This window comes from Sciurus carolinensis, chromosome 11 (assembly GCF_902686445.1).
Source record: "Sciurus carolinensis chromosome 11, mSciCar1.2, whole genome shotgun sequence".
NCBI classification, from domain to species: Eukaryota; Metazoa; Chordata; class Mammalia; order Rodentia; family Sciuridae; genus Sciurus; species Sciurus carolinensis.
The window spans coordinates 15,468,752-15,540,840 of NC_062223.1; the positions used below are offsets into that span (position 1 = coordinate 15,468,752).

At 39.1% G+C, this 72,089-nt stretch overlaps 3 protein-coding genes across 3 annotated transcripts; 2 read left to right on the forward strand and 1 right to left on the reverse strand.

Moving 5' to 3' along the window:
- Positions 1–9,425: 9,425 nt before the first annotated feature.
- Positions 9,426–10,373, reverse strand: LOC124960427 (olfactory receptor 5A1). The gene has a single exon (XM_047519182.1). The coding sequence runs from the start codon at positions 10,371–10,373 to the stop codon at positions 9,426–9,428; it is 948 nt and encodes a 315-aa protein (XP_047375138.1).
- Positions 10,374–27,184: 16,811 nt separating this feature from the next.
- Positions 27,185–28,144, forward strand: LOC124960493 (olfactory receptor 5A2-like). The gene has a single exon (XM_047519286.1). The coding sequence runs from the start codon at positions 27,185–27,187 to the stop codon at positions 28,142–28,144; it is 960 nt and encodes a 319-aa protein (XP_047375242.1).
- A 19,115-nt stretch (positions 28,145–47,259) lies between these two features.
- LOC124958066 (olfactory receptor 5A1-like) lies at positions 47,260–48,213 on the forward strand. Its single transcript, XM_047515760.1, has one exon. It carries the CDS (start codon positions 47,260–47,262, stop codon positions 48,211–48,213), a length of 954 nt encoding a protein of 317 aa, XP_047371716.1.
- The last annotated feature ends 23,876 nt before the right edge of the window (positions 48,214–72,089 follow it).

Sequence of the window (72,089 nt, forward strand, 5' to 3'; positions counted from 1 at the left end):
TAATTTTCTTAGAAAATGAGGTGTTCTGACTAACCATGTATCTCTCTTTTGCCTTCCATGTACTCGTGTGGCTTAATTTCCTACTCTTTTTTTCTCTGGGTGGCCTCTTTACAGTGTCTTATTTACACTTTATTGTTTCATTGCGTGTTTGTCGTTGTTGCTGTAAAATCTCCTCAGTTCTCTGTGGAATGGGATGATAACAATGGTTACTGAGGTGAGACAAATTTCATAGATATATGGAAACCAGGCTGATCTGAATGGCATTGGTGGTGGAGGCCAGAGTGGAATGAGCACCAGCCAAGAGAGTAGCCGTCCTGGGAGGCTGGGGGTCAGACTTTCTGAATGTGCAGGAGGGAGGGGCCGTGAAACTAGTCTTGACCCTTCAGTTTGCCTAGTTGGGCCCTAAATAGTGTTTTTAAATAATGTTGCACTAAACATTTTATAAATGCCTTGTATGCATCTATGATTATTTTTTCTTTCTTTTCTTTCTTTTTTGTAAAAGAGATTAAACCCAGGGGCCCTTAAACGTTGAGTCACATCCTCAACCCTTTTTTTTTTTTTTTTTTTTTTTTTTTTTTGGGTGCTGGGGATCGAACCCAGGGCCTGTGCTTGCAAGGCAAGCACTCTACCGAGTGAGCTATCTCCCCAGCCCCTCAACCCTTTTAATATTTTATTTTGAGACGGGTCTCACTAAGTTGTGCACCTTGCTAAATTGCGGAGGCTGGCTTTGAACTCATGATCCTCCTGCTTCAGCTTCCCAAGCCACTGGGATTGTAGGAATGTGTCACCATGCCTGGCTCATCTATGATTTCTTTAAAAAAAATTCCTAGAAATGGACTTACGAAGTCAAATGATATATCAGTTTTCTAATCTTAACTGATGACTAAGATACTATAAAGGGCTTAATTCTAATAGTGTTTACTTGAATTCTTTTTATAGATATTATGAACTGAAACAAATTGCCACACTTTTAAATTTCTCATAGAAAAGGGAAACTAAAGATTTTGTCACTTAATAATAGATTCTTCCATAATAGTGGGCTGATAAGGGTTAAAAACAGTGGTCTTACCTTATTTAGGAGATAAACATTATGAGATGGGTTATCAATTTAAAATAACTGTATAGATAACCAGGGAAATAAGAAAACTGTGATTTGATTTATTATAGCTTCCCCATTTTTATTTCATGTATTTATTCATTTATCCTTGTATTACGTACTCAATAAATATTATTGACTAATGATAATTTTCCAGGAAAAAACATAAAAATAAAAAAATCAAAGCAAAAAAGACATTAGGAAAAAAATTTAAGTAAATGGTTTTATAATTTTTGGAGTAAAAGAGCATTACACTAAAGATTATTATACTTAACTAAGTAAAAAATATGAAACTTGGGTTTCAAAAGCAATATAAATAAGTTAACCACTAAATATACTTGATATCACACTACAAAAAAATGCACTAAATATAAATGAAAAATTTGGGAAAAAAAACTTTTAAAAAACCCAATGTAAAACAAGCTTAATTTCTTTGATATACAAAGGACTCTTATAAATCAATAAGAAACTGACAGACACTTGAAAAGAAAAATGGATCATGAGTCACATAGAATAATCATTGAACCTGGTTCTTGTACATGCTAGGCAAGTGCTCTACCACTGAGCTATAACCCCCGCCCTCTGTAAAACTATCCTAAGAAAATTGACCTGTTAAGGAGAGAGGTGTGGGAGGAAGATGGTACTGATTTCTCTTCATATGTTATGGCGCCATGAGTCATTGGCTGGAGGCCTCTGTAGAGACCTGGACCAGCCAACTCAGGTCTCTGGGACCTGAGGCTAAAACTCAAATTATTGTTGGTTTCTTTTCTGAATTAATATCATTCTACTTATTCTTCACCTTAGAAAGTTCTAGACTCTCAGGCTTGACAACAGGTCTGGATCAAATGGTGACATTTCTATAATCGCATTCTTGAACCTAGAGTCACCTCGATTAAAAAAGTACAACTTTTTTTTGTTTGTTTTCATGCTATGTTCTTTTTTAAAAATTTATTTTCATTGTAAACAAATGGGGTACATCTTGTTTCTCTGTTTGTACATGAAGTAGAGGCATACCAATTGTGTAATCAAACATCTACACAGGGTAATGGTGTTTGAGTCATTCTGTTATTTTTTCCTTCCCCCCACCCCTCCCACCCCTCTTTTCCCTCTATACAGTCTCTCATTCCTGAATTTTACTCTGTTAAATGCTTTTCTAAATTTCAGATGTTGTTTAAAATTTTTAGAGGACATTTGAACTGTACAACTAAAGAAGCATGACTATTGAAAAAGTACAACCTTTGAAGTCAGGTTCAAATGTTTTAAAACTGGACTCTGTGACCCTATCTTTTTAACCATTATATACCTCAGACTCTTCTTGCATGGAATGGGGGAGAATTGGGCTTACTTTGCAGTGGGGTTTGCTTGTGATAACCTAGTGTTTTTTTTTTCCTGCTTATCATAATGTCTCTGTTTTTGCCCTGCACATCATAGGTACTTAGTAAATGTTTATGGGATAAGTTTTAATATAAAAATCACCTTTTAATTTAATGTTTTATGGATCCCAATATTTTATGTGAGAGGAAGACCTTAATCATCATACAGCTTTTAGTTGAAATTGAATACATCTAAAGAATTGCAGGAGGATATTTTATTTTTCAGGGACTGAAGAATGAATACTATCGAGATGATGATTTTTTTATGTGTGCCGAAGTTGCCTGCAGGCAACTGTCTTCAGGATGCCCGCACCTACCTTTGCATTAGAAGGATGAGCCTGCCAGTACCCCCATCTTCGCTTCTCTGCCCTTCTTTACCTGAGGACAGGCACAGCCTAATGTTCCCACAGACATAGAATTAGAAGCCTAATATAATGTCATCACAGGGAATTAGGATGGATATTTGTAGGGAATGTAACCTTCAATGGCAAAGCTTGCAACTGCAGAAGCAATGGGAGTTATTAAAAAGTTGCTAAGCAACACGTACAGGTTCTCTCTCTCTCTCTTTCTCTCTCTCACACACACATCCATTATGATAAGATATCTAATGAGGATGTGATGAAATTGTGCACAGGAAGCCTGAGGAATCCCCAAAGACTGCTTCCCTAGGCTAGCTCAACAATGAATTTGATACAAATTCCTCATATCATTCGTACCCATGACAGCAATTTTATTAACAATATCGAGTTTCCCCACCAATTGTCCAATTTCATAGGACAAACAGCCACAATTTGATCACATAATTGATTTCCTTCAAAAGGGCCAATTATAATAATCAATAATCCATCAAAACATTTCTTTAGTGTATCAAATGAACAAATACGATCCCCCTCTCATGGAGTTCACCATCTGGTGGGGAAACAAACAGGGATGACATCATGTGATCATAACTGGGGTGTCATGAGAATGGGGAGGGGTAGCACAGGGGTTGAACACTGTTCAGAGCACCTGAGAATGCTTCCTTGGGGAAATGTTATTTGACAGTAAGAATCCCTAACACTTATAGGTTTTTAATTATTTTTCTAGGTGATTTTAAAGAATCCATTTTGCTGGTGGGACTGCAAACTAGTGCAACCATTATGGAAAACAGTACACTTGGAAAGGAACCACCATTTATCCCAGCTATACCACTCCTCGGTCTATATCCAAAAGTCTTAAAATTGCATACTATAGTGAAGCAGCCACATCAATGTTTATAGCAGTTCAATTTATAATAGCTAAGCTATGGAACCAACCTCGGTGCCCTTCAATAGGTGAATGCCTTTCAATAGGTGTGGTATATATACACAATGGAATATTACTCAGCCTTAAAGGAGAATAAAATTATGACATTAGCAGGTAAATGGATGGAGTTGGAGAATATCATGCTAAGTGAAATAAGCCAATCCACAAAAAACAAAGGCTGAATGATTTCTCTGATATGTGGATGCTGATCCATCATGGGGGTGGGTGGGAAAGGGATGAATGGAAGAACTTTGGGTTGGGCAGAGAGGAGTGAAGGGAGGGAAGCAGGCAGGGGAGTGGGAAAGATGGTGGAAGGAGATGGACGTCATTACCCTAGGTACTTGTGTGAATGCATGAATGGTGTGACCCTACATCATGTATAGTCAGAGAAAGGGATCGTTATGCTCCATTAATGTATAATAAATTGAAATGCATTCTGCTGTCATGTATAACTAATTAAAACAAATAAAAATAGAACCATCTTGTTCTTTGGGCTTATAATAATCCTGAAAGATCCAGGCACTGGATATGACCATCTTCATTATTCAGAAGCCTGAACTGAGACCATGGCAAACTGGGTTCCACTAGATTGGACCCCTGGCCTGGAAGCCTCGGGGTCATGGGTGAGATATATGGGTGAGGGCAGGCTTTGGTGAATGAGCCTGGAGGAACCCCAAATGTGCAAACCCATGCCTTTCTGCTCCCAGAGGAGGAGCTTATGCTGAAGTGGCACTCCTGGTCTGCACTCGCCTCTTCTAGAAAGGTAGGCAAAACTTGGAGGATTGTTGAGCTCAGGGAGAAAACCAGGCAGTGTAACTGGGTCCCCTTTCTTCCTTTCGTTTCTTTGGAATCTGTCTCTCTTCTGAAAGCATATCAGATGTTTTATTCTCAGCCACTTCATAAGCACAGCAGGGCAGGGCTGCTCCTACTGGGTTAGCCTGACTAATTGGTGCTACCGAATTCTAGGGGAAGCCGTTGGGCCAAATCAAAGCTGTGTCTTCCAACAGAACATTGTGAATAATTAAGCTCATATTTTAATTTTCATTTGCCTGTTTCAGGCTATCCTAAAACTTGTTTGAGTACAAGAGGATATCTATGAGTTCCCTGGCACTCCAAAAATCTCATTTTATATCATGTTAGTTTTTTCTGCGTTTGTCATCTCCGCTAGACCAAAACCCCAGAGGGCAGGAATCACTTCTCACTGATGGCCCTAGTGACCTCGGTGAATCCAGGTGGATTCCCTGGCTGAAGTGGGATGGGCTGCCTGGTGACTTCTTTCATTTTCTAATGCTCTCCTCTTTCTGCTGCCACTGCTTCTCTGCAGCAAAATAAGGACAGAAACACTAAGTATCTTTTTAAACCGCACCTATTGAAGCCTTTCCCACATTATTCATTTTTGCCCCCATCGCCACTTCCAGCTGCTACCTGAATATCAATTAAATGACTTAAGGTATACGAGAACATGATGAAAAGTTTCAGGCACCCCATAAATATAAGGAATCCATATCATCCCAATGCTCATATTATACACATGTGTTTCCAAGACATCAGGAGGAGGGAGAGTGCTGTTCTGTGAGGTAGGGACAGGAAAGAGAAGACGGACGAACAGTAGGGACAGGTGATTGAAAGAGGCAAGAGGACAAATTCCCCAACCCCAGCCAAACCCTGATCTTTCTGCAGTCTCCATGGTTTCCGGGATGTCAGACAGATTGGCTATTTTCACATAGCAATATGCACTTAAGGTTCCCACGTGTACTTTTTTGACTTGATAACTCCTTTCTTTGGACCATTGAATGACATTGTATGGTTTATTCATTCACCCACTGAAGAACATCTTGGTTCCTTCAAGTGTTTGGTGAGTGTGGAAAATGATGCCATTATAAAGAGGGTCTTTCGCCAGGTGTGGTGACGCACTCCTGTAATCCCAAAGGCTCTCGCAAGTTCAAAGCCAGCCTCAGCAACTTAGCGAGGTCCTAAGCAACTCACCGAGAACCTGTTTCAAAATAAAATGTAAAAGAGGGCTGGGGATGTGGCTCAGAGTTTAAGCACCCCTGGGTTCAATACTGGTAGCCTCCACACCCCACCACCAAAAAAAAAAAAAAAAAAAAAGAGGTTCTTTTGACACTGAAGAAGAGTCAGATATTCATGTGTCAGTTCAAGGACACATTCTTGCATTCACTTCAGAATGTGATATCTTTTCTTCTTTTTTCTTCTCCTCCTCCCCCTCCTCCTCTTCTCTCTCCTTCTTCTAATGGTTGGGGACTGAGCAGGGAAGTGATGTGGAGGGGTTTGGCAGGTGTGAACATATTAGGTGTCAATAAAAAAATTAAAAAAATATATATGCAAGGACATGGGGCTATTTAGTTCAAAGAAAAGAATATTTCACGAAGATTTGAACTCGTAATTTAAAGACTTTCTTTTTACTCTGACTTCCTCAGGATGCTTGCAAGATTTGACTGCTAAGTGATTGAAGCTGCCAAAAATAAACTATTACTATCTAAGACTCCAAACATCCGAGTCTTAGATGTGAAGAATGTTTGGATTCTACTTTCCCAAGGTGTCTCCCATACCAGTTACCATTGCTGGTAGATGGAAGCAAGAACCTTCAGAAAGAAACCCACAGGACCCTGAGTAGTAAATCTACACAACAAAGAAGGCCACAGAAGTTGGAACACACTGGGTTGCACGTTTTAAAACTGCTGAAAATTTAACCTGACTCCCTCACCTGCCAAGACTGTGAAATGCTGCAGGAGAGACTCTGTCTCGTCTGCATTTCTTTCTGTTTCTTGCACTGTCTGATATAGTAAGTAGGTGCTGACTAGCTGTTGGTTGAATTACTACTCTTACTGCTACTGCTTCCTCTACTTTCACCACCATTTTTCCTAGCTACCATTTCTTGAGTGTTTATGTGCTGATCTGGTGATAATAATTTTGAGCATGATGCTCAGCACTCTGATTATAGCTTGTTAGACATGTTGAACTTCTAATACTAGGTGGCTAGGAAATGAAGGGGCTGGGTGTGAATTTAGGCTATTTACCTGGCACTTACATCGTGTTAGGTGTTATAAGTAGTCTAGAAGTCATTTAAAGTATATAAGAGGGTGTGTATAAGTTATAGTCACATATTATGATCTTTTATGTAATGGACTTAAACATCTGCAGATGTGGAGTGTTTTTGGTCCTGGAACCAATTCCTTGTGGATACTATGGGATGACCATATGATTTGTAGAGCTTATTTTAAGTTTTCTCCATCTTGGATGGGAATAAATTTAGGACACTGAAGAATCCAGAACACCTGAGACAGAGATCTCTCTCTTCATGCATAGCTTATGTTCTTTCAGAAATAATTGATTTTCTTATACGAACAATAAAAACAAATAAAACCTCTGCTTATCCACTAGATGCATTCTCATGGAAAAGTGGGTGTGTTGGGAGCAGCCAGAGCTTGAAGGGTCAACAGGAAGGTTTACCAGGAGAGGTAGCTGCGTTGGACAAACCCAACATGAAGGAGTAATCTTCTGGAGGTGAGGACTGGGGTACGCCTTCCTGGCAAGATGGTGAATGAATAATGCACAACGTGGAACTGCAAGTGTTAAAGCATTCAGGTGAAGAAACAGGGATTATACTGGGGTATTGGGTTGAGATCATAGGGAGTAAGAGGGAATTCAGGGTGTGGTCATTAAAACAGGCACTGACCTGCAAAATGAAAACTTTTCTCAGTGCCACATTGAATGGTTAAAATCAAGGAGATACCTGTCAATTAGGTGACCAAGATTGAAAAGAGACAGATATTAGTGTGATACCACCAGACTCAAATGTGCCAGGCCCTTGCAGAGCTGAGATGAAGAGAAATTACAGCAAAGGTTTCTGACCTTCAGCATCTGCTTAGCAGATGATTCGGTCGCCATAATGAGAATCCAGCAAGCAGATTCTGTTTAATGGAGTAGACATCTTGTTCTCAGATTTTGCCTCAGCTATATATAGTGGATCTTTTCAGGTGTTACCAAATGCTAGTAAAAGAATTATACACTTTCCTTAACAGGACTCCCATAGCACAAGAAATAAAAGCAAAAAAAAAAAAAAAAAAAAAAAAAAAAAAAAAGAAATAAAAGCAAGAATCAATAACTGGGATAGATTCAAATGAAATAGATTTCTCTCAGCAAAGGAAACTATCAGCAATGCGGAGAGCCTACAGAGTGGGAGAATATCTTTGCCACTCATACTTCAGATAGAGCACTAATCTCCAGAATCTATAAAGAACTCATAAAACTCTACACCAAGAATACAAATAATCCAATCAACAAATGGGCTAAGGATATGAACAGACACTTCACAGAAGATGTACAAGCAATCAACAAACATATAAAAAAATGTTCACCATCTTTAGTAATAAGAGAAATGCAAATCAAAACTACACTAAGATTCCATCTGACCCCAATTAGAATGGCAATTATCAAGAATACAAGCAACAATAGGTGTTGGAGGGGATGTGGGGAGAAAGGTACACTCATACATTGCTGGTGGGGTTGCAAATTAGTGCAGCCACTCTGGAAAGCAGTGTAGAGATTCCTTAGAAAACTTGGAATGGACCCACCATTTGACCCAGCTATCCCACTCCTCGGCCTATACCCAAAGGACTTAAAATTAGCATACTACAGAGATACAGTCACATCAATGTTCATAGCTGCTTAATTCACAATAGCCAGACTGTGGAACCAACCTAGATGTCCTTCAAGTGATGAATGGCTAAAGAAACTGTGATATATATATATATATATATATATATATATATATATATATATACACACACACAATGGAATATTACTCAGCTATAAAGAATAATAAAATTATGGCATTTGCAGGCAAATGGATGAAATTGGAGAATATCATGCTAAGTGAGATAAGCCAATCTCAAAAAACCAAAAGACGAATGATCTCACTGATAAGCGGATGATGACACATAATGGGAGGTGGGAGGGGGGCAAGAATGGAGGAAGGAGGGACTGTATAGAGGGAAAAGAGAGGTGGGAGAGGTGGGGGGAAAGGAAAAAATAACAGAATGAATCAAACATCATTACCCTATGTGAATGTATGATTACACAAATGGTATGCTGTTACTCCTTGTACAAACAGAAACAACATGTATCCCATTTGTTTACAATAAAAATAAAGTAAAAAAAAAAGAAAGAAAAAAATATTAAAAAAAAAAAGAATTATACACTAGTACACATTTAGGGCTGTTATCTGTTGAACGTGGAGTGCTGCATTTAGGCAGAGCATGGTCTCTGGAGTCAGGAAGACCTGAGCTGGATTGGAGTTGTGTCCTGCTGTGTGATGCTGAGCAAGTCAGTGTTCTTGCTGAGACCTTGCTTCCTCACTTTGTGACATAGGATAGTGCAATGGGTATGGTAGCATTGCCATGAATATTTGATTAATGACTTTTCTGCTTGGTATATATTAAGTGTCCGATAAAGCCGAGTTGTGATTATTATAACAATAGTCTATTCTGTTATTATTATTTTCTGAAGAAATTAATTTTTCCCTTTGGCCACAAATGGTGACGTCCATAGGCAACTGCGATCCAGTGGGAGGCGCCTAAGGCCGAGGCGGAGGAGGTACCACGGATCATGAAAGTCTCCAGCTTGTGGGGAAATACGTTTCCATTCAGGACCTAGGAAAATACTTTCTTCTTCCCCATCACCTTCCACAGTGCATCCTTGATCTCTTTGTTCCTCAAACTGTAAATGAGAGGGTTCAGCATGGGGATCACCAGGGAGTAAAACACAGACACCACCTTGTCCCTGCCAAGGGAGTAGCTGGAGCTGGGTCGCAGGTACATGAACAGGGCTGTCCCGAACAACAGCGTCACCACCGCCAGGTGCGAGGCACAGGTGTGGAAGGCTTTCCATCGACCTTCCGCTGAGCGGATCTTCAAGACAGCAGATACTATGTAACTGTAGGAGATCAAGAGGATGAGGAAGGATGTTCCTCCAACAGCAACCACCACCAGGAAATTCACCACCTGAGTGAGAAAGGTGTTGGAGCAAGAGAGAGCCAGGATTGGTGGGAGGTCACAGAAGAAGTGGTTGATGACATTTGGTCCACAGAAGTGGAGCTGAAATATGGAGCAGGCCTGGATCAGGGAGCTCAGGAAGCCACCCGTGTATGCCCCCACCACCATGCATGCGCAGAGGCCCCGGGACATGATGGCGGTGTAGAGAAGCGGGCTGGAGATGGCTGCGAATCGGTCATATGCCATAGCCGTCAGGAGAAAGCACTCGGTTAGACCCATGCCAACAAAGAAAAAAAACTGAGCAGCACAACCCAGGAAAGAGATGGTCTTCTGCTCCTGGAAGAAGTCAGTGAGCATCTTGGGAGCCACAGTGGAAGAGTAGCAGATGTCAATGAAGGACAGGTTGCTGAGGAAGAAGTACATGGGTGTGTGCAGACGTGTGTCACCTCTGATCAGAAAGATGAGGGCCAGGTTCCAGGCCAGGGTCACGAGATAGATGGTCAGGAAAGTCACGTAGAGGAAGCCTTGGAGATCTGGATGGTCTGTGAACCCCAGAAGGATGAACGTGGTCACCGATGAGCTGTTCCAGGCCTGGGCCATGGACATGTTTCCCATGGACCACAGGGGCAAGATGTGGACCCGGACTAAGGACAATCTACACCACAAATTGTATCAAAAAACAAGTACAATGTATGACAGGGAGGGCAGAGGTACTCAGGTACTAAGGATTACACCCAGGGCCTCAGGCCGTACCACTGAGCTACATTCCCAGATCAATACCTAATATCTCTTGCTTATGTTTTTCTCTTTAAACTGGATGTTAGTAATTGCTTACAGATTCATTTTAAGAACCGAATAAGACAACGCATGCAGGATGCCTGACACATAGGAGCTCACCTGGAACACCTGGCAGCATCCACCACTAGTCAACAGGATGCTGGTGACTCCTGTAGCCTCGCTGAGCTTCAACTTCCCCACCTGTAAAAGAGCAATAACAGGGACTGCTACACAGAGTTTCAGATTATTTAGGACAGCATGTGAATGCTCCTGGGTTTTGAGATAAATTGTTTAATAACATTGGGACTCTGATAATTTTTGGCAGCAATTACTCCTTAAAGAATTATTTAGAGAACTGACCCTTACGTTGGAAATACTTCCTCCTCGTGTTGTAGGTGGAAGCATGCTTATCTTATAGAAATAAGAATTCAGTGATGCACTCTGCAGGATCGTAAGAAGGGTTTGGAGTGTGCTTGAGGAATTCAGTGATCTGGGGGTTGGAGGATCAACTGAGGCTGTTTTAAAGAGTGCCACCAGGAGGAAGATTTTTTTTTTTTTTTTTTTTTGTTCTGGGGATTGAACCCAGGGGCCCTTTGCCACTGAGCTACATTCCCAGTCCTTTTTATTTTTTATTTTGAGCCAGGGTCTCACTAAGTTACTGAAGACCTCAGCATGTTGCCCTGGCTGGCCTTGGACTTGTGTTCCTCCTGCCTCATCAGCTTCCCATGTCACTGGGATTAGATTACAGGCATGTGAAGAGAGTTATTTTAAGGGAATGGAAGGGAATGTGGAGGCACTACTTCCCCTGAGAGAGAAGGGAGAGTCTCTTCACTCTTTTTTTTTTTTTTTTTTGGCGGTGCTGGGGATTGAACCCAGGGCCTTGTGCTTGCAAGGCAAGCACTCTACCGACTGAGCTATATTCCCAGCCCTTCCCTTCACTCTTGTAAGTAACCTCAAGGAAGCTCAGTTAGGTTCGAGGCTGGACTCTTTAAAGTCCTGTCATGGTTTGAATGTGTTTTTTTCCTCACCAGAATTTGTTAAAATGTGGTGGTCAGTGCAGCAGTGTTGGGAGGTGATATGAAAGGATTCATATCTTTCTCGGGAGACGGAATTAGTTCCCACAGGACAGGATGGGTTCTGGCAAAAGTGGGCTGTTATAAAGTAGTCCTCTCCTTTGTCCTTCTCTCTCTTCCATGCAGGCTTGCACCTTTCACTTTTCCCCTCCACAATATGAAGGAGCCTGAGGCCCTTACCATATGTAGGTAGCCAATCTTGGATTTAAAACCTCTGGAACTGTGAACTGAAAAAACCTATTTTTGTTATACATTACTCAGTCTCAGGTATTCTCTTATAGCAACATATGGCAAATCAACCAGGCCCATTTCACACAATTGAAGAGGCAGAGTCTGAGAGACCTAGTGACATCAATGAATTCACAGATGCTGTAACTGCATGTTTGCAAATAATGCTAACCTTGAATGTTATGTGATTATTCAAGAATACAGTAAAATTAAGCCTCTAGCACAGCATCTTGCACATAGAAGATACTCAGTAGTTGATGGAGACTGGTGAGTTCATTTATGAGTCAGTTCCATTAGATATCTGCAAGAAAGTGTTAAGCTTATAATCAAATTTGCCTGGCTTAAACTTAACGGATCAAACTGGCAATGGAGGAAAACACAGATTGATGGCAAGGTGAACTTCAATCAAACTGTGGAGTTGGCAGTGTTCTGTGATTTCCCTGTGGGTCCTGATCTGGGCATCCTCCCCTACCACCATAGATACCTGGGGTCCTCACCGGCTTGCTCTTGTAGGACTTTCTTTCATCTAAATGTACCGATGACTGACGAAACAGAAGGAGTCTCTCTCCATGTGGGGAGAGTTCAAAGGGGGCCAATGCTTTAATCCAGGAATTAAGATTCAGATGGCAAGATTCAAAGCATCCATCAAAAAAGAGAAGAAGGATTCGAGAGGTTAGAGATTTCTGCAGTGTTTAGGAAATCTCCTATATGAACTCAGTCTGGATGGTAGCCCTTCCAAATTACTTTTTCAGACTACGTCCTAATAATCATGGCTGTGTTCAAGGGCATAGAGGTCCCTTCTGAAATTTCATTCCCTCTTAATCCTCTTCCTAATTGCAAGAGCTCAAACAGATTTCAGAAGCCCATGAAAGCAGTAGTAAAGCAGAATTAAAATTGAACTGCCATGCTAGAATCAGACTCTTTAATGCTAACTTGGCAATCTTTCTCAAATTATTGTGAGACAACATTTCCCTCTTTGGAATACACTTGCTTTTTGAAAAGACTGTTTTTATATTTGTTTCACCTTAGCATTCAATGACATACTGGGTTTGTTTTTCACAGAATTTTTAATGAACAACTTGTGTATTAATAAAATTAGCTATTCAGCTCAGGATTTTCTGAAGACTTAAAAATGCTACTAAATATTCAATACTCAACTGATTACCAGTTGAAGAGAACATGTGTTTCTTTTTGCTCTCTTAGTAATCGTACTCAGTAAAGACGTGATATAGAGCACTGATCAGCTTATATGTGCATATTAGTTAATAGGAAAATTATTCAATAAACAGAATTATTTGAGAATTGTCTGAGGCAGATAAGAGAATCTAATTACACTTTGAATTTCTTTATGTTATTCTGAATTTCAATTTTGCATTGGATCAAAGAAAGCTCAAATGTGAGAAAAATAAAAACAAAAATAACATGGGTTTTTTAAGGTTTTGCAAGAATAGCCTGTAAATTCAATTTTCCCATATCGTACTTAAGAACACAAATATTTGGGAACCCTTGAAAACAAAAAAACGTATACATCAGACATTTTGAAAAGTCTGGCACTTAATAAGAAATGAGTTATCTAGCCGTGAAAAGTTATGAAGGGACCTTGAGGTATATCGCTAAGTGAAAGAAATCTGTAGGAAAATATGACATAATACATAATTCCAAGTTTGTGACATTCTGAAAAAGGCAAAAGTTTGGGAACATTAAAAAGATCAGTGATAGTTAAGGCCTAGGGGGAGAGATAAATGGGCAGAGCACACAGGGTTTAGGGCGCTGAAACGCTTCTGTATAGAACTGTAGTAGAGGATGCGTGCCAGTATACAATTGTCCTAACCCAGGACATGTCCATGGCCAAGAGGGGGCATAATGTGGACTATGCACTTTGAGTGATAAAACTCTTGTTATTTTTGCTTTTATTTTTCTCACATTTGAGCTTTCTTTGATCCAATGCAAAATTGAAATTCAGAATAAAATAAAGAATCTATGATGTAGATTCATCAATTGTAGCAGATGTAACATTCCTAGGGGAAGGATATTAATAGTAGGGAGAAAATTAATGGGATATATGGGAAATCTCTGCCTTCTACTCGTCATTGCTGGGAACCTATAACGGCTCTAAAAAGTAAAGTGCGTTCCTAAAAGAGCACCCCAACTCCTCCACACACAACAGTTTGGGTTAAATGTGTGGAAAGGCAGATAGAATTTAGAGACCTAGGAGAAAAACCATAAGCCAAAGTACTGCTTGGACTTGTAGATGTGGGGTGCTCTGTAAGTGAGAGAAATCTGGGCAGAAAGACCAAGAGAAGGAGATGAAAGACTGCACCTACCTTCTTCCTCCTGTTCTGCCTACCTGCCGCTGACACTTGTCTTGAGTTGTCCTGCTTCGTAGAGTTTAACTTGACTTCAGTGGCTGCTTCCAATTCGTAAAGTGGAGTGAGTTTGGAGAGGGAAGTTGAGGATGGTGTGTCAAGAATTGAAACATCTGCATGGTGCATAGAAAACATGCTTGTGGGTGGAGTAAGGGAGGGCAAAGATATACAAAGAGGGGAAGGGGCCGCCATGTTTGGTATCCACTAATGCGTACCTTTGGGTCCAGTTTCGGAAGAGTGTGTTGAAACTGGGGTAGGGGTTAATGTGGGAGAGGATAGTTTTTCCCTTTCTCCTTGGAGATGTTTCATTGCATTTGCCCTGGAGGATCTTTACAAAACAGAAAGAAATGTATTTCCCAAACTTCACAGCTTTGTGGTTAATTGCTCTCTGGGGTTGTCTATAACACAAACTCATATAAATGCTCCAAAGACAATGCTTATTAAACTTCATCTCTTTGGCCAGGTTCTCTGATCCCCCAAGGCTAATCAAGATTTCTTCTGGTAGTACATCACCAAGCTCAGGAGAGCAATGGAATGTAAAAACAGGATAAACACTTACTCTGCTGAAGAAGCGAGGTTTCCCGTATGTACTAACCCTCTTCCATTCCTGCTTAACCTGAAATATGCTCAGTCGATGAGAGTTTACTGAGCTCCTACTGTGTGCTAAGCACCGTAATTCACACTTTTTTTGTGTGTTGACTCACCAATTCTCCAAAATCCTCCCCTTGCAGGATAAACAGAAATTCAGAGAAACGTTGCTCAAAGTTTTACAACTAATAAGATATTGATTCAATTCTACCTTTAGGTCATTTCTTGGTTCCATTATCTCAACATAATCAGTTAAAAATAGCCCTGAAGCCTCTCTATATTTTGCTTAGAAATTTCCTGTTAGATAGATTAGTTAATCACAGTTTGGTACCAAAATCTGCATACAAATCTATAGCACTTGCATTTGTTTTAGAACTCAATTCCATTTAAATATGTTGCTATGGTCAATCATACCTCTCAATTTATATTCAGTTTCTTTTCACAGAAAACTACTATTTTGAAGGGAGGTGATTAGATAAGAGGAAGGGACTCAGGGAGAGGAGGAAAGTAGGTTAAGGGAGGGTAATCGAGGGAGATATGATCCAGGTATGTGACATTCATGTACAAATATTCCACAATGAAACCCATTATTTTGTATAGTTAATGTGCACTTAAAAAAAAAAGTCAAGAAAAGAAACCTATCATCTTCTTCCAGGAGAAAGATATTAGGCATGGGGCTTTTCCTCTTAAAAAGAAGTTTTAAGAAACTTATTCTGATATGGAATGATGAAATATAAAGATGTAAGACTTTTTTATACAGAAGGTCACATACAAATAAAAAAGAATATTGGTTCATACATTCAACAGAAGGCAAGTCATGTATGCACATGCTTGGGTATTGAAAGGAAGCAGAAAATGATTTGGTTCGCTTGTTTCTTAAGCTGAGAATATTGAACTTAGGTCTTTTAAAAAATAGTCACAATAAATAATGACTGATTAATCTTAATATCAATTAAGACCAATTAAGGGAGAGAAAGTTATCTAACCAGATAGAAAAATGAAGGAAAAGACAATCAGGGTAGTTAAGGATTAGGATTCAAGAAAAGAGAATCATTCATCTTCCACTCCATAAGTATATATTTATTTATTGAAGTTAGGTCTTTTCACTAATGTATTTATTTATTTGTTTTAATTGACAAATGGAAAACTTTTTATGTTCATGGACACAATGTTCTGATACACATACACATAGTGAAATGATTAAATTAGGCTTTTAATGTATCCATTGTCTCCCCTACTTATCATCTCCTAATGTCCTAAAGGACTTCTCTTCAGGCCTACCTCCTAAGGGTTCTACTGTACACACCTTCCAGTAGGACCACCCTGCCGCCCACCCTTTTAACATACAGCCCTTGGGGGGACTTTATCCAACTACACAGGTTGTGTGATGCCTCCAGCCTGGTTCTTATTCAAGATTGCTTTGACCAACCATGAAATTTTATGGTACCATGTGAATTTTAGAATGCTTTCTTTTTCTATTTCTATTAAAAATATTCTTTGGAATTTTTATAAGAATTGTATTGAATCTGGATATAAATTTGGGGAGTATGGGTATTTTTACAATATTAATTCTTCTAATCCATGAACATGTGTACTTTTCCATTTATTTGTACCTTCCTCAATTTATTTTATCAACACTGTATAGTTTTCCATTTACAGATTTTTTTTCTTTGTTAAATTTACTGTTAAGTTCTTTTGGGATGCAATTATAAATGGAATTGTTTTCCATTTTCATGTTTGGGTTGTTCATTTTTAGTGTATACAAATAGTACTAATTTTTTTGTGTGATTTTGAACCTATGAAATTCTGAATTTAGGACTGGGGTTGTGGCTCAATGGTGGAGCGCTTGCCTGGCATGTGTGAGGCACTGGGTTTGATTCTTGGCACCGCATATAAGCAAATAAATAAAATAAGGTCCATCAAAATCCTGAATTTATTAGTTCTAATGGCTTTTTTGATGGCTCTTTAGAGTTTTCTAAATATAAGATCATATCATCTGCAAACACAAACAGTTTAACTTCTTCCTTTCTGCCTTGAATGTCTTATTTCTTTTCCTTGCTTAATTGCTATGGTTGGGATTTCAAGTACTACATTGAATAGAAGTAGGAGTGGGTTTCATTATCTCATTCCTAATCTTAGCAGTAATGTTTTCGTCTTTTCACCATTGGATATGATGTTAACTGTGAGCTTGTGTTACGTATCCTTTGATGTGTTGAGGTACATTCCTTCTATACCTAACTGGATGAGAATTTTATTATGAAAGAATATGAAATTTTATCAAATGCTTTTCTACATTTATTAAAATGACCATATAGTTTTTGTCCTTCATTCTATCATTGTGGGTGTTTCACGTTTATTGATTTGTTTATGTTGAACCATCCTTACCTTCCAGGAGTAAATCCCACTTGATCATGGTGAGTGATTCTTCTAAAATACTATTGAATTCGCTTTGCTAATATTTCATTGAAGTTTCTATAATTATATATCAATGACTCTTCTTGGCTAGGTATTGTGTAATTCACTAGAAACATGTAAGAACTTGACTTGTGGGAATGGAGGGAAGGGGAGCGGGATGGGATAGGGAAAGACAGCGGAATGAATCTGACAGTGGAATGAATGTGTACTTTCCTATGTACATATATGAATATACCGTGGTGAATCTACCATCATGTATATTCACAAGACACAAATTAAAACTGTAAGCAAATAGCAAAAAGATCAGTAGAGGGAAGGGAACAGAAGGAGGGTGGATGGGAGGGAATGGGGAAGTACTGGGGACTGAATTAGAACAAATTATATTTCATGCTTTTGTAATTATGTCAAAATGAATCCTATTGCCACGTATAACTTAGAAAAACCAATAAAAAATTTTGCTTGTATGGTGCTTACAAGATAATAAAATTGCTTGAAACGAAGTTTCCATTGAAGACAACCCTTGAAAAATCAAGCAACTACTACACTTGATCATTATAGTACTAATGATGACTACTATAACTATTAGATGGACTGGATATTTCTGGCTCTACTGGAGCACTTGAAGAAATAAAGTAATCAATTCAGGATTTTAGATCAGTCATTTCCCAAAGGACTTAAAAGCAGAATAGTACAAAGATGCAGCCATATCAATGTTCATAGCTGCTCAATTCACAATAGCCAACCTAGATGTCCTTCAATTGATGAATGGATAAAGAAACTGTGGTATATTTATACAATGGAATATTACTCAGCTATAAAGAATAATAAAATTATGGCATTTGCAGGCAAATGGATGAAACTGGAGAATATCATGCTAAGTGAGATAAGCCAATCTCAAAAAACCAAAGGAAGAATGATCTCGCTGATAAGTGGATGATGACACATAATGGGGGGCGAGGGGCAAGAATGGAGGAAGGAGGGACTGTATAGAGGGAAAAGAGGGGTGGGAGGGGTGGGAGGATAGGGAAAAAATAACAGAATGAATCAAACGACATTACCCTATGTAAATGTATGATTACACAAATGGTATGCCTTTACTCCATGTACAGAGAATCAACATGTATCCCATTTGTTTACAATAAAAATAAATAAAAAAAATCAGTCATTTCCCAATTACACAACTATAGATCCTCTATTGAATCTCCAAAATGAATATTTTATTTTTTGTGAGTTCAGAGTTGATAAGACTTAAAAGCAGCTCAAAATTTTATGGTGCAAGTTGCAGAGCCTATTAAATTAAATTTACCACGTTTGAAAAAAAAAATAAGATCCTGAGATTTGGAATGAGGATGTTTGGGTAGATGCCAGGGAAGCTGATAACCTTAAACCCTTAAGGAACTCTGATCCTCTCTAGCCATGGAATCAGTCCCTCTTGTCCTCTTTGAGGAGAGGAACCATTCCTTCCTTGATGATTATTTCTTAAATTCATATGAAGCAAGTTCTTTACAAAGAGGCTACCTATTGATCTCAAGATCCACTGAACCATCCCTGGTTGCTGCTGGACCATAATTAGATTCAAATATCAGAATGTTCCAGGAGGACAAGAGCATGTCCTTTGAGAAGAGGGAAATTATTTTGCCCAAGCCTGAAAGATATTGCTAAATTCTCTTGGGAGTATCCTGGGATAACATGTACAATAAGCTATAAAAGTGTTACCAAGAAGGTCATTCTATAATATTAGGTTGGGAACAATTTATTTATATACCCTGCCTTTTGTATTTACTGTCTTCAATCACCTGGGAGTAACTATAGCACTGTATTTACTAGATTAAACAGTAGCCCCTACTGAACAGGCCAATATGGCTGATACTTCTAAGTACAAGTCAGTGGAAAGAATCCAAAGTTTTAGGGAAATAAGCATATTAATTTGAGTTTATTATGTATGATCTGGATATTATTTCCCCTCCAAACTATGTCTACCTACAGGGCTATGAGGAAAGTCCCTTCATTAGGGCATTGTGGGGAAAGTGAGGGAAGGGAAAAGTAGCATATTTTTTATTAGAGCATTAAAATTATACATAGTATTTGAATTTATTTTGACAAAATTATACATCCAAGGAATTTAATTTCAATCTCCATTCTCTTTTTTCCCCTCCCGTCCTACCTCCCCCTATTCTCCCTCCTCTGCTGTACTAAACTTCCTTTCTTTCACATATACATAAAGGTGACATTCCCTTTGGTACCTTTATATATGCACATAACGTGATTCTGTTGAATGTGTTCCCCACTCCCTCCTCTTCCTGACCCTCCTCCCTCTCTCTCGTTCTCCTTCTACTCCAATGATCTCCCTGTGTCTCTGTGTTGTCCCATCCGCTCCCAACCTTCTTTTCCTTGCTTTGCTCTGGCTTCCACAGATGAGAGAAAACACCAGACCCTTGATTTTCTGAGTCTGGCTTATTTCACTTGACATGATTGACAGCTCACATTTTTGAGTAGCAGTGTGGTAGGAGGACAGTCATTGAGAAAGTTTCCTGATTTTGCTGAAGGCAGGTGTCTGTGTTAAGTCTTCAGAGATGGGTGGACAAAATTAACCTGGGGAAGCAGAAAAAGCAGTCTGGGTCCAATATTTTTTTTTTTCTTTTTTACTTAGTGGCTTGTATTTGAAATTCTCTTGCATTGTTCTTCTGTGTCGTTAGCAAGAATGAGCCCACTCATTTTTATTCTTTCAAAAAATTCTATGTATGAATATAACACAATTTGTGTAATCATTCTGCAGTTTAGGGATATGGGTTTTAAGTTGCGACTATTATGAACAAAACTATATACACACTTTGAAAAGGGTTTACTTGTGAATACAGATTTTTATTTCTCTGGGGTAAATATCTAGAAAAGAGATTGTTGGGTCATATGGTAAGGTTTTCTAAAGTGGTTGTATTATTTTCCTTTCCATTCCTCTGTGTGTGTGTGTGTGTGTGTGTGTGTGTGTGTGTGTGAATGGGCATGAAGCATGTTAATTGTATTCTTCAAGGATTCTTCCTTCCTCCACTCCCTTACATGTGGCAGGTATTTCTCAAGGTGTCATCTCCAGTCTTATATTGTCCACCCTCTATACATTTTACCTAGGTTGTATCCTCTTTTCTCAGGATTGAAGTTAATGCTATGCATAACCAGTGTTCTTGCCCATAACAACTGGAAGATTAAAACATGACCATAATAGTAGTCACGAAAGACATTTTCCAGAATCTTTACCATCCCAGATTCTTTGACTATTCCTCTAAATTTCTTTTAGTGCTAGGAACTAATGGGTGAGTCTCGCATGCCTTTGTATAATAATCTGCCATTGCTATATCTACCATTTTGCTTCCTTCCTGGTGTGGATCAGGAAGAAATTTCTGCAGAAACCCACCATGACTAGCACACTGAAGACACAGGTATCCACATTGAGGGCATCATCCCCTGGTGCTGCCCAAACAGCCAGACTCAGCACTACTTGCACTTGGGTATCAGCCAACACTCCTCAGTCTCTTCTTTCCACCATTCTTTTTCCAGTCAGGACTCACGACTATGTCTCTGGGCTGGGTTGAAGGGTGGTTTAAGTGGTAGAAAACGGACTCTTCCTAGGATCTCCTTTCTCCTTTGAGGCATGACCATCATTCTGAGGCCAGATGAGTATGCCTGAATCTCTTCCTTAGGAATGCTTCTTCAGACAATATCCAAGGGAAATTCAGATATGGGGACCTTTAGTTGCACCAATGTTCAAAGATTTCTCAGAAAACTGATACTCAAGATGGTGTTGATTTATAAGTGTCTTCAAAGGACTCGATCTGTAGGAAAAATTTTGCATTAAAATTATCTTAAATCTTTATTGCAATGTTTGCTATACCAATGATTAAGGGTGTTTTCATTTGATTTAGGAATCAACACCTAAAATGTTCAAATGATTCCTTTTCAGTTTAAGTCTTAGCTGGCAATTTCAAAAAAATCTTATATTTTAAGTGCTTTTGAGGAGCATAAAATTTATATTATTCACAAACAACTAGTGGTCATGAGAATATTAGGTATTTGAATAATAAAAATGACAAGGATAGTAAAAGTAAGTGTTATACAAATACTGTAATAAGATTGGCTAAACACAAAAGTCTTTTTAAAACCACATTCATGCTAGGTGGCATTTTAGCTAAAACATATAGTTAGCTGGTATTTAATGAAAACATATTAGCTTGGAATGATAATAATATGTATCACCAGGCTATTTCTAATAAACTGATGTCAGAATCTTGCATCTGGAGATGTTTATTCTGAGATGAGTGGGAAATTTAAAAATTAAATGATCACCTGTCACACAGTGGTTTTCATATTAGTTGTTTATCATACAATCCACACAGAACCGTACACTGTTGACACATTTGGGGCAACCTCACAGATGGAGACAAGGCTGTTGTGGAATCGACTGAGGTGCATAAGACCACAGCGGTGGGAATAGTCAGGAAGCTGACTCCAGCCGCAGGGCACCCTTGCCGGTTATTTTCACCCATGAAACCACCCTCTTCAATAGTCTTTCATTCTGTCATCAGGCCTCATATTAAGGACTTAAAAGCCTGATTTGTTTAAAATGACACAGTGAACGTGAATCTGTGACTTACCTGTTCTCAATTGCATCACCTTTGTCTCAACCTATTTTCTTCTTATTGCAATGCACCATTTCCATTATGTTCAATAAGTTGCCCATCTCCCAGGTTTGGTATCTTCTTCAGACTTTAATTTTACAGTCATATTGAGTTCAAATGCTCTAGGAGCACCTGAACAGGGCTTGGAGCACTGTGAGCACATTATGGGTTCGAGGATGATTTGATCCCTTATTGCAGTGCTGGGGTCTTAGGTTTTAGTTCCCCAAAGTCAGCTCTGTTGAAAAAAAAAAAAAAAGAAAAGAAAAAAAATACTGACTACAATTTAGGAACACTTCCAATAGGTGGCAGCAGCATTCCACAGGGTTCTAAAGCTGCAGGCCTCTGTGCAGATAATGGTTTGCTAATATAGTCGTGCTAAATATAATCACACTGTTAGAGGTCGTCTGCTTTCCCTCTTCAGTTTCAGAGTTACAAAGAGGCCCAGAGAAATCAATAGCTCAATTTGTCACAGTACAAAATGGGAAACAGAATTCACGTCCTCTGATTTCTAACTGTAAGCTTTCCCCCTTGTATATATTTTTAAAAGAGCTCTAAAACTTTTAAATGCACTTTTATCTTGGATTTAGTAGGGATGCTCAGTGAAAGACTTTGGATCTATATTGACCTGAAGTTTTTACTAGTTGCTAGTGGAAGAAATACAAACTGAGATAACTTTTCAAATTCCAGTGTGAGAACCAAGATAGCATTTTACTGCTAAGCATCGCTGGATTTTTTCTTTGGTCTGTGCTTCAAAGCAGTTCAAATAAACTTGTGAAAACAACTACTCTAAAAGTTAAATGGACATACAAGCAAATCGTCTTTTAGGAGAATCTATCAGAGAACATACTCTAAGGTACATGGAATCCTAGACAGGTTAATTTTGAGTTCGATCTTGAAGCCCTGTTTTCTAATTCTAAATTTATAATTCTATGGGGGGATTTATTTGCCCCCATTTGCTGTTTGTTTTGATACTTTTGTCTTATGATAAAACCACATAACTTTAAATAAACCACATGGATTAGCCGGAGTTCTCTGGAAAGAACCAATAGGAAGTGTGGATGAATGGATAGGTAAATTGATGACGGGCTTTATCAGGGAATGAGGCTTATGATTAAGGGAGGTCAGACAGTCCCACGAAAGGCGATCTGGAAACTGAGAACCTGAAGCTGTAGGGTGGCTTAGTCCAGAACCAGGGAAACCAATGGTGTATCTCTTAAGTCGGAGGCCAAGCCCTGAGAACTGGGGTTGGGGTCGGGCTGCTAGTGCAAACTGCAGAGTCTGAAGGCTGGAGAACCTTGCGTTCTGAGGCCCAAGGGTGTCCCAGCTCCAGAGGGGAGGGCAAGAATTCATCTTTCCTCTGCATCTTTGTTCATTCTCAGCTGGTTGGATGGTATCCACTCACACTGGTGAGGGCAGATCCCCTCTTCCTGTTCAATGATTGCAATGCCAGTCTCTTCCAGAACACCCTCGCAGACAAACCCAGAAATACTGCTTCACCAGCTATGTGGGCTTCCATTACCCTAGTCCAATTGCCACCCCAAATTAACCACGACACCATCTGAACCATTTTCAGGACACATTGTATAAGGTTAAGTATACACAATGCTTTGCAATAGATTTGCTTTGACACTTTTTTGATGTTCACTGAAATGTCTGCAATTCTAATCATGTTGGATTTTCTTTTGAAACTATGTTGAGTTTATGGTTTGGTTTAGGTAGATTTAATAAGGTGACTTTCTTCTTCATTCCCAAATTTCTCATAGGATGGGTTGACAAACACATCGCGTGTTTCCACTTTTTATTTACATGTCTAATGCAAACATTGTTAGTTTGTAAGTTGCTTTATACTCTTTGGGTTCTCCAACTTTCATCAGATTTGCTATGGTAGATGAAATCTATTGTGATTCTTTCTTATTAGCTTTTTCTAATCCTAAGAAAATGTACAGATCAAAATTGTGGGATTCACCTTTAAATTTCTCAGATCTTAATTAGCCTTTCATCTTTGGCTTCACTCTCTCGGCCTCAGGATCTCCTGGGCCAGTTTGTCTCTAATCCCAGATAAGGAAATTTCTTTTGGCAAAGTTGCATGTTCAAGTTCACAGTTGATTCGGGAAGTCATTGACCTCTTTTTATTTCATCGACCTCAGTTACTCAATTCCTTTCCTTAAATTAGCACTCCTACCTTGTATAGCAAAGTTCTCAGTAATTGTATTCCTTTCTGTAGATGACATTTTTGTCATTTATTCTTTTCTTTTTAGACTAAGGACAGCTAACTTGATTTGCATGAAACAGATTAATTTTTTTTTTGGTGGAGGAGGAGGGTAAACTTTATTCTCGAAGAAAACACTTCCCAAGACACAAAACTAAGATGTCAGACTTTCAGGGCTTTAGAGGTCCTAAGAGAATGAGCACAATCTGCTCCTGCCCAGAGGAGTTAATTCACTTTCCACAGTGACAGGTGCAGGCTGTGACGGCACTGGAAGCAGCAACCAAGCCTTCAGGAGAAAGTGCACTGTTGTCATCACACTGCAAATGAGTCACAATAAAACATCTCCTTTTTTTTTTTTTCTCTTTTGGTAACATCATTACCTTACGTAAACGTATGATTACACAAATGGTGCAACTCTACTTCGTGTACAACAAGAGAAACAACAGTTGTACCCCATTTGTGTACAAGGAATCAAAATAAATAAACAACAAAAAAAAAGAATTAAAATACCAATATATCTTTGGAACCAAAATAAATAAATAAATAAAAAAGTAAAAAAGAAAGATACTTTTTTGGAGGACCCAAGAGAGGAAGTTAATGGTGCCGTTTACATTCTTTCTATCAGGTGCTGAGTTAAGCCTTTCTTCTTTATTTTTTTTTTAATTGTTTTATTTTTCTAAAAATTTGTTGGCTCTCTTTAGTTATGCATGACCGTGGAATCCATTCTGACATCAATTGGAAAAGCATGGGATCTATTTTGTTATTCTTATCCCCATCTTATTTAATTGTCACGACCACCCTCTTGAGGTAGGTATTATTAGTATACCAGTTTTTCAAACGAGGAAGTTGATAGGAAAGATTAAACAACTTCACACATATTGAGATGGATAAGATGGCAGAGTCAGAATTCAAACCCAATTTCCTCAGTTAAAAATCTGTTATCATTAACCCTTGTGTTTCAGTAGGGTGTTTTTTCTTTTTCCACTTCCAACAAAGGAGCTCATAAAGTTGAAGGCTGCCCACTAACACAAAAGGAAGTCTTTCTGAATCCAAATCAGTGAAAACTCAAGAGGAGAGTAAGTGGACTGGAAAGGAGGCTTTGGTGAGAGGTGGCTGGCCCCTTTCGTCATCACTCTAGAGAACAATTAGTGCTCAGAAACATTCAGCTCTAATGATTGTTGGGCTTTTTGCACTGGACCCTGGCGGGGCGACCTCTGCCCATTAAAATAATGAACTCCCATAAGCCATTAGGAAGACTTGGTAACGAGGAGCAGGGATTCCACAGGCAGGCACATAAATAGAGGCCATTGTATCAAACACGGGCAGAACCAAAACCCAGGCACAGAAACATAGGAAATGCAGATGAACTGATGTTTTCAAAAGATGTTATGGTTGCAAAGCAACCCATATTTTTTCTCTTGTAGCACAAGATCTCAGGACACTTCTGCCTAAAATAATTCAGTAAGTCTGGCTCATTTCCTCCTACCTCATTCATCCAGCAAATGACAATCTTAAATTCTTAGTCTGTTTCACCTCTTATTTTGTGAAAGGGTCAGAGTAGTTACCATTCTGAGACTGTGGGGAAAAGTAAATGAGTTCCCATAAATTGAGTCAGAACAGTGTCTGATATACCATAAGTACTAAATAAGTGTTTGTGATTTAATTATGATCATAATATCATTATTTTGATGATATCGTATATTTTGTTACAATAGACCAAATAATCCATAGCCACTCTGCTAAACTCTGAGAATAAGCAGCGAAAAAAATTCATTCATTCAATAAATACTAACTGGATCCCTATATCCAAGACTCTGTTGCAGGTAAATAGTGAGATCTGTCAACAGCATAGACAAAACTCCCTGCTTGCCATGAGTGGCTCATATTCCGGTAGAGAGGATTTCATTAAGATAAGAAACATCGAACACATCTTGTTTCCTTTTTGATGGTCACAATAGATTGATGTCGTGATGAAGAACAGTCTTGGCTTTTCTCAGGTTTGACCTTCCATCCGTGACTTATAGGGAGATTTAAAATGTTCAGAAAACACAAGTTAGAAACAGCTTTTAATTTGAGGAATGACAAAGAAACACAAATCGTTACGCTCTGTTGCAAGCACGCATGGCCAAATTCCGTACAAATGATGAAATACCAGCAACTTGGTTTTCACGGAGGAGTCCTCCCAGGGCATTTCTGCCTTTTTTACACCCACTTATATTTTCTCATTTTGATCTCACATCAGGCCTAGCCTGTCTTTCTCAGTCGTCAAATGCACATGGGTTTACCTCATGTTTTCAAAGTGATCATCTGCTGTGGCCTTATAACATCAAAGTGGTCTTTGGCTGATTGTTGTCCTTAACTGTCTAACAAACCCTCTCTTCCCCAGCTTTTCTTGTCAAGGAAACATAAGTTCTTGACTGTGTTCAGACCATTTCACTCCACTCTGGAACCGCTTCCCATCCCGCTTCAAGGAGTTTCGCCCCAGCCCTCTAACTCCCTGATAGAGCCAACTGGGCTAGTCCAAGTTTTTATCCTTCTATGAATTTTATGTGATGAATTGTATGAAAAAAATCACACATTTTTCTAGTCCTAAGCATGTACACACTTAACATTTTTCATTTCACAATTATAGGCCATTTTATTCCGTTTTTGAAGTCTTAAAGTTTATTTTTAATCTTAATTTGGTTTCTATTTTTAAATCAGAAAGTCTGAGAGAGCCCCCAGGAAATTCAGTTCCAAAAGGACCTTGAAACTCCCCTGACTCAACCCTGCCATCTTGAGAGAGCGAGACTCTGGAGGGGTGGAGTGGCGTTTCCATAGCCCCCACCTGTGTGGGAATGGAGCCGAAGGAAAAAACATCTTTCTACCCCACTCGCCAGAATCTTTTTCACTAATAAGGTGTATAATGTACATGTTTAAAATAGTGCCAAGGGATTATTTAACTCTGACTTGCTCTGGGAGGATTTTACTTGGAAGGTGGCTGGAATCGTGACCGGGTACTGACTGTAGGACCTTCCAGGACATTTCCATGCTTATAATAATAAACACAATCTCTCTGACACGGGGTTGCTTCTCTCCTTCATGCAGGAAGCCTATGGTGGTAGAAAGGAACAACACAGTTGTGACAAAATTCATCCTTCTGGGGTTCTCGGATCATCCTCAAATGAAGACTTCCCTCTTTGTGTTATTTCTGGGGATCTACCTCCTGACCATGGCCTGGAACCTGAGTCTTATCGTCCTCATCAGGATGGACTCTCATCTGCACAGGCCCATGTACTTCTTCCTCAGCAACTTGTCCTTCCTGGACATCTACTACGTGTCCTCCACCAGCCCCAAGATGCTTTCCGATATTGTCACAGAGCAGAAAACCATTTCCTTCGTTGGCTGTGCCACACAGTACTTTGTCTTCTGTGGGATGGGGCTGAGCGAGTGCTTTCTCTTGGCCACCATGGCCTATGACCGCTATGCTGCCATCTGCAACCAACTGCTCTACTCGGCCCTCATCTCCCACACGCTTTGCTTAAAGATGGTGGCTGGCGCCTATGTGGGTGGATTCCTCAGTTCTTTGATCGAGACATACTCTGTCTACCACCATGATTTCTGTGGGCCCAACACGATCAACCACTTCTTCTGTGACCTTCCTCCTGTCCTGGCTCTGTCCTGCTCTGACACCTTCAGCAGCCAGGTGGTGAACTTCCTTGTGGGCGTGGTTGTTGGAGTGGCGTCTGTCCTCATAATCCTCATCTCTTACGGTTACATTGTTGCTGCCGTGCTGAGGATCCGCTCAGCCAAAGGTAGGACCAAGGCTTTCAGCACCTGTGCCTCCCACCTGACGGCTGTGACCCTCTTCTATGGTTCTGGTCTCTTCATGTACATGCGACCTAGTTCCAGCTACTCCCTGAACCGGGACAAGGTGGTGTCCATATTCTATGCTGTGGTGATACCGATGATGAATCCCATCATCTACAGCTTTAGGAATAAGGACATTAAAAGTGCCATAAAGAAAGCTGTGAAGAGGGACTATGTGCTTTCACAAGGGCATTTGTTTTTTTGACTTTGGGCTAATATTCACAATAAAGCCCAGAGCTGTGTCAGCGGTGCAGATATTTATGTTATCTAAGCCAAAGCAATAGAAGACATATCCTCAGTTTGGTAGAAAGTGTGATCTTTATTTTTATTTTTATTTTTATTTTTTTTGGTGGTACTGGGGATCAAACTCAGGGCCTTTGGGCTGGGGAGATAGCTCAGTTGGTAAAGTGCTTGCCTTGTAAGCACAAGGCCATGGGTTTGATTCCCAGCACCACACACACACACACACACAAAAAAAAAAAAAAAAAAAAAAGTGTGATCTTTGTAACAGCTTTTAGTGCACTGGAAACAGGGTCTATGGACACAATAGAAAAAGTGGTTATGAATAGTCATGCTTAAATCATCTGACCTGTGATGATTAATCTCATCGCTGCCATTTTGTAGGCATGTGGACTTAGAAAACTTGCTTACAGTTTCCACTCTCCTCACCTGCAAAACGGGTGTAACAATTACTTCTACCTCAGAGAATTGATCCAACGATTAAGTGAGACTATGCATGAGAAGGACTTAGACTAGTGCCTGGCATGTGGTGATACTTAATAAGTGTCAGTTTATATTATTAGTCGATTAGTCAATATTATTAATTTTGTATAAGTCAAGAAAAATCCAGGGTAATGTGCTAAAAAGAGGCAGTAGCTGTGAAATACCCACTCCAATTGGGACATGTCGGTCTCAGTGAAAATGCACCCCTGTGTCTCTCATCACTGATTTCTCCCGCATCTCAGAAGTGGTCCCCAGAGAATGAGAAAGAGCTCAGGTTCCCAGGACTGGCCACACACGGAAATGTTACCACTGTGCCCACGTTACCAGGTACCTGACACCTCCCTTTTTCCTCATAGTCATTTTTTCCTCCAGTTTTATCTGTCTTCCAGATCACTGAACTTCTATCCTTCAATTATTCAATTTTCAAAATAGTAGATAATCAAAGAAAAAAAAAAAAACAGAAATAATACATTAAGAAAGGTAGGTTTCTGGGCACGGTGGTGCAAGCCTGTAATCCCAGCAGCTCAGGGAGGCTGAGACAGGAGGATTGCGAGTTCAAAGCTAGCCTCCGCAATGGTGAGGTGCTAAGCAACTCAGTGAGCCCCTATCTCTAAATAAAATATAAAATCGGGCTTGGGATGTGGCTCAGTGGTAAAGTGCCCCTGAGTTCAATGCCCAGTACCAAAAAGGAAAAAAACAAAAACAAGAACAAAAACAAAAAACGGTAGGTAATCTTAAATTCAAATGCTTAAAGTCACTGAAATAGCACAACATATAATTAATCCATCAATGAAAGAATGCTTTCATGTTTTGGGTCTCCATGGACATTTCACTGATCAGCTATCATCTCTAATTTTTTTTTTCCACACTGGGGATTGAACCCAGGGGCACTCTACTGCTGAGTTATGCTCCCAGCCCTTTTTATTATTTTAAAAAATTTGAGACAGGGTCATGCCAAGTTGTCCAAGTCTGGTTTCCAATTTGCAATCCTCCTACCTCAGCCTCCCAACTAAGTGGGATTATAGGTGTGCATGGTGATACCTAGTCATCTCTAATTTTTTTTTGATGATTCTGGATTCAAATCTTTATCAAAATTGTTTGGTCATGTATATATTTATTGCTAATGGAAGTTTTCTTTTTGCATTGAGGATATACAGGTACTTTTGCAGTTTGCCCAACTATCAAGGAAAAAGCAAGGTCCATTAATACTCATTAATTCTAGTGCCTAAGATGGAATGGGTTGCAAAATTGGAAGAAATGAAAAATAATCTGGGGTCTACAGTAAGCCACAAGTTAAATAAGACTTCCCACATAAATATATTTATTATGGGACTCATAAGCCAGTATATATTAAACAGAATATTTTGGCCACTAAAGGAACGAAGCATTTGACGGCTATTTGAAATAAGACAAGGCACGATTATCTCTCGGGAGGGCTGGCTAGCAGGAGAGTTCATTTTAGTTAAGCTGCCACAATCCAGGGTGTGGTTCTCATTCTCCAATAACCTTTTCCAGATGGACTGGAGTTAACCAAGTTCAGAATAGCTCACTGCATAAGCCAGCAAGCTATTTTTAGCTTTCAGGGAAGAACGAAATTGCCAAGATTGTACTTATGGGAGGGGGTACAATTCTCCATCTGCTGAGGAAACCACATAGAGAAGCAAATTACAACCAAAAGTCTATTTGGAGAGAGGAATCAAAGCCATGTGGATTCGCGTGTCGGTACCTGACGTTCCCAACATGAGGTGTGTAGAGGCTGGGGCCCTGGGCCGGGGTGCTGCCAAGTGTTCTTGCCAAGCATTCTGTGTCCTCTCTCCCAGGAGGACCATCTTCCCTTCTGATCAATGCATTATGTAGAGATGGATGAATTGAAAGTTTTTCCTTATTTTGTTCAAATAAATTTTTTCCCCTGTTATGTACTTTATTTGTCTATGGTGGGCTGATTTTATGGTTTGATCCCTGGAGTTCTGCAGACATCTGATTGTTGCCCCTACGTACCACTAGCGTTCCCTCAACTTCTTAAGTAAGTGTGCATAATTACACACTCAGGACATAGTGAGGGGTTCACCAAACAGACTCTGATGAGATTTTCACCTTTTTTTTGTTAAAGATTAATAGTCTCGTCTTTAAACTAGACAAACCTGGTGCTCACCTATTCTGTAATCATCCACACAAATAAGGAATCCCTTCCATTTGACTTTTGCCTGTGTTCGGATAACTGATCTGGACCTCCTTGACCTCAAACCAAGAAGGAGCAACCTGATTGTCTTGCACATAAAGAGATACACCATCTACCTTAGCTTTTCCCCATCAACTTGGTCTATGACTATCTTTCCTGAATTCTTGATGTCTTGGCTCCACGGAGATAAACCAACTGTTGCTTTGCTTCCATCCTCCTGTTCCTCTATCTCTGACCAACATCTCTTATTGTGCAATATCGTTTACGAGCTCCCCCCCACGAGCAAAGGAAGAGCTACAGCAGTCTCTTGCAATCGTGACTTGGAACTTGCACAAACTGGATGTGGCAGCTCTCCATTCAGTTTCCAGACCAGAAGACTGGCACTATTGAGTTGGAAGACAGACAGACCACAGACTTTGATGGAACCACATTCTGCGAATAAACAGGCAGCCAAGTTCTGAAACAGAACTATGATCCAGAACTATGATCTCAGCCTAGACTTTGATGTCAGCATCTGTAGAAAAATCAGCACGCATGAGTTATCACTTTGGTCTTCTATGGCATGTTTGTGTTTGTTCTAATAAAACCTTTTGTGAAAAAGGAGGTTGGGTTGTTTTCATCTTATAAAATTCTTTTTTTTTTCTTTTATTTTTTTTTACGTTTACATAGGGTAATGATGTTTATTTTATTTTCCCCTCCCCCCCACCCCTCCCACCCCTCTTTTCCCTCTACACAGTCCTTCTTTCCTTCATTCTTACCGCTCTCCTTAGCCTAACTCTAAACCTAACCCTAAACCTAATGCTAACCCCTCCCACCCCCCATTATATGTCCTCATCCGCTTATCAGCGAGATCATTCGTCCTTTAGTTTTTTGAGATTGGCTTATTTCACTTAGCATGATATTCTCCAATTTCGACCATTTGCCTACAAATGCCATAATTTTATCATTCTTCATTGCGGAGTAATATTCCATTGTATAAATATGCCACAGTTTCTTTATCCATTCATCAACTGAAGGGCATCTAGGTTGGTTCCACAATCTGGCTATGGTGAATTGAGCAGCAATGAACATTGATGTGGCTGTATCTCTGTAGTATGCTGATTTTAAGTCCTTTGGGTATAGGCCAAGGAGTGGGATAGCTGGGTCAAATGGTGTTTCCATTCCAAGCTTTCTGAGGAATCTCCACACTGCTTTCCAGAGTGGCTGCACTAATTTGCAACCCCACCAGCGATGTATGAGTGTTCCTTTTTCACCACATCCTCGCCAACACCTATTGTTGCTTGTATTCTTGATAATTGCCATTCTAATTGGGGTGAGATGAAATCTTAGGGTAGTTTTGATTTGCATTTCCCTTATTACTAGGGATGTTGAACATTTTTTCATATATCTGTTGATTACTTGTACATCTTCTTCTGTGAAGTGTCTGTTCATTTCCTTAGCCCATTTGTTGATTGGATTATTTGTATTCTTCGTGTAGAGTTTTTTGAGTTCTTTATAGATTCTGGAAATTAGCGCTCTATCTGAGGTATGGTTGGCAAAGATATTCTCCCACTCTGTAGGCTCTCTCTTCACATTTCTGATAGTTTCCTTTGCTGAGAGAAAGCTTTTAAGTTTGAATCTATCCCAGTTGTTGATTCTTGCTTTTATTTCTTGTACTATGGGAGTCCTGTTAAGGAAGTCTGATTCTAAGCCAACAAGTTGAAGATTTGGACCTACTTTTTCTTCTATAAGATGCAGGGTCTCTGGTCTGATTCCGAGGTCCTTGATCCATTTTGAGTTGAGTTTTGTGTAGGGTGAGAGATAGGGGTTTAATTTCATTCTATTGCATATGGTTTTCCAGTTTTCCCAGCACCATTTGTTGAAGAGGCTATCTTTTCTCCATTGCATATTGTTGGAACCTTTGTCTAGTATGAGAAAATTGTATTTATTTGGGTTTGTGTCCATGTCCTCTATTCTGTACCATTGATCTACCTGTCTATTTTGGTACCAATACCATGCCGTTTTTGTTACTATTGCTTTGTAGTAGAGTTGAAGATCTGGTATTGCAATACCCCCTGCTTTGCTCTTGCTACTGAGGATTGCTTTAGCTATTCTAGGTTTTTTATTCTTCCAGATAAAATTCTTAAGGAGACAACTGGATTCATCTGGTCCAGAAAGAGGAAGTCCGAAAGTCAGACATATACTGAGTTTCAGTTCATGTTCTAGCAACTGTAAGCTAGGGATATAGCCTGGTGGGGGTGCGTCTCTTTCCTTGAACCTCTGCCTGCAATACAATTAGTGATGAGACTCCATCTGGACTGAGTTGCTGCTGAGAAGTGTCCTCTACTCAATCAAGAAGGGGCGGGAAGAAAGGAAGTCCTTCACCAGCTTAGTCTTCCCTAGTCTTTCCGGTATCCTATGATGGATGCTCTTGATAATGGGCTGTGTTGTCTGTACTACCTGCATAGATGCCACATTTTTTTAAGTTCTTGTTTTTACCAGAAGGCAAAGCAGGAATTTTTTTTTCTTTGTTTAACACTCTTGGTGTTGGTGGCTTTCAGATCTTGGAAGGTTCTGGAATTGTTTTTCATTACCCATGCTATCCCTGGTAGTTTTCTAACAAACAGGAGCTCATGCATGATGTTTTTCTGATTTAGCCAGTTTAGCACTCTTATTAGGAATTTGAATTTGTCCTTCTTTATTTAATTTTATAATTAGCTTTAACTCACCATTGCACTTTATTTTTAATTGATATTATTTTAATTGATAGATCATAATTGTACATATTTACATAGTGTGATGCTCTGTTGTTTGTGGAATGACAAAATCAAGCTAGTCAACATCCATATGCTTTTTTCTCTGTTGGTATTCAGCACGTGTTGTTTTGGGTGAATGTCCCCCAGAGTCCATGTGTTAAAGGTACTCAGGATTGTACCCAGGAAGGTGGTAGAACCTTGGAGAGGTGGGGTGTAGTGGAAGGTCACAGGTTGCTAAAGGCATGCTCTGGAAGGAGATGTGAGATCTCCATCTCTCCATCTCTCTCTGCTTCCTGAATCAGGAATATATTTAGGATATAGACCTTCTCAGTTTTTCAGTCTACTCTGATAAATTGCAATTTAGTTTTTAAAACTTTAATCATAATTTTAGGATGAAACTAAAATATGGTTTTCTCACACTCTAAATATTCATACATATGTAAAATATATAGTTATTGTTCAGGAATAAGGCCTTAAGAACATTAAAATGTGTTTTTGAGTAAACTGTAAGTATGAGAGTAGTAAGATAACAGTGAAAGTCAATTTTTATGAGCAGAGATGATAATTAGAAAACTAGGATGAAATGAATGTGATAAAAATTATGTAAACACACAAATAGAAAGTTCCGTTTCAAGGGCAATAAAGGGAAATTAAAACAATTTTTCTATCTAATGAAAAATCAGTAAACAGCACATGTTAGAATAATTTTTAAAAGATCACATTAACTGAATGTTGGGGAAAATAAAAAGAACAATGATGTAGAGTCACCTATTTCTAGCAAAACTATGAAATGGTCTAAAATTCTGTGAAAATATCGTTGTGATATTTGGTTATAAACATGGACCAAATCCACACAGTTGTCTTTACTTCTTCCTGAAGCTCATCTAAAATGACAGTAACAATTTAGAAAGGAAACACAGAGCCACCATGACATGGAGAACAAGAGAAATGACATCCCAAACTGGAAGCTGGAAAGTGTAGGTGTGGGAGGTAATGAATTCAAGAGTCAGTAAATCCACAAGTGGTGCTGGTGGTGGGGAGAAGCCAGGAAGAAACGAATGTTGGGACTAATGACACGTTAACTAACTCAGCTGACTCCTTACTTCCTGGCGGGTGAGCAAGATCAAGGCTCAAAGGTGGTTTCAATAGTTAATGACGATCAATTAGACCACCGTCAGGGGTTGGTTAACAACAGTTCCGCAAACATGATCAGCTCGTGCTTGCCATATAGTCCTATGGGACTCTCACCTGCGTGAACCCCCATGCCTTGCTGACCTTTAAGCTGATTGGTTCCCGCCTAGCCTCCACCCTACATAAAAGCTGTGTGACTTCCTCAAAAAACGAGTTCCTGCTGTGACTGGTCTCCCTGACTTGTCTGATTGTCCTCCACCTGGAGGGCTGGGAGTGGGCGGTCAGTCGGCCCTACCTTCCCCTGTCTGGCCTTGTTGGGGAGTGCTCCTTTTCCTTGTCGCTGGTCGAGAAGAGCAAGGGGGCCAAAGACCCCAACACACAGAACCACCATGACATGGAGAACAAGAGAAATGACGTCCCAAACTGGAAGCTGGAAAGTGTAGGTGTGGGAGGTAACGAATTCAAGAGTCAGTAAATCCACAAGCGGTGCTGGTGGTGGGGAGAAGCCAGGAAGAAGTGAGTTGATTCTCACTGCACAGCCCGAGAGAGGATTGGAAGTGGAAGGAACTAGGAACCTGCATGGAGCAGTGGGGGCTTACACTAGGGTAGAGTTGAAAATCCATCAAGAAGCATTGGATTCCTCTTGAATTCATGCTACTTCCTCTACCCCTATCATCCCTCCAATCCTCTAGCGGAATGCTGGAGGCTCATTCCCTAGAGAACTGAACCAGGGACTGTGGGCTCAGGACCATTAGCTATACCTAAGGGGGAAAGGTAAAAACAGAGGGGTAAGATGGAATCCCATCTCCATAGTGAGATGCTCGAGTCTCCCGCCCACTCACACCACCACACCCCTTCCATCCACTCCATCGACCCTGAGAACACTCATAACTAGGTTGATATTTCCTGGACAGAAGGCTGGAGCATTCATTTCTACATAGAGATAAACCTTCCCCAGAGAAAATAACTAGTGCTTCCTAGCAGAGATTCATCAGAGCAATTGCAAAGCCCCTGCCAATCATCTGGTAGAAAGATCATGAGAAGACAATTGCTGACCATGAACAGCAAGCTTCAGATTTTTTTTTTTAAAGACATCATTTTTAAAAGCTGGGTTAGGCCCACAGCAAAAGTGAGCAGAAGGTACAGAGATTTCCAAGATCTCCTCGTCCTAACACATGCATAGCTTTCTCCATTATCAACATTCCCTTCTAGGGTGTGCCTTTGTGATAACTCATGAAGCTACAGCGCACAGTATTGTCCCCCAAAGTCCATAGTTCGCATTAGGGACGCTTGTGGTAGTGCTCACTCTGTGGGTTTTGACAAATGTATGATGATGTGTATTCACCCCTACAGTGTCACAGAATGATTTCACTGTCCTCAAAACTTTCCATGCCCTGTCTATTCATCCCTTCCTCCCCTCTGACTCTCAGAACCACCGATCTCTTTAATGTCTCCATAGTTTTACCCTTTTCCTGGATGTCGTATAGCTGGGCATACTTCTGTAGCCATTCCAAATTGGCTTCTTTCACGTAGTAATATGCATTTAAGTTTCCTCCATATCTAGTTTAAGTAAAAAATTTTAATGTTATATTTGTTTTTTTTTCTTTGTTGAAATTTTTAAATGATTAGGCAATGTAGGTAACAATCTGTTTACAGCCAAAGTGGAATACCTTTACTATAGCTTATAAAACTGTTATATTTAGGGTGTTTTTTGTAATATATTTTTGAGACCAGAGTATGTAGCACCTAACTATTCTTCTGCAGTTTATTACGACAGGGATGAGAGTAGAACTAGCTTACAGGAGTGGCGATACCAGATCTTTATAGTACCTCACTTGGCATTGTGGAAATGTAGTTGAGGATCCACAGACAGAACACCTATAATAAAAAGGGGGAAAAAGTAACTTTAACAAAAAGGCAATCTAGGAAGTATAAGAATGTGTAAGAGTGAAATTCCAAAATTAATATAATTTCATATTAGAGAATTTAAAGATGATAAAAACATGGTGCTATATAAGAAATACCTGGGGAAGGAACCAGGAATTTTTTTCTTTTATAAGTATTAAAACTACTTGATTTTATCATGAGATTCATTTGGAAAATAAAAACCACAGAATAGCCAAAGAAATCCTTAGCAAGAAAAGTGAAGCAGGAGGCATCATGATACCAGAACTTAAACTATATTACAGAGCAATAGTAACAAAAATGGCATGGTATTGGCACCAAAACAGACATGTAGACCAATGGTACAGAATAGAAGACACAGACACAAACCCACATAAATACAGGTATCTCATACTAGACAAAAGTGCCAAAAACAATAACTGGGGAAAAGATAACCTATTCAATAAATGGTGCTGGGAAAATTAGATATCCACATATAACAAATTAATTTAAACCTATCTCTCACCCTGCATGAACCTCAACTCAAAGTGGATCAAAGACTTAGGCACTAGAACAGAGACCCTGTGCCTACCAGAAGAAAAAGTAGACCCAAATATTTACCATGTAGGCTTAGGATCTGACTTTCTTGACAAGACTCCTAAAGTGCAAGAAGTAAAATCAACAATCAATAAATGGGATGGCTTCAAAATAAAAAGTTTCTTTGCAGCAAAGAAAACAGTTAATAATGTGAAGAGAGAGCCTACAGAATGGGAGAAAATCTTTACCTCATGCACCCCAGATAGAGTACTAATCTCCAGGATATATAAAGAACTCAAAAAACTTAACACCAAAAAAGCAAATAATTCAATCAATAAATGGGCTAAGGAACTGAACAGACACTTCACAGAAGTGAAGAAATACAGTCAATCAACAAATACAAGAAAAATGTTCATCATCTTTAGCACTTAGAAAAATGCAAATCAAAACTACTCTAAGATTTCATCTTGCCCCAGTCACAGTGGCAATTATGAGGAATACAAACAACAATAAATGTTGGCAAGGATGTGTGGAAAAGGTCCACTAATATGCTGCTGGTGGGACTGCAAATTGGTGCAGTCACTATGGAAAGCATTGTGGAGATTCCCCAGAAAACTTGGAATGGAACCACCATTTGATCCAGCTATCCCACTACAGTGATGCAGCCACATCATGTTTATAGCAGCTCAATTCACAATAGCTAAACTATGGAACCAACCTAGCTGCCCTTCAACAGATGAATGGATTTTAAAAAATGTGACACACACACACACATACACACACACACCCCATCGAATATTACTTAGCCATAAATAAGAATAAAATTATGGCATTTGGTACATGGATGGAGCTGGAGAACATCATGCTAAGCAAAAAAAGTCAATCCCCCAAAACCAAAAGCCGAATGTTTTCTCTGATATGTGGATGCTAATTCACAATAAGGGATAGGGTGGGGGTTAGGGAAGAATAGATTTACTTTAGATTAGGTAAAGGGAAGTGAAGGGAGGGCAGGGGGTGTGGGGTAGGAAGGATAGTATAATGAATCAGACATTATTACCCAGTGTACATATATGACTGTACAACTGGTAGGATTCTACATCATGCATAACCAGAAGAATGAGAAAGTATACTCCATTATATATGAAGTATCAAAATGCATTCTACTGTAATATATAACTAGTTAAAACAAATTAAAAAATTAAAAAAACTACTTGATTTTGAAATTATGTATAGTTGATATTTATTGCATAGATAGTTAAATTATAAAAATTTAGTTCTTCACTTTTTTTTGTAGTTGTTGCCTAGCATCCATAATCACTCTCTCTGAGGAATTTATTAAAACTTTTTTGAGGGGGAAGATTTCCTTTTCTATTCTCAGTCATCTTTCTTTGAGTAGGATCAATTCAGACTCTAGGCTCTAAAGTGAATCCTGATCGACTTAAGTCAGTCAACAAATAAATCAGTCAACCAAAAAATCAACGAATAAGTAAGTGAACAAATAAATGACTATTCACTATGGTTTGGATAAGTGGCCCCCTCAAGGTCCACATGTAAAGACTTGGTCCCCAAGATGGCAGTAGTGGAGGGACCACAGACCTTGATAGGTGGGACCTGATAGGTGGTCCTTAGATTATTGAGTGTGTGCCCTTGGAGGGCCTGTAGGGCCCCAGAATCCTCCTCTCTCTGCTTCCTGGCTTGAGATGTGAACACTTTCTCTGACAGGCCCTCCTATCATGATATTCTTCCTTTGCCAGAGGCCCGGACCTGTGGGGCTACCTGATCTTGAATTGGAACTTCCAGATGAGTAGCCAAATGAAACCTGTCTTTAGGTAGACAAGGGGAACATAGGATAATTGAAGTCAGAAAGAGGCAAGGAGATGTTCATTGTAGCATCTAGATAAAACTTATCTATGGTGGCTACTAAAAAGAGGCTCTTTTCTTTGAATAGGTGATCGTGAGTGTTATGGTTTGGATGTGATGTGTTCCCAAAAGCTTACCTGTGTGACAAAGCAAGAAGGTTTAGAGGAGAAATGATTGATTATGAAAGCCTTCACCCAATTGAGGAATTAATCCTCTGATGGATTAACTGGGTGGTAAATGTAGGCAGATAGGATATAGTTGGGGGAGGTGGGCCATTGGGGCACGCCTTTGGGGTACATATTCTGTCTGTGGAGAGTGGAGCCTTTCTCTCTGCTTTCTGATCATCATGTGAGCTGCTTCCCTCCACCACACTCTTCCACCATCATGTTCTGCCTCACCTCAAGCCCTGAGGAATGACTGTCTGTGAACTGAGATCTCTTCTCTGAAACTGTGAATCTCCATATATAAACTTTTGCACCTCTAAAATTGTTCTTGTCGGGTCTTTCAGTCACAGAAGCAAAAAAGCTGATCACAACAGTGAGACTAAGATCTACAACTTACATACCAATTTTGGGCAATTTGCCGTAGGATGGAAAAATTGTTGCACAGTTCATCCTTACTAACATTGGAACCACTAGACCAAATGTTCTCTGATTACCTCTGTTTCATGAGTCAAGAGATTAATTTTATTGTTTCAATAGTAAGTGGTCTCTATTCTCAGGATATTAATTATCTATTGTTCTGCAACAAATTACTACAAAACTTTGCAGTTTAAAAGAATGATAGAAGAAAAATGGCTTAGAATGGTATAGACAATTGGTCTATTATAATATACCCAATGAAAATTAATAGTTATAATGAACTCAAGGAGTTTTGACACAAAACTCACAGATCAAGTACTCAAGAAATACAATTTTCATTATTGTTCTGTAGTTCTCTTTCTACTTTGTGCTCTCCTTTTGTTTTCCTACTGGGAACAAAGTAATCAATCTGAAGTCCTTAACAGTTTTGTGTCTAAGTTCCACATGGCTTGAATGAGGCCAGAGCATTGGGGGCATGGGTCCCTGATCTCTCCATACCAGCAGCTCCTAGAGTATCTACCTCCTCATCAGCTGCCAAGGCACAATGGGTTGCTGCTGAATTCACTTCATTCCCATCCTCAAAGACTATTAAGTCTGATGACAGATGCTCACAACCATTCTTGATTAAATGAGAATTTTTTTTCCCATCTTTAACAATGTGCATGCAAGAAACTGAGGGATGCAATACCTCCCTGCCTGGCGCCATCTTACCTGGATCCTCCATGAATGTATTTTCTTAAGTTCCTGTCTGCTAACCCAGGCAAAAGACAACCTCTTTGCTCTTGGTATCTCCAAACTTGGGTGATGGTTCTGCCATCTCTCTGGGATCCATGCCTCATTCTGAAGACTCACCCATGGTTTTGGCCTTATCACTTCCATCCAAGAGGTATGTCACATTTCTTCCCTGAGGCTTGGGAACTGAACAACCTATCTGCCTGAGGAAGGAGAATGGTCAGAGAGGTAAGAAAATTCTAGGTAAAAAACTAGACAATATTTCAAAAAAGAATATATTGTCTTGTTACATTCAGCAAAGTAAAAATTTTTGAAAGAGGGTTTGATGGAGATAAAACAGGAAATGGAAGCCATGTTAGGATCCCGAGGAAAACTTAATTTTCATCTATCTCAATAGGCTGTTTCATCTTCTCCATAGCCTCAACTCTTTTATTCCCTCTAAGATGTTCTTGCCATGTAGTGTCCAGTGCTTTTCTAACAGAAAAGTCAGACCCTGAGGACCAAAGGACATGAGCTTAGTTCCTGTTAGCCATGGACTGCAAATCAAGAGTTTATGCATCTAGAGGAAAGGTGGTGGTCAGGTGGAGGGAGGTGGAAGGGGTTCTTCTTGGGGTGTGTTTTGAGGGTATTGAGTATTATTTTATCCTTCCAAGGCTTCCTGCACACTTTGCCCAGTTCTCCGTCTTTTCCTCCTTGTCTCTGCCCTTCTTATGCTCATTCTCTCCTTGTCTAATTCTCCATTTCCTTTTTTTATTCCTTTAACCAAGTAGCTAGTGTCCAGAAAGAGAAGGGACCTGTTTATATTTCTCCTTCCATACTCCAAATGTCCGTGAAGTGTCTGTGTACATGATCCATCCATGGAGTCCCATCTAAGGTTTTAAAAATTAATTCAGAAGTAGAAAACCGAGAATTGAGAATTCATCTACTGCAGAATCTGACTCAGAATTGCTGAGTGCTCCTACTTCCTGGTGTTTTTCCCTAGACAGAAGTCTGTTATAATAGTTCCTATACTAAGGTGACGTGGTTTACTTTATGGATAACAAGGTTGGAAGTAACCTCCTTTATCAGCCCCTTGATTCCTCTAGGAAGGAGGGTTCCTTTTTATCAAAACGCTTCAAAAGATTACCACCCTCTGGGGAGATGGTGGAGCCTAAGCAAGGGATCGATTCCTAGAGTTGGTCTCTCCTCTATGACCCAGGAGAGCTGTTATTTACATCTTGTGTGGTTTTAATTGATCCTTCTTTGTTGCAAGCTATGCTCTTAAAGTCTTTCTTAGATGTGGAGAAAGTTCCTAAGCACTAAGATCCTCTTCTTTCACAACTGTATCATGTCTGAAGGAGGCTGAGTGAGTCATTGCTGACTATAAACCATGGGCTCAACTCGGCGTACTGATAAAATGGGATGCTCTCGGAACCTGGACGTGGAAATATCTGTTGGTCATTTCTGAATACCTGGGAACACCATGAAGTTAAAGAGGGTGGATCACAGGAGAGGAAATCCATCTCCAAACTCTTAGGTGAGTCCCTTACAGATTCTGCAATAAGGAATACCAGGGACCCTAGAAGGAATTTCACAGATTTACAAATAGCTCAGTCTTATTATCCTTCAAATCCAAGTTCCATTGGGGACCACTTTAATGGCAGCTCGAGCCTTCAGTCTGAAAAGTAGATCTGTGGAAGGATGATATAAATATGTAGGTGGCAACAATATACTTCAGCATACAGGGAGCCAATGTGGGTAGTGTGGGCTGGAAAAACTTGGCCTCATTTAAAGTGAGAGAATGTAAAGCCAGAAGAAGAATCATGGGTTATTTGTGAGGGACTTTGTGACATGTTCCATTTAAGAAGTTAAAAGTGAGCTATCTATGGAAGACTTTGTGGAGGGTATTGTTCTTGAATCAAGTGGATATGGTGTAGCTTGGATGAACATGTTAGGTTCTAGAAGAATAGTATGCTCTGAAGTAAGGCATACAATGCCTCTTGCTTTGGTCTGTGAGGGTGACTACAGATAACAATAATGTATTGTACATTTCAAAAGCCCAGAGCAATTCTGAGTTTACATCATAAATGATAAATGTTTGAGGAGATAAATATGTTTAATCTAATTTAAATGTTGTACAATGCATGTGTATTGAAACATGTAAAATTGAATGTTTTATGTATCAATTAAAAGAAATTTAAAAATGCATGACTAACAATGAGGGGCCTTCCTTCCTTCCTGTCTTTCTTGAGATGACATTTTGCTCTGTTGCCCAGGCTGGTCTCAAACTCCCTCTCCCAAGTGCTGGGACTACAGGTGTGCACCACCCTGCCTGCTATGAGGGACTGTTAAACTATTAAAGTGCTGACTGGGATTAGAAGGAAAAACAATAAATGTCAATATGTGGTGTTTTGAGACTAATCCTATCCACCTCATTTCTGATAGGCAAAGTTCTTTAGATTTTGTTTCCTGGCTATGTTTGGTTCAAACATGTTGAACTGTTTCAAAATCCACTAAGAAGTACTAGGAAGGGCTGCTGACAAAATATCATAAAGGAAAGGAGCATTTCAGAGAGACCACTTTTTCACGTTATCGTTCAACTTCCTTCTTTTATCATTTGCTAAGCAAGGTCAAATCAAATGGAGGTTAGATGAGGAGGACGAGTGTATTCTACTAAAAATGGTATGAGAAAGTGCTCACGGAAGATGGCCAAGATAAACTTCATCCAAACCAGAAGAAGAAAGCTCAGACCTCCTTCCTCTATAAGAAGTACCCAAAAAGAGGGTTTAATTCAAATGGTAAAATCTAGAGTGACTGAGAAAAACACCGTGGCAATCACAAAGTGCCTCTAGGAGTAACGGCACATGGTTTGGCACAGTTCTTGGTGCAGAATTTGCTGTGATCATTTTCTCTCTTAGGCATCCATGGGCACAGAGTTTGTAGTGTTGCCATCCGGAATCCGAGACTTCCCTGTTCCTCAGTTACACCAGCAGAGTGTTGCGAAACATTTTAATACCTGATCATTTCTTCTTCCTCAAAGAGGATAAATTATCTTCCAGTTTGTCTCACTTCCTGTTGCTTTTCCGTTCATTTCCTGAGAGTATCCATGTCAAGAGACGTGATGATGATGATGTTATTGACAGCGTGCTCAGTCACGCTGCCCTTGCCCTGTCTGTTTGTACAGGAATGTCTCTCCAATGGGCTCTCATGCTAGCAACCTGTGGTGAGGAATTCCTCTAAGAATCCACAGTGCTCTAGTCTCTAGCTTCCTGTCTGCGTCCAGCTAGCAGTTGCCCCCAGGAATTTCTCTGTCTCTTTCCTGCCATACATCATCCCTTGTTGGTATTATGCCTCTGCGCTGGGCTATAGGCTTTGTTGGAGAAGCTTTGCTTTGTCCAAATCACCAAGTATGGTGCTCTGCATGCTATGGTTGTTAAAAATAAGATCGCTGCAGGAATTAACACATTTCATGGAGGCAGTAGGAAGCAGTCCTTTAAAATGTTCTGGAACTAAGTTTGGAATTTGATCTATAGAAGGATAATCTGTCCTTCATGGGTTGGGTGACCCTAGGTTACTTATTTCTCTGACCCACAATTCATTTATCTATAAAATGAGAATAATAAGAGTACATCTTTCATAGGGATGTTGGACAAATTAAATGAGATAAACTGTAAGAGGTTTCAGAATATCACCTCAAATAGGTGTAGTCAATAAATGTGAGCTATCTAATACCATGCCTTGCGTTTAAGTGAATTTAATCATATTAAGAGGAAAATATAAAAGCACATCAAAGAGCTTGAGGTTTTGAGAAAAATTGGCCAGTGATAAGCTGAAATAATCAAATCTTACAAGAAAATATTTGTAGATATGTTTCTGGGAAAATAGAGGATTATATATCCACAGAAACTACTAAGAATGCTTGGTGACACTGAAACAGGGACTCCCAAAGGGTGACAACCTCAGGGGACAAGATAGGAAAAGAATTCTACCCCACAGAAAGAGACAATGAAATTGCACGACTCTTGGTTTGGGAGACAGAGATGAAGATTAAAAGTTCCCAGTAAATGGATGGAACTGGAGAACATAATGCTAAGTGAAATAAGGCAGACTCAGAACGACAAGGGTCAGATGTGTTCTTTCATATGTGGAAACCAGAGAGAAATAAGGAATAAAAAAGCGAATGGATATCATGAAAATAGAAGGGAGAACAGTGGAGTAGAGGAAGGGGATTGAGGAGAAAGGAGAGGGAATGGGAAAAGAGAGGAAATGTGGAATGAAATTGACCAAATTATACTATGCACACATATGAATATACCACAGCATATTCACCTTTATGTATATCTATTTTTACAAAACAATAAATAAACAGAAGGAAGAGCAGTAGAGTAGAAGAGGAGGGGTAGGGGAGGAAAATTTAGAGTTTTGGGTATTGAAATGAAACAAAGTATATTCCATGCATGTACGAATATGTCAAGATGAATCCCGCTATTATGTGTAACTTTAACACACTAAAATTATTTTAGAGTTCTCCCAAAATATTAACCTTAAACATCTACTCATTAAGCTATGCAGCTTAAATCATAGTGTGGTCCTGAAAAAAAAAAAGTAAATTTTTTTTTGTTTAGAGGTATTTTGGGTTAGTATTGTTCCCAAGGTACCCGACAGAAGTAACATGAATCATTTCTGGAGGAAAACATGTTAGATCCAAACCTCAATGAGTCCTGTGGATGGACCGCACATGAAATTCTGATAAAAAATCACTCAACACATGAGTAAACAGGGCACCTTGAACAACAATCAGCAATAACAGCAAACTGTAGAATCAGGCTCACAAAGACAGTTAAATATACTTAAAGAAAGGATGTTATTGAAAGTAAGGTGAAAGAACAAGAGAAAATAAAAACTGGATCCTTGGGAAAGGAACAGAATGGAACCTTTAAAAGAGAAAGCAAAGCCTTATGATTGAAATCTGAAACTCATGGCTGAGTTCAACCGCCATTTAACAGGGTTTATGATAGAACGAATCAAATGGAGGAGAGGTCCATAAACAGAACACAGTGGAGGAGTGTACACAATGAATGTTTTGGTGATGTGGATGATAGAGCAAGAAGATCCAATGAAAATTTAATTGAGAATTCAGAGAGATATAATGAAAATACCATGCTTAGTAAATAGGACATCATCATATCAGATGAGTGAAAATTAGAGAAAATTGTGCACATCTCTATAATTTTAAGGAAATCTCTCTACGTTATAGCTGTTCGATAAGTCATTTTGTTGTTACAACAGTCGATGACAATGATGACAAAAAAAGGTAATGAATATAATTTTCTGCCCTTTCCCCATAAGATTCTCTTCCATTAGTCTCCCAGGGATAGAAACCCTCTACCACAGAGGTGGTAAATACATTGCCTACCCATTACCATTCTCCCTTTCCATACTAATGACAAAAACCTTGACTTTCTTTTCCAATTAATCACCTCATTCCTTCAGAATTCTTCTCAAAATGATGCACCAAGAAGCAATGGTGGATCTGACTTTGGGAAAAGAATACTTTGACTTTACTTATCTGAGTATACCTTTCTGCTTCAGTGGAGGTTTTCTCTTTTAATCCATTTTTAGAACAAAGAGAATGGAAAGTGTTGGGGAGAAGGAAAGCCTTTTAGAAGACTAATATTTGAAGTTTGTACTCTATTCCATTCACATAACTTTTCTCAAGAAAAATAACCAAGACTTCTGCTTCTATTCTCAGAAGCAACTCCTACAATATTTGAGAGGTATTTTCTGTCTTTCAAGGCTTCCTGTGATTTTCTAACTTGAGTTCATCTGAATGGATGTGTGGACTTGGGGCTACAAGCTATGTAGAGAGCATGACAGCCATAGCATCTAGTGCCCCATGCAAAAGTATTCTTTCAGTTCATTACCACTTGGTTGGAAAAATTAGTGCTGTCCCTAGACTGGCTCCAATGTGAAAGAGAGAGAAAAGAACTCCCCCAAATCTTGCCTCAGGCTCCTAATCCCCATTTTGTTCCCAGACATCCCAACCTCTGCATGCTCAAGTAATGCTCTTTTGTAGGAGAAGTTTATAATCTGGAAATGAATAGTTTGTGGGTAAATAAGAATCCAATAAAACTGTTTACAAAGGTGGTAGGTGGTTGCAATCTGCTGGGTCAACAGTTCCCAAGATTTTGAAAAGATTTTTGAAAGTCTCACTGACTCCAAAATGATCAAGAGTTATTATCCTAGATAATTTAATTCATAAGTGTCTCTGATTTGAGAAAAGAACACAATGTACCCACAAAGAAGGGGGAACAATGGCTTTTCCCACCTTTCCTTCCTTAATGGCCTTCCTAGGGCCATTAAGTTGGTTCCATCACATCCATCTCCAAGCTGCTCTGTGGTAGGTGACTTTCCATCATCATGGCGCCTTTTTCTTAAATTGCTCCAAGCTTCATAAAGCAGAAAGGTTGTTTACAATGGTCCATACTTTCTGATTACAGATTAATCCAAGATCAGTTTTCAAGACATTTTAAAGGGCACCTACTCCAACCTCTTCATTTTACATACGAGGCCGGGCTTGATTCAGGCTCCCTCAAGCACTGAGTGAACAGCAGAGCTATGCTTGAGTAGAATCACCCTATTTTGTCCTACAGAGAAATAACAGTATTTTCCCAAATTGTTCTATCTCCATTGCTGATATATTTGTAAAACCTGGCACAGGAAAACATGAAATTAAGATATATTAGGATATATCACGCTAACGATGCCCATTTAATATCTTTCATATCCCAAAGTATGATAATACTTATCCAAGAGAATTTTTTCAGTTAGAATTAGTAATTAGAAGACTCAAAAACACCCTCAACAATCAGGATCCAAGGTCATTCATTTATCTAGCTGCATGGCTGGAAAGAATGGAGTTTTCCTTTTTCTGTTTTGGAGGTCCAACTATTTCCTTCTGTCACCTTTTTCTCAGCAGATGACACCCAGCAGGTACATGGAAGGGGATGGAAACCACACCTCCGTGGCCATGTTTGTCCTCCTGGGGCTCTCAGATGACAAGGAACTGCAGCTCATCCTCTTCCCTGTCTTCCTGGGGATCTACCTTGTGACTCTGACCTGGAACCTGGGTCTTATCATCCTCATCAGGTTGGACTTCCACCTGCAAACACCCATGTATTTTTTTCTCAGTTTCCTGTCATTCATAGATGTCTGCTATTCTTCCTCCATTGTCCCAAGGATGCTCGCAGACTTCTTAAAAGATGAAAAAACAATTTCCCTCATGGCCTGTGCCACTCAATATTTTGTGGTGGCCTGGATGGCTATGGCTGAGTGCTGTCTCTTGGCCGCCATGGCCTATGACAGATATGTCGCCATTGGTAGTCCTTTGCAGTACTCAGCCATCATGGCCCCAGGCCTCTGTCAGAGGATGGTGGCTGGGGTCTGTGGCAGTGGTTTCCTCAGCAGCTTAGTTCAAACTTCCCTTTGCTTTCACCTCTACTACTGTGGGCCAAATATTATTCGACATTTCTTCTGTGACATACCTCAGATTATGACCTTGTCTTGCTCTGATCCTTTTATTAGCCAACTGATTCTCTTTCTGGCAGCTGTTTTTGTTGGGTTTGGCTCTTTCCTTCTCATCCTGTTGTCCTATGGCTTCATTGCTGCCTCCATCCTGAAAATCTCCTCACTCCAAGGCTGTGCCAAGGCCCTCAACACCTGCACCTCCCACCTGGCAACGGTGACGCTCTTCTACGGCACAGCCCTCTCTGTCTACACCCATCACAGCTCCAGCCACACCACAGAGCAGGACAAGGTGCTGTCCGTCTTCTATGTCATCCTCATCCCCATGTTGAACCCTCTGATCTACAGTCTGAGGAACAAGGAGATCAAAGAAGCCCTCAGGAGGGTGATAAAGAAAGTAGCATCGTGATCTCAGCAAGAGTAAGAGTGGGCAGGGATGATGGTCCCTAAGAGGAAGACAGGATTAAGAAGATGCATGAAACCCTTTGCAGGTCATAGGGAGAGTTCGGCGGAGGCAAGAAGTGACAACCTAGTTTCTTTCGTGCCTGATGTCATTGTGGTTGCTTGCCTCCAAGTGACCCTTGGAAGGCAGTGTCATTGATATTGAACACGGTTTAAAAAGACAGTATCCTCCACTAGCCCAAGGATGCTTTTAGACTTCCTAAAAGATTTAAAAAAAAAAAAGATTTCCCTCATTGCCTGTGCATTGAATTCTTTGATTAGAACCAGGGCAAATAAAACCCTCAATGTGATTACATTTTAGAGAACAGATGATGTTTGAGAGATATCACTTGTGGAGAGAAGACAAGAAGCCAGGACACCACATAGATTGTTGTTTTCTTTTCTTTTTAGACCGTTCTTTTCTTCTCTGCTTTTATTTCTTTGATTTTTAATCGTGAATCATTTATTTATAGTGTGAGAAAATAAAGTAATATAATGTGTAAAGTAAATATGTGAAAATTAAAAATACATTGAAAAAAGAGTATTTTGTAACTTTCAAAGACACAGAAGGAGAATGAGTGAGAGAGCGACAAAGAGGAGAGGAGAGGGTGACGTGCTGGGGGTGGGCAGTGTTTGATTTCTTCCCAAATAACCTTGTTCTTTCCACCTCCATCCTTCAGAAAATAGAAGGAGGTGAATTGTGAAAAGGGATGGGAGAAACAAGGGTAGGAGGCAGGGGACACTTTTAAGGTCCAGTGTTGGGAGATTCCTAGGATCTAGAAGCCCACGTCAGCAGTCTGGGGGCCTGGGTGGACCTGAAGCATGCTCCATGGTAGGTTCCCAGAGACGATGGAAGACCTCAGAATTATTTGTCATGGTTTGTCCTGGGGGACAGAACCTGGGTCCTACAGACCGGGCCAGTCTTTCCTGGACCTTAACTCTGAGCAGAGAGCATCAGATTCATCAGACTTTGGGGTACCAGAGTCCACCAAGAGCATTTACATATTTCTTCATACCAGAGTTTTAGAGGAAATTTCATGCATGTAGCATTAGCATTGATAAAACACTTTACACTCTATGTAGGTACATCACATAGATTTGATTTTTCTTTACTCACATAAGGTTGGTGGGTGAAAAGCTATCCCTGTTTTATAGACAGAACATTTGGGCACATAAAATCCTGTGTGCTGTTGCCAGCAATCCACTGAAAATTTCACAAAGTGTGGTTTATGAAAACATAAGTGGTTCTTATTTAACCCCAATTTCCCCTCCATGGTCATTCACTGTGTCCCAATTCCATCCTTTTTGGGTTATTCCTCAAAACTATTTCAAGAAGGTATTAGTTTGAAGGAATAACTTATTAAAATCATTATCAGGGATGTGTAAAAATACTCACCCATTAACAAGAGGTAAATTAAATAATGAACTCATCATCCCCTCCTGACCTCTTCTCCCTAGAAGTAAGAAGGACTGAAACAAGTCAAAATAAAAATTGAGAGAGTTTTTCAAGATGGCAGAAGAGGTCACTCTCCCAGCTGATTTGTGGTGTGCATCCAAAGAAGGTGGGTTTAAAAAAAAGGGGGGACTATACTGGGAATTAATACTGGACATCAAAATCAGATCAGGGACTCAGGAACCTGGATGTAATAAAATAAGGAAGAAATCCAGAGGTGCTAGCTGAAGTGGTCCCTCCATGAGCAAAGTGAAGGGATAAGGGGATTAAAGGACCCACATTTTAGGAGACCTGTGGTGTGTCTGGGTATGGAGAGAGCGGAGATTAAAGACACTGCCTGGCTAACCCGATAGGCGTGCTGCACAATATCTTTGTGCGGGAGAGAAGCTGCATCTATCCTGGCTGCCTGCAGAGGACAGAGGAAGCAGCTTGAAGAGCTGATTCCTGACAAACCCGAGTTTGGCCCGAAATACAGGCCTGGCAAACCCACACTACATGACATAGAGTGTGTCTAAGTGACCAGAAAAAAAGCCAAACGTGGAGAGGGTTTATATAGGAGAATACAGGTTGTGGAAGCCCACCTGGCTCCCCTTTTTCCCCTCCAGATGGACCACTTGCAGGACCAGCTGGAAGAGACACACCTGGCTGGGAATTCAAAATGGTGAGGGTGGGAGAGACTGAGTTTGGAGACTGAACACATGAGACCAGGAAACACAGGGTCTGAGGGTGGCAGAGGGGACTAAGAATTGGCTCCTCCACCACACGAGTGGAACCCAGGGGAGATCCCTGGGGAGCCGTCTTCCAGCATCACTGGCAACTGCTGGGCCCTGGAGGTGTGCTGATTTAAAACCCTCAGACCAATCACCATTCAAGAAGGAACCTGCAGCCTACCTAAGACTAAACGCCGCCTCCAGGAGCTCCACCTACGAGGTTTCCTCTCACATCCAGGAGCCCCACCCTGAGAATGGAGCAGGAATCAGTCCAGCCCATCCCAAGTAACACTGCTGAAAAGGGAAGCTGAGAATCTTTTGAACTCCAATGGAAACAATTCTTTAACTTCCATTGAGATCTATTTTTTAAAATTAAAATTTATTTTTTTTGGGTTTTCTTTTCTGTGTTTAATTGTGACCTGAATGGTTTACAGACACTTATACATATTCAGATTTGTTTCTTTTTAAATTTTTTTAAAAAAATTCATTCTAATTAGTTATGCATGACAGTAGAATGCATTTTGACATTGTACAGAAATGGAGCATGACTTCTCGTTCCTCTGGCTGTACATGGTGCTGAGTCACACCAGTAGTGTACTCATACATGTATATAGAGTGATAATGTCTGTCTCATTCTACTGTCCTTCCCATTCCCACCACCCTACCCTTCCCTTTACTCCCCTCTGAATAATCTAAAATTCCTTCATTCTTCCCTACCAACCCCCACTATGGATTTGCATCTGCTTATCAGAGAAAACATTCATCCTTTGGTTTTTTGGGATTGGTTTATTTCACTTAGCATGATTTCCTCTAGTTCCATCCACTTACCTGCAAATGCCATAATTTCATTCTTCTTTAAGACTGAGTAATATTCCATTGTGCATATGTACCACATTTTCTATATCCATCCATCTGTTGAAGGACATCTAGATTGGTTCCATAGTTTAGCTATTGTGAATTGAGATGCTATAAACATTGTTGTGACTATGTCACTGTCATATGCTGATTTTAAGTCCTTTGGGTATAAACTGAGGAGTAGGATAGCTGGGTCAAATGATGGATTCATTCCAAGTTTTCTTAGGAACATCCAAACTGCTTTCCAAAGTGGTTGCACCAATCTGCAGTCCCACCAACAATGTATGAGTGTACTGTTTCCCTACATCCTCTCCAATACTTATTATTGCTTGTATTCTTGATAATTGCCATTCTGATTGTGAGATGAAAACTTAGAGTGGTTTTGATTTGTATTTCTCTAATTGTTAGAGATGAAGAACATTTTTTCATATGTTCATGATTTATTGTATTTTCTGTGAAGTGTCTGTTCAGTTCCTTTGCCCATTTATTGACTGGGTTATTTGCTTTTTTGGTGTTAAGATTTTTGAGTGCTTTATTTATCCTGGAGATTAGTGGTCTATCTGAGGTGCATGTGGTAAAGATTTTCTCCCATTCTCTGGGCTCTCTCTTCACATTATTGATTGTTTCCTTTACTGAGAAGACACTTTTTCATTTGAATCCATCCCATTTATTGATTCTTTATAAAAAAATTTTAGTTGTAGATGGACACAATACCTTTATTTTTTATTTATTTTTATGTGGTGCTGAGGATCAAACCCAGTGCCTCACACATGCTAGGCAAGCACTCTATCACTGAACCACAATCATAGCACCTATTTATTGATTCATAATTTTGTTTCTTGTACTTTAGGAGTCTTGTTAAGAAAGTCAGGTCCTAAGCTGACATGATAAAGACTTGGGCCTACTTTTTAATCTGTTAGGTACAGGGTCTCTGTTCTAGTGCCTAAGTCTTTGATCCACTTTGGGTTGATTTTTGTCCAGAGAGGTAGAGTTTTCCCAGCACGATTTGTTGAAGAGGCTAACTTTTCTCCAATGTGTTTTTGGCACATTCGTCTAGTATGAGATAACTCTACTTATGTGGGTTTCTTTCTGTGTCTTCTATATTGTACCATTTGTGTACTTGTCTATTTTTGTGCCAATACCATATCAGTTTTGTTACTATAGCTCTGTAGCATAGTTTAAGGTCTGGTATTGTGATGCCTCCTGCTTCACTCTTCTTTCTAAGGATTGCATTGGCTTTTCTAGGTCTCTTATTTTCCAAATGAATTTCATGATTGACTTTTCTCATTCCATGAAGAATATCATTGGGATTTTAATAGGAATTGCATTGAATCTGTATATCACTTTTGGTAGTGTGGTCATTTTGACACTATGAATTCTGCCTATCCAAGAGCATGGGAGAGCTTCCATCTTCTAAAGTCTTCTTCAATTTCTTTCCTTAGTGTTCTGAAGTTTTCATTGTTGAGATCATTCATCTCTTTTGTTAGATTAATTTTCAAGCATTTTGCTTTTTTGGAGGTTTTTGTGAATGGGGTAATTTTCCTAATTTCTGTTGCAATGTATACAAATGCATTTGATCTATGGGTATTGATTTTATATCCTGCTACTTATGCTGAATTCATTTCTGAGTTCTGGAAGTTTTCTGGTGGAACTTTTTGGATCTTCTAAGTATAGAATCATGTAGTTTGCAAATGTTGATAGTTTGAGTTCTTCTTTTTCCTATTTGTATACCTTTAATTTCTTTCATCAGTCTAATTGCTCTGGCTAGATTTTCAAGGACTATGTTGAATAGAAGTCATGAAAGAGGGCACCTCTGATGTGTTCCAGTTTTTATAGGGAATGCTTTCAGTTTTTCTGCATTTAGAATGACGTTGACCTTGGGCTTAGCATAGATAGCTTTTATAATGTTGGGGTATGTTCCTACTATCCCTAGTTTTTCTAGTGTTTTGAACAGAAAGAGGTGCTGTATTTTGTTAATGCTTTTTCTGCATCTGTTGAGATAATCATATGATTCTTGTCATTATGTCTATTGATGTGATGAATTATGTTTATTGATTTCTGTATGTTGAACCAACCTTGCATCCCTGGGATGAACCCCACTTGATCATGGTGTACTATCTTTTAAATATGTTTTTGTATGTGATTTGCCAGAATTTTATTGAGAATTTTTGCATCTATGCTCATCAGGGATATTGGTCTGAAATTTTCTTTGTGTCTTTGTCTAGTTTTGGTATCAGGGTGAAACTAGCCTCATAGAAAGAGTTTGAAAGCGTTCCCTCCTTTTCTATTTCATGGAATGATTTGAGGAGTACTGGGGTTAATTCTTCTTTGAAGGTCTTGTAGAACTTGGCTAAGAATCCATCTGGTCCTGGTCTTTCCTTGTTTGGTAGACTTTTGATGGTGTCTTCTATTTCATTGCTTGAAATAATCTGTTTAAATTGTGTTTGACCTCCTGCTTCAGTTTGGGTAGATCATATGTCTCTAGAAATTTGTTGATGTCTTTGAGATTTTCCATTTTATTTGAGTATAAATTTTCAACATAGTTTCTAATTATCTTCTGTATTTCAGTAGTGTCCATGTTTATATTTGCTTTTTCATCAAAAATTTTAGTAATTTGAGTTTTCTCTGTCTTTCTCTTTGTTAGTTTGGCTAAGGTTTATCAATTTTATTTATTTTTTCAAAGAATCAACTTTTTGTTTTGTCAATTTTTTTCAATTTTTCTTTGGTTTTGATTTCATTGATTTCAACTCTGATTTTAATTATTTCCTGTCTTCTGCTGCTTTTGGTGTTTTTTTCTTTTTCTTTTCCTAGGACTTTGAGATGTAATGTTAGGACATTTATTTGTTGACTTTATTTTTTTAATGTATGAACTCAATGCCATGAACTTTCCTCTTAGCACTGCCTTCATAGCATCCCAGATATTTTAATATGTTGTATCATTGCTCTCATTTACCTCTAAGTATTTTTTATTTCCTGCTTGATTTTTTCTGCTATCCATTCATCACTCAATAGCATGCTATTTAGTCTCCAGGTGTTGGAGTAGCTTCTCTTTCTTTATTTTATTATTGATTTCTAATTTCCTTCCATTATGATCTGATACAATGCAGGGTAGTATTTCTATTTTTTTTTTTTTTTTGTATTTGCTGAGAGTTGCTTTGTGGCATAACATATAGCCTATTTTAGAGATTGATCCATGTGCTGCTGAGAAGAAAGTGTTTTCATTCAATGATGGATGAAATACCCTATATATATCTATTAAGTCTAAATCATTGATTGCATTATTTAATTCTATACTTTCTTTTATTATTTTTTGTTTGCAAGGTTTATCCAGTGGTGAGAGAGGTGTGTTAAAGTCACCCAGTATTATTCTGTTGTGGTCTATTTTGGTGAGAGAGGTGTGTTAAAGTCACCCAGTATTATTCTGTTGTGGTCTATTTGATTCTGGAAATTGAGAAGGGTTTGTCTGATGCACATAGATACTCCATTTTGGGGGGCATAAATATTTACAATTGTTATGCCTTGTTGGTGTATGATTTCCTTAAGCAGGACGAAATGTCCTTCTTTATCCCTGCTGAATAACTTCAGTTTTAAGTCCACTTGGTCTGATATGAGGATGGAAACCCCTGCCTGCTTACACAGTCCTCATGAGTGATATGTTTTTTTCCTAACCTTTCACTTTTCAGTCTGTGGAATTCTTTTACTAGGATGTATCTTGAAGAAAGCATATTGTTGGGTCTTATTTTTTAATCCAATCTGCTAGTCTATGTCTTTTGATTAAAGAGTTTAGAACATTAACATTCAGGGTTATTATTGAGATATGATTTGTGTTCCCCATCATTTTGGTTTATTATTTATTTATTTTTGTGGTGCTGAGGATTGAACTCAGGGCCTTGTGCTTGACAGGCAAGCACTCTATGAACTGAGCCTATGTCCCCAGCTACTTTTGGTTCTTAACTTGACTTAGTTTGACTGACATTTCCTTTAGTGTATTTCCTCCCTTTGTTGGTTTTCATTGTTTTTTTTTTTTCATTTCCTCCTCATGGAATATTCTACTGAGAATATTCTTAAGTGCAGGCTTTCTAGTTATGAATTCTTTTAACTTCTGTTTATCTTGGTAGGTTTTTCTCTCATCTTCAGGTGTGAAGTTTAATTTTGCTGGATATGAGATTCTTAGGTGCCATCCATTTTCTTTCAGAACTTGATATATTTAATTCCAGGACCTCCTAGAGTTGAGGGTCTGGGTTGAGAAAAGAGCTGAAATCCTAATTGGTTTCCCCCTAAATTAATTTGATTTTTTTCTCTCTAAGCTTTCAAAAATCTATCCTTATTTTGTATGTTAGTCATTCTCATTATAATGTACCTTGATGTGATTCTGCTGTAATTTTGCACGTTTGGAGTCCTGTAAGACTCTTGTAGTTGATTTTCCATTTCGTTCTTTAGATATGGTTAGTTTTCTGATATTATGTCATCGAAAAGGGTGTGCATTCCTTTGGTTTGTATCTCTATGCCTTCATCTATCCTGATAAATCTTAAATTTGGTCTTTTCAAGTTATTGCATATTTCTTGCAAATTTTATTCATGATTTCTTACCATCTTCTCTGTGCAGTTGACTTTGTTTTCAAGAGTACATGTTTTGTCTTCATTGTCTGAAGTTCTGTCTTCCAAGTGGTCTATCTAGTCTATTGGTGATACTTTCCATTGAATTTTTAATTTGATTTATTGTTTCTTTCATTTTTAGTATTTCGGCTTGATTCCTTTTTATAATCTCTCCCTCTTTATTGAAGTAAACTTTGATACCCTATATTTTCTCTCCAATACTGTCCTTTATTTCAAAGATCAGTCTAACTATGTACCTTCTAAACTCCTTCTCTGACATTTCTTCTACGATGTCATCTATGGATTCTATTGTTGGAACATCTTGGTTTGTTTGAGGGGCTTTGTTCCCTTGTGTTTTCATATTGTTTGTGTGTCTTCTCATCTAGCGGTATGAATCTGAGGAAGTACAGATTTTGCCCTTTAGTCTTATAGTGTCCCCAAAAGCTTCAAGTACCTCACCTTTAACAGCTCCCAATGCAAACAATATACATTCTTAAATCAAATGACTCCTATTAAGGTATCTACAGTTTTGTCACAATAAACATGAAGTGTTCAATTGTTGTCTAAAATATAAACAGTAAGTTTGCTAAAAGTGTTTACTATTTCAAATGATGAACAAAGAGGAAACAGAAGTAGTGTGAGATGTGATGTTTATGAGGAAGAGGGACAGAAGATAGAGGTAAAAATTTATAGTAAGAGCGAGGGAGGAATTAATAGAGGTTAGCTGCTAGTATGAGAGACGTGAGAAAGAGAATCCAGGGAGATAGGTGAGAGAAAAACTATACATAGATTTTTTTTTTAAAAGTAAAAACACAAGAATACACAACAAAATAATATACTAATAGTATATTATTAGTATAATAATATTATATTATATAATAATAATAGTATTATTAGTATAATAGTATATGTAATATACTATTCAGCCATCCTATTACTCAATAATTTGGTTCATAAAAAATATTTGGATTCAAATGGCAGAGGGGTGAGAGAGGGCAAAAAAGGGGGAAAAAAAGAAGGAAAGTCTCAGTGGAAATTTGAGTGATTGCTTCTGTTGACTTTCAAAAATTTTCTCAGCTTCCCTTCTCTGCTGATAGGTGGGGTTGTCTGAAGTTTGATATTAGCTTTAGTTCAGTGGGTGCTGGATCAGTTGGGTGGGTGAGCTGATAGCAAGATGCCCTCAGCCTCTAGCAGTCCTCCCACCTGTTGTAGCTGGCCCCTTCCATCCCTGCACACTTCAGGGCTCACTGTGCTGGAGAGTTCCTGGTTTTCACCAGTTTCACCAACCTGTGCTCCCCCTGGGGAACTGCTCTTAGCCTCCAGCTCTCCACAGGCTTGCCAGACCCAGACTGGCCCACGCAAACCCAGCTGCATTCTGATGGACCTGGTCTTCGGCTTCCCCAGGCTCTGCCTTGCTGCAGTCCCAAGATCTCAGTGCCTTTTCAACTTGCAGAGAGACCACCAGGCATGCACTCACACAAGGGAGCAATCCTACAAAGAGGTAGTTGGCTGGCAGCTACTACCATACCGAGCCAAAAGACCGCAGGTGCAACCAGACCTGGAGGAACCCCAACATATCTCCAGGCCCTGGCCTGTGTTTCCAGACTGAGGTGGCCACATCAGGAGATGGTGGCGGTGGAGGCGGCAAACCTGCAGGCCCAGGTCAGTGTCCCAGGATGGCAGTGGCCACATGTAGACAAACCTGAGTACTGTGACAATGTACTTCCAGGCAACAGCAGGCAGCAGGTGATCTGCTGGCTGTCTGTGGACAGTCTGCAGGCTAACAACGGATGATTGGTTGGTGGACATTGGGCAGTGGGTGGATGAAAGGTGGGCAATGGGCAGACAAGAGGTGGGCAAAAGTGCAAATGGTGGATGATAGGCAATGATCAATGAACAATCTGCACCCAAAAGGTGGGGTAATATGCTGGCAGACAGTGGGCAATTGTGGCAGATGAATGGGGGGTAAACAGCAGGAATCAGTGGGCAGCAATGATTGACTAAACTGTATTTCCTCTGCTTGAATCCTGCATCATGGAGAGAGGAGTGCAGGTTCCATCTAGTCCCCATCTTGAATCTCCTCATTTTTGTTTCTTTTTTCTCATTTCTAATATTTTTTGAAGGCAGTTATTTTTCATGGATCAGTATTTTGAGGACTAGAATGTTTGATTAGTATATTTTGGTTTTCTTTTGAATTCTCTTTTTATTTAAAAATTTTATTTTATATGTTTTTTCTCTCACTTATCTGTTTATCTTGATTCTCTTTCTCTCTTTTCTTTGCTAACAGCCAATCTCTATTTTTTTTCTCTTTTAGTCTTCCTTTTCTTTTTGGGGCAGGGGTATTAGGGATTGAACCCAGAGGTGTGTAACCACTGAGCCACATCCCCAGTTCTTTTTTGTATTTTATTTAGGGACAAGGTCTCACTGAGTTCCTAGGGCCTTGGAAGTTGCTAAGGCAGGCTTTGAACTTTTGATCCTCCTGCCTCATCCTCCTGAGCCACTGGGATTATAGGTTTGTGCCATGTGCCTGGCTCTTCCTTTACTTTTTAATTTCTATTTTCTCTCCTCCTCCTTCATAATCATCACATCCCATATACTTCTGTTCTTTCCTGTTCACCATTTGAAATTGTAAACCCTTTTGAAAACTGTTTTCACTGTGGGCAATAACTGATCACATCATTTCTGTTCATTGTGACAATTAACATTGTAGATGTCATAGTAGGAACTATTTGGTTTAGGTTATGTATTGTTTGAATGGGTTGTTGTTATTATTTGTCTCCTCCTAAATGGTAAGATACTGGAAACATTTGGGGATACTATAAGTTCACAGCATAGAAACTCTACTGCCTCAGATCCATACTGTTAGATGAGTAGACACACAAACAACATGAAAATTGTTGGGAATGAATTGCCCCAAACAAAATAAAATAATTCAGTAATAATTCATTAACACCTCAGTGGAAGAAATGTCAGGGAAGGAGTTTAGAATGTTTATAGTTAAACAGATCAATAAACCAAATTAAAAATTCAATGGAAAGGATCACCAACTAGACTACTTGGAAGACAGTTTCAGGCAATGAAGACAAAATATATTATCTAGAAAATAAAGTTGTTTATAGAGAAAAGATGTTAATGGATCATGAAAACACTTCCAAGAAATATTGGATAACACAAAAAGACCAAATATAAGATTTATTGGGATAGAGTAAGACTTGGAGATAGAAACCAAAGGAATGCACAATTTTTCCCATGAAATAACATCTGAAAATTTCTAAAATCTGAAGAATGAAATAGAAAATCAAATACAGGAGGCTTATGAAACCCCAAATATGTAAAATTACAGCACACACACACACCAAGGCACATTATTATGAAAAATACTTAACATACAAAATAAGGATAAAAATTTAAAGGTGCCAAAGAAAAACAACAGGTCATATTCAGAGGGAAACCAGCATGAATCTCAGCTGATTTTTCAACTCAGACCCTCAGAGCTAGGAGGTCTTGGAATAATATACACCAAACTCTGAAAGAAAATAGATGCCTGCCAAGAATAACATACCCAGCAAAATTAAGCTTCAGAACTTATGATGAAATAAAAACCTTCCATGATAAACAAAAGTTAAAAAGAATTCACAAGTAGAAAGCATGAACTAGAAAACATAATAAAATATTTCATGAAGAGGAAATGAAAAATAAGAGTGAAAACCAGCAAAGGGAGGAACTACACTAGAGGAATAGTCAATCAAAGGAGAAACTACTTCAAATTAAAAATCAGAAATAAATCAAAACGACAGGGAATAAAAATAATTTCTCAATAATAACCTTAAACACTAATGGCCTAAACTCATCAGTCAAAAGACATAGGCTGGCAGATTGGATTAAAAAACAAGACCCAACAATATGCTGTCTCCAAGAGACTCACCTCATAGGCAAAGATATCCACATACTGAAGGTAAAAGGATTGGAAAAAATGTAGCATTCACATGGATCTTGTAAACAAGTAGAGGTTCCTATCCTCATATCAGATAAAGTGGACTTCAACCAAAGTTAATCAGAAGGGACAAAGAAGGCCATATCACACTATGTAAGGGAATTATCCATCAACAAGACATAACAATCATTAAGCATTTATGCCCCAAACAATGGAACACCTACATACATCAAACAATCAAATAGACCCTTCTCAATTTCAAGAATCAAATAGACCACAACACAATAATACCTCTTTCGTCACTGGATAGATCTTCCAAACAAAAACTAAACACAGAAACTATAGATTTAAATAATACAATCTATGATTTAGATTTAACAGACATAGAGTATTTCATCCATCATTGAGTGAATACACTTTCTTCTCAGCAGCACATGGATCCTTTTCTCAAATAGACCATATCTTAGGCCACAAAACAACTCTCAGCAAATACAAAAACATAGAGATAATATCTTGCATTCTATCAGATTATAATGAAATGAAATTAAAAATAAGCAATAAAATAAAAAAATAGAAGCTACTCTAACACCTGGAGACTAAGTATATGATATTGAATGACCAATGGATAGCTGAAGAAATCAGAGATGAAAAAAAGTACTTAGAGGTAAATGAGAATAGCAATACAACATATCAAAATCTCTGGGACACTATGAAGAGGAAATTTCATTGTAGTGAGCTCATTTATTTAAAGAACAGAAAGTCACCATATAAATGACCTAACATTTCATCTCAAAGTCCTAGGGAAAGAAGAAGAAATCAATACCAAAAGAAGAAGACAGGAAATTATTAAAATCAGAGCCAAAATCAAAGAAACTGAAACAAAAAATTCAAGCTCAATGAAACAAAAAGCTGATTCTTTGAAAAAATAAATAAAATTGATAGACCCTTAGCCAAACTCACCAAGAGAAAGAGGGAAAAAGCTTTCAAATTACTAAAATTTGTTATGAAAATGGAAATATCACTGGAGACACTATTGAAATACAGATAATAATCAGAATATTTTGAAAATTTATACTCCAATAAAATAGAAAATCTTCTAGAGACATATGACCTATCCAAATTGAGTCAGGAGATCATAGAAAATTTAAACAGATCACCAACCTAGGTACCCTTCAACAGATAAATAAATAAATAAATATGGTCTGTATATCCAATTGAGTATTACAAAGCCATAAAGAAGTTTATGACTTTATGACTTTTGCTGGTAAATGGATAGATCTGGAGACTATTATGCTAAGTGAAATAAGCTGGTACCAAAAAAACTAAAGTCTGAATGTTCTCTCTGATACATAGATGCTAACACACAAAAAAGGGTGGGGGAAGGAAGAATAGAAATTCATTGGATTAGACAAAGGGGAATGAAGGGAAGGGAGAAGGGATGGGAGCAGGAAGTCAGTAGAATGCATGGGACATAAATTTTCTATGTTCATTCATGAATGCACAACCTGTGTAACTCTACAACCACAATTATGTACCTCACATACAACCACAAGAATGGAATTCTAATTAGAATCAGTTATACTCCTTGTATGTTTAATACGTCAAAATACACTCTACTGTCATGTATATCTAAAAAGAACAAATAAAAAGCAGAAACAAAAACAAAAGTGGGAAGTTATGCAGAACATCTATGTAAACCTACAAACTGGTGCCGTATGTGAGCTCTTATCCCCACAATGTACCTTCTTTCAAAACCCCAGTGTAGGTATGAATAACCTTTAGCAGATACCATGTAGTAGTTTTCTTTTTGTGTCTGGCTTATTTCACTTATTGTAATGTCCACTAGATCCATTCATATTATGGCAAAAAACAGGATTGTCTCCTTTTTAAAAACTGAATAATATTCTACTGAGTGTATTTATTTATCCATTCATTTATCCATATATCCTTGGACAGACACCAACATTGTTTCCACATCTTGCCTATTTGAATAATCTGCAATGAACATGGTAGTGACAATATCTTTATGGGGTTGTTATTTCATTTCCTTTGGGTATTTGCACAGAATAGTAGTGCAGTAGCATATACAGTAGTTCTATTTTTAGTTTTTCCTTGGAACCTCCATAGTGTTTTCCATAATGAAAGCACCAATCTACATTCCTACCAACAGTCTATGATGTTTCTGTTATTTTTTAAATCGTGACTTTCTTAACAGATGTGAAGTGATCTCTCATAGTAGGTTTGACTTTCATTTTCATACTGATGAGTGATTTAGCTGTGCCAACTTTGGGCAAATCCCCTAGTATCTCTGGCCTCAGATTTTCCACCTGGAAATTGAGATTTTTTTTTTTTTTTGGATTGTCAAATCCCTATCTCCTTTGCAGTTCAAATTGCTCCAAGGTTGGAAAAGAAAATCTAGAACACTTGAAAGACCCTCCGTCCCCCTGTCCAAGGAAAATCACACGAACACTGGCTGCAAAAGCAAGAGGCTATTTATTAGGTACACAGGCGCCTGCGGGTGCGCAGCAAAACCTCAGCCGGAGCTTCGGTGAAGTGGCACCCCGGGCTTTGGGGTACAGGGTTTTTATAGGGTGAAGGGGCAGGTTTCGCGTGGGGTAAGTAACAGGTTTCTTATTGGCCATCTAAGGGTAAGGTTATTTTTTTTTTTTTTCTCATGGTTCCTGCTTATCAATGTAACTGTGCTGCTAACTGTCTCAAGGACAAACAGGACTGTTGGGCCCCTGTGCTTAAGAGGGATATTTGTCTGAGGAATGTGCGGTAGCCTGGAAACCTTATCCGCCAAGGACGGGAGCGGGGCTCAGCCTCGACTCAGGGTTTGAGGCATGGAGCTGGGGCCTTTCATTCCCCCCTTTTCTTTATCATGGATAGAATCTTATATCCATTTGTCCATCCTGCCTCGGTTATCAGTTTGCTTAATCATTTGGTACTGTTGAGTAAGGACCATAGTTTGGATTGTTTAAAGGGAATAATACAGACTTCTCCCAGCAGGGAGAAGGGGGCCATGGCTGATATTCCAAAAGTCCCAAGAAGTGAGCGCACCCTACATCCCCTATAGGTCAAAGTTTCCTTTGTTCTTCAGTTCTCTCCCCCCTTACCTTTCTCTCCTTCCTGCCTACGTGACTAGGCCTGGTTTTGCATTAAGTGAGAAACCATGGGCAGGGGGAGGGCCAAGGTGATTCAGGCAGGTAAGGGCCCAGGGGACATTAATTAGCATCTCCTTGCTTGCAGTCCTTGATAAAGGCAGGTAAATTTGGCAATCAATGGGCTCCGGAGATCCTTGACATTTTCAAAGGCAGATGGCTTCATGGCTTCATTTCCTCGAATTGACCCGATTCCCTATTTCTACACTAACTACCTGTCCTTAATTCTGGCTTTATTCCCCCCTTTAGCTATAGGAACTCCCAACTGCTTTAAGGAAAAGGGGGCGTCGGTCATTCTGGCTGCTTCGAAGCTGAAAGGGGGCAGTGAGGGGCAAGCAGTTTGGAGTTTTTTTTTTTTTTTTTTAAATTGGGTCAATCGAGGGGTCCAAGGTAGAAGTCTGGTTGGGGAAGAGCAGGTTGTAAAGTCATCTGGGGGTGGGTGCTTCTATGATAGAAGAACAAGAAGACATGAGTACTGAAATGAAATTAGTACAAAGTAAATGTTGCAGCATCTGGAGCATGCCACTGAGTATCACGAAAATGACAGAAGTTAATCTCTCACCAGGAGGTGGAAGAACTGAGAAATTGTTCCCATAACTAGACCTAGCAAAGGCTGGAAAGGACAAGGCCTTTATTTGGGAACTTTAACATTGTCCAGGTTATCAGGAATGTAAACACAACATGTAACTTTTAATGTCATAGATATCCCAAAAAATATAGTTAAGCTACTTTATGTCATCTGATTTTTGTAAAATATCCCTTTATTGGTATAACCTGTGTTTAGTAGAGAGCTCTATACTTCTGTTACTTAGGACTAGATAATCATACTAGCAAACATAGATTAAGCCTACCTGTGTAGCTTAGGAAGGTCTGTAGGCCTTAAACTGACTAAAAACTTCTGACTCTGGCAGTTTCTCTTGATAGTTATCAGGCACATTTGCTGAAGAATCTTTCTTTTATTTGTAGCTTCCAGTTTTTATTCTAGTGGACTAACACAAGTGTACATCTTAAGTTACATTTAACTGTTATTTTTCTTAAATGCCCAAGAATGGTTATATTTTGGTTTTAACTGTTTTGCTGGGTGTCAAGTTGGTCAAATTGACCTGGTTTCTGTCTTGTTAAAGAGTCAGCTGAGTTCCCACAGGGGCCACTTGTAGAGAACTTAAGAGCAGCTTCTTAGCTCCACCAGTGCCATTGGTTAGGCAGGGTCTCCTTGATGAGGTGACTTCCTTTGGAAGCATTAAGGGGTGTCTCCCTTTTTTTATGACCCTCCTCTGCAGCAGATGCACTGAGTGATTCTCATCCTCTAGTCTCAACAATCTCCTTGATCAGGAGGTTGTGTGACACAGAGTTGCAAAGCTCCTTAGAGAAGTTCTCTTGTTCGTGGGTTCAGGCTGACTGAGGACAAAAGATCCAAATACTGGCCTATCTTGCCTTCTGTATTTAATTTCAATCTCTAAGTTTGAACTTAATCATCCAGCAAGCCAGTTTCACCAGTTATAAAGTAAGAGTACTGGGCTTTAACTTTAATGTCTATAACTTTACAGTTATTTACCCTTTTATCTAACTGGAGTCTGCATTAGTTCTGGAAGTTACCACTATCTGTTCTGATATCTGTTACTACTATCTGTTAGGTGATGGCTTATTATCACAAGTTACCTAGGTTGCGTGTTCTTGAAGCAGATACTTCTGCAAAACATTAACAGGTAACAGTTTTACAAAATGAAATTAGCAAGAGTAAAAATATATTCTGCTTGTATAATAGCTATCTTGAATTTTGACTGAGAACCACATTATATTTCCTATTTGAGATCATAGTAATTTTACAACAAAAAAACCAATCTTTTGATTATAACTTTAAATAAGCTGAAGTCTGACTTATCTTGGAGTCACTCTAACATGCAGTAAGGGGGGAGGCAGAGCCTTATCTCAGGTAAGGCGTGACTCTTTACAGATTTTAAGTGTTCTAATCCTACAACTAATTTTTGCCCCTTTTGCCATGACCAGCATGACCAAATTTTCAAGTTCAGTGAGGGTCAAAGGAGTATTAGAAAATAAAGGTTTATAAACACAGATTTTGAAGATTAAGCTGAGATCAGATGGAGCTCTGTTCTCTGATGGAAATGCACATCTAAAGAGTTATGTTAGCAACATTTATACATGTCTTATTATTAAGTTAAAGACTATGTAAGCATTATTCTTTGTTTTCAGGAGAGTTGCAGAGACTAGACCATCTACATAACTTTTACAGTCATGAAGTCAGGGACCCCAAACTCAGTCATTGTTGTCCCATTTTTGCTATAATGTATTATACTCTTTCTTAAATGTCAATTTAAGAAGTTTACATATATTGATTTTTGAGTCCATATGAACATTAGTTAACACAGTCTAACATTATATCCAAAACAGGAATCAATCAAAGAAAGGCTGAGAGAGTTTTTAACTTTTCTTTTGTGTAGCAAAATGCTTTTACCTTCTACAATATGAACCTTTAAACAAATCAGGCTCTAACTTTTATAAATACATTTATATTTGAAGTTCTTTATCTCAGTGTAAAAAGTAACAAATTTTACACGTACCCCATTGATAGCAGGTCCTATAATAGAACATTAAATGATAGAAATAAATCCCCAATTAAAATTTACTCTTTATAAGTTTAAGATTACCATTACAGACAAGTTTATCTGGAGAATAGCAGCTTGATAAATTCCCTGCTTTAAAACTTGTATACCTGAAAAATATGAACACATTTAATATACAACTAGAAACCATTTCACAATTACCTTGACACTTTTTTTTTTTTACCAAATTTAGTTTTTTTAAGAAAAATGTAGACTCTGTAACACAGTACAATACTTTAACAGTTGTTTAACCATAATTGTATACACCCCAATTTTTAAGACTAATTGTTCTAAAGAATAAAACTTAATAGACACAAAGTTAAGAGTAAATTAGTGTTTCTAAGAAATCCTTGTCATTTTACCATATAGATTAAGCTTTGGTTTATATCAGAACATTAGTATTTCACCTTAGGAAAAAACCTTTAATAGCTTTAGCTGTCTCACATACACACAACCAACTTAGTTACACACAGACTTGTTGAAACTTGCCCTTTACTTACACACAGACTTTCTTAGCACTTACTTAGACCCTCATGTATTCCATCACACAGGCACTTTCTTACCCAGAAACATTTTCTTTTTTTTTTTATTAAATATATTTTCAAACCCAGAACCTTTTATTTTCTCTTTCCTATTTGTTGACCCCTTTTTGTTCACATTCTGAAACAACTCTAACTGAAACACAGTGAAAGGGGAGATGGTAGCTCTAAATCCAAGTCTAAGAGCTCCTTGGAGCTTTGCAGAACTGGAGGGGGAGCAGGGGGAAGTGGTAAGGGAGCAGATGGAACACCCACTCTCCGAGTTGAGGTTTTATCTGTTAGAACATAACTCTTAATAACCTTGTTTTTAGTAATGACACAAAGCAATTTTAAACTTTTTTTAATTTACCAACCTATGAAAACACCAAGAATGTTTAAGTACAATACTCCATGGGATTTGGGGGGTTAAGAGTACTTGATGTTATTTAACAATGAGCATTTTAATTTTGCAAATTAATCAGATGTCACCAACAAACACATTTGAGTAATCCCATACATGTTAACTCTAATTCACTTATTCTGTAAAAACCAAGAAAGCAGGCAAGTGTCCTGAACAGTATTTGCTGTCTCTTTCCTGTTGAAGAAAAGTCCTAGGAACAATTGATACTAGACATTTTATTAACATTAATATTTTATTTGCTTGACCACCTAGAGACTTGTGAGTTATTTTTAAAGACATTTTACTTTCATTAGTTTACCCAATTTGAATTGAACCTTTAAATCACGTGAATTAAAAGTATTTGGATCCATTTTAAAAAAATTTAATTTTTATGTGCGCTTATATTTAACACAAAACTAAAAGGCCTTGTAATATTCATTTTCATTGCAATGTAGCAGATGTTTAAACATAACTCTAGTTGAATAAAAATAGAACTGATCAAAAAAGAAAGAAATCATTAACCTAGGTATGCAGGATCAAAATTATGAGCTTAAAAATACAGCATTAAAGAAAAACAAAACAAACGAAGAATCCTAGAAAATAAGTTAGTTCTGTGCACCAGCCCAGAAGTTTAAAATGGACACCTTTTTTTTTTCTTTTCTTCAGGTTACCCCCCCCTTCCCGCTGAGCAGGCCTTGACAAGGCCAGGCAGAGGGGAGGGGGGATCACCCAGGACTTTTTAACCCTTTTTCTTCCTGGTTGAGAAATCAGGTTAGGTTTGAATGCAGAAGATCACAAAACATCATTTCTCACTACTTTTGAGGAATGGAGCTGCTGAGCTCTCTGCCTAGGGGGATTGGAGTAAACAAATCTCTCAGGAACAAGGAGAAGGACTGTAAAGTACCCTGCAATGAGTATCCCTAAGCCTAAGATCGGATTAACACAATGAAGAATTTAATAGAAGGCAAGAGTAAAGACCATATAGTACAATACACAGACAGACACGTAGCGCGCTAAATCAAAAATTGGCTAGCTGGTACTTTGTCAATAAAAACAAACAATTTCCAATTATATCAAAGAGTTGCCCAGGCGCAACACAATGCCCAAATGGGGCCAAGAGTTAACCAGAAGTGACAAGTCACCAGAATGCAGCACAAAAGCTGCTCAGATGTGAGAGTCACTCAAATGCGACAGAGTCGCAAAGACCCTTCTTTGGGCCAGCCTACGTTGAAGGTTGGCCATTTAGAGTGCAGAGGGTTACTCACTTCTTCTTTTTGACCTCGACCGACAGGTTGCCGGCACAGTTCCGGACGTCTTGCCAATGGTCGAGGGTGAGACTCAGGGGGGTTACCATGGATTGCCCCATTTCAGTCTTGCTGGTAAAAAAAGGAATTTAAGAAACAGGCACAGGACACAAGAAAACACAGACCAGACAACAGATTACAAGCGCTGCGCGTCTTGGTCGGAGAGTGCAAGCCCCTCCGGCCAAAAACAAGTCCCGACGAATCGGGCACCAAGCAAGTCCCGACGAATCGGGCACCAAGTCCCGACGAATCGGGCACCAAGCAAGTCCCGACGAATCGGGCACCAAGTCCCGACGAATCGGGCACCAAGTCCCGACGAATCGGGCACCAAGCAAGTCCCGACGAATCGGGCACCAAGCAAGTCCCGACGAATCGGGCACCAAGCAAGTCCCGACGAATCGGGCACCAAAACCCCTAGGACGTCTCCCAGGGTGGCAGGGGAGAAGTCTGAGCTTCTCAGGCTGCCCAAAGTACAAAGTGACCACGCGTGATCGTACAAACGCTGCGCTCAAGTGACGTAGAAACAAACACGAAACACGAAACAAACACGACAACGAGCTGGCCAGTTTACCTCCCAGTAGTTCTTCCAGAAGTTCCTCGGGCAGGGATTCGGGGCAGCAGATCTCGGTGGGACCTCCAAATGAAAGACCCTCCGTCCCCCTGTCCAAGGAAAATCACACGAACACTGGCTGCAAAAGCAAGAGGCTACTTATTAGGTACACAGGCGCCTGCGGGTGCGCAGCAAAACCTCAGCCGGAGCTTCGGTGAAGTGGCACCCCGGGCTTTGGGGTACAGGGTTTTTATAGGGTGAAGGGGCAGGTTTCGCGTGGGGTAAGTAACAGGTTTCTTATTGGCCATCTAAGGGTAAGGTTATTTTTTTTTTTTTTTCTCATGGTTCCTGCTTATCAATGTAACTGTGCTGCTAACTGTCTCAAGGACAAACAGGACTGTTGGCCCCTGTGCTTAAGAGGGATATTTGTCTGAGGAATGTGCGGTAGCCTGGAAACCTTATCCGCCAAGGACGGGAGCGGGGCTCAGCCTCGACTCAGGGTTTGAGGCATGGAGCTGGGGCCTTTCACACTGAGACCAGAATAAGATGATGGATACCCAAGTACAGATCTAGGAGGGACATGGCAGCATGGGGCATGGAACCAGCAGGGAAAATCATCCATGACAACCGTGCCAGAGACCAAGTACCTGCAGTGTTTTTTCCCAGAGTTGGATTAACTCCTTTTACCCCCACTCTCACCGGCACCTTTAAGAGGATCCTGAGTTGTGGCATCTCTCTTGCTGTAAGTAAACAGCTAGTTCATAGCCAAAAGCACCTGCATAGGCGTGCAATAGAACCTGGTGGGACCTTCAGAAAAGAAATAGGCAGCTTGGCAAGAACTGTCTTCTCGTGGGATCCTGGTCAAGGTCAGAAGGCAAAATGTAGAACTGTGGATTCCTGGTATCTCACCATCCATGTGGTTTCATAGCAGAACCTGTGCGACAGGTTTATGGAAATCAGTCTCACCCCCTCTTTACCTCTCCCTTCTCCCTCACTTTTGTACCTGCACTTAAGGTGTGTTCTTGAGTTCCCAGGTTCTCAGCCCTTCTGTAAACAGGATAATCTCAACCATAAAATTTCTGGTGTTACTCTGAGGCAAGGGGTGGCTAAGGTGTTCTTATGGATGTGACCTTGAATTCTGTTACTTTCTGTGTTCTTCGCTTGTCAAATGAAGATAATACCATCATCTTAAAGAAATAGGTGATTTCAACAGTTAGCAAAAACTAAAGGGTCAGATCTTCTTGGATCTGATTCAGGAGACAGAGACAATGGTAGATTCCATGCTGTTTTAATATTTGTGTTTCTTTTAGAAAAAAATCTATGTGGAAAGGGTTTATTGAATTCCCCATCTTCCACTGCTGAACTCTTTCCTCTTTCTTACTTCCATACCTTCCACTTAGGACCCTTCCTCAAATCCTTTTTATCCTTACTCAAAGACCTTAGAGGAAAGAATATGCTCAAACACAAAATTCTAGGTATTACCCCAGAATGAAGGATAGTTGCTCAATGGTAGTTTGGCAATTTCTAAAGGATATGACCTTGAACTTTGTCACTTTTCATTTTTTTTTTCTGCTATAAAATGGGGATACAAGGACGATCCAGAGTCAAGACGATGCTGTCTATAAAATCTGCCATTTCCTAGAAGTAATAATTGAGAGTTGAATCAAAAATGGAAATTTACTGAGTTTCAGGGGAATTTTCTGAGATCAAAACATGCTCATCTGTGTTTCCCATTTTTCTTCACTCCAAGGACCATGTAGATTCAACTTTTGCCCTTGAGGATTTTGTTTTGGAAATAATTATAATTTGATTTCCATTTAAAGGTACAGCTTTTATTCATGACTTCTGAGCAGTAAAAGACAAACTTTGTCTCTTAATGATTTGACAGAGTTCTCAGGGAAAATCTAGTAGAACTGAAATACTTATCCACTGTCATCTTTGCTGATGCTGGGAGTCTGAGGACACTATCCCAGGCGACACAGAGTCAAAGGTGCCTACTCTAGGCACAGAGTATTGGTATAAATGTCCCCTTTAACCTTCATCATTTCACCTTTATCTTAACGTTGTTCCTCATTCAGAGACATTCCTGGATTTACCTGATTTTGTATCTGGCACACCTTCTCAGACAGAGCTCAGAACTGGAAAGGTCTTGATTAGTTGTATCTAACTAGTGAAATATCCAACCAATATCTGAAACAGTCAGTTTTTCCTCCCTCAATTGTCTTAGGAGATGATGAACACATGCAAAATGTTAATTAAAGAGAGTGAGCATATTTAGAATTTTTTTCCCTTTTCTACTAGCTTACCAATTTGTAGTAAAATAAGTTACCAAGATAAAATTTGTTATGAATGATTAAAAAAATCCACATCTCTTCACTCTTTTCTCGGAATGGTGAGTTGTTACATAGGATACACTTAACTGTGACTGTGTCACCAGAATGCAAGAAAGAGTGATGAATTTCAAGCATTTGCTTGACCTACATGTTGACGTATTTTCACTGAAGTGACTAATTACGCTGGTGTTTGGGGGATGTTGTACAAGTTTACAATTTCAAAATATCTTCTTTAACCTGTAGTAGATAAAACACCTGAGAAACTGTAATAGCAATGCTCTAAGAGTGAATAGAAAGATTTCTACATTCACAAAACCATAATGGAAATTAAATAAAAATGATATTTTTTACTTTCAAATCCAATAGGTAAAGGAACCATTTATTAATGAATTTAACATATGTTTGCTGAGCTGTGCAGATGTTAGTGTACTTGACACTTAACACTGAGTAGTAAGACATCTCCAACAGTCCACATGCTGTGTCTAGTCAGTGCTGTCTGCTCGGGGTACTTAGTGGTGGTGGACATAAAGGAGGCATTAGGAATTTGCAATCTGTTTGGGTGGGAGACAACCCAATAATACAAAATAGAAATAAGCATGTTGACTTATTAACAATATTCTTAAATCTTGTCTAAGAGACCTCCTAATTTCCGCAATAATTGTAAGATCTCTTTGACACTTCAATGTTAGTTCTGCAATTATTCACTTTTACAGAGAAGTGAACATGGGGATGACAATTAATAACATTTATTGAGTTTTTACTGCTTTAAACCCTTCACCTCACTCAATCCCAGGGTGGCAAATATCATTGTCTCCATTTAAACCAGAGGCCATTGAGACACAGAGAGGTTAATAACCTGCTAAACATTACACTGCCAGTAAGTAAATGTCAGATGAGTCTACATTCTTTCCTGCATAATTTTTTTTCTTGTTTTCTTGTTTTATATATATATATGTATATATAGGATGTGTAGAAAATTGAGAAAATACACATAAGTTTAAAAAAATAAATATCATACCACCTATTACACTAAATGCTTGGCATTGTATATGGTTTTCCTGCAGCATGTGTGCAAATGAGTGTGTGTGTGTGTGTGTATGTGAGAGAGAGAGAGAGAGAGAGAGAGAGAGAGAGAGAGAGAGAGAGGGAGAGATTAAATAATTTTTTTTTCTAAAAAGGAAGAACCATTTTGGGAGCTTATCTTTGGTTTATTTGTAAGACATCTTTTATATTCCAGTCATTACTATATTGTCCTTTTTTTGTAATTGTGACTGTTTTTCCAAGTTCATAATTGCTTTTCAAGTACATTTTGTATAACTAGATTTTTCTGTCATAAGCAAGATTTTAATTGCTTTTTAATATTTTATTTCTTATACTTTGGTGTTATGTTTGAGAACTATCTTTTCCAT

Excerpts from the sequence above, each read along its gene's own strand:
- LOC124960427 (XM_047519182.1), bottom strand. The coding sequence starts at position 10,373 with ATGTCCATGGCCCAGGCCTGGAACAGCTCATCGGTGACCACGTTCATC.
- LOC124960493 (XM_047519286.1), top strand. The coding sequence starts at position 27,185 with ATGGTGGTAGAAAGGAACAACACAGTTGTGACAAAATTCATCCTTCTG.
- LOC124958066 (XM_047515760.1), top strand. The coding sequence starts at position 47,260 with ATGACACCCAGCAGGTACATGGAAGGGGATGGAAACCACACCTCCGTG.